Source organism: Trachypithecus francoisi, unplaced genomic scaffold, assembly GCF_009764315.1.
Source record: "Trachypithecus francoisi isolate TF-2019V2 unplaced genomic scaffold, Tfra_2.0 Lachesis_group10, whole genome shotgun sequence".
Lineage (NCBI taxonomy): Eukaryota > Metazoa > Chordata > Mammalia > Primates > Cercopithecidae > Trachypithecus > Trachypithecus francoisi.
The window spans coordinates 30,981,011-31,053,099 of record NW_022681455.1 but is presented as its reverse complement, the minus strand read 5'-3'; the positions used below and the strand labels follow the sequence as shown (position 1 = coordinate 31,053,099).

The 72,089-nt window shown below is 44.9% G+C and overlaps 1 protein-coding gene and 1 long non-coding RNA gene across 2 annotated transcripts; one reads left to right on the top strand and one right to left on the bottom strand.

Moving 5' to 3' along the window:
* Positions 1-28,881: 28,881 nt before the first annotated feature.
* On the top strand, positions 28,882-36,688 carry LOC117088438. Its single transcript, XR_004439226.1, has 3 exons — positions 28,882-29,047; positions 33,070-33,234; positions 36,598-36,688. It is a non-coding gene; the product is annotated as an uncharacterized LOC117088438 (long non-coding RNA).
* A 232-nt stretch (positions 36,689-36,920) lies between these two features.
* On the bottom strand, positions 36,921-56,918 carry MUC22 (mucin 22). The gene is given in 6 exon segments (XM_033219692.1): positions 36,921-37,259; positions 39,380-39,765; positions 41,868-42,872; positions 42,875-45,631; positions 45,634-46,110; positions 55,079-56,918. Coding segments are annotated over 6 exon segments (5,010 nt in total). The 5' UTR covers positions 55,149-56,918; the 3' UTR covers positions 36,921-36,944.
* Between the last annotated feature and the right edge of the window lie 15,171 nt (positions 56,919-72,089).

The window sequence follows — 72,089 nt, the reverse complement described above, 5'->3', positions numbered from 1 at the left end:
AAGGAAGGAAGGAAGGAAGGAAGGAAGGAAGGAAGAAAGAAAGAAGGAAAGAAAGAAAGAAAGAAAAGAAAGAAAAGAAAAGAAAAGAAAAGATGGGACCATTGGTTGCCATGGACACCGTTTCCACAGCTACTTTGCTGTTTTGATTGCCATCGCGTATTGTTTGAAGGACTCTGCTATGAGAAAAATATAACTATTTCTCAATTTAACCATGATAGACAATAAATAGATAAAATAAGTTTGAGACAGATTAAATAAACTATTAAGGGGAAGAACAAGACTAGAACCCAGGTTTTCTGGCTTCTTATCTGATGTCTGTTTTCACTCTGAAACTCACTTAGGGTCACAGAATCACTGACTCACAGATGTAGTGTGACAAAGATAATCAGAAACCAAGTCACCATAACAAAAGCCCCCTAAAGTCAGGACACCAGCTCACTGCTGTATCCTCAGTGTTGACATCAGTGTGCTTGTCCAATAATCTGCACTTAATAAATGTGAGTAGAATGAGTGCATTAATTAATGGTATAGTTGTTTATAAGTGAGGGAACAAGCATCTGGAAATGTTAACTGAATCACTGAAAGTCATTTATGTGTGTGTGTATAAATACAGACAGGGTCTCACTATGTTACCCAGGCTGGTATCCAACTCCTGAGCTCAAGCAATCCACTTGCCTCGGCCTCCCAAAGTGCTGGGATTATAGGCGTGAGCCACCTTACCCAGTAGAAAATCATTTATATTTTATAGATTATAAGACGTATATTTATTTTCACATTTATCATCTCTCGAATAGGGATGCATCTTACAATCAATGGCATGTCATAGTTTAATTCGCTGTGTTTTTCTCTTAGTGAGGCATGAAATAATGGTATGTTTTCCATGAAATAGTGGTATGTTTTCCAGCAACGGAGCCTTAGATGCAATGAGGAACGGCAGTTGTTTGTGGATATATGTTGTGTCTCATGCCAGTGAGTGCAAGGAAAGGGGAGGAGGGGGTGACCTCATGGGATGCAACACAAGTCAACTTCTCCAGGCCCTCGGAAGCGGCACTCAATCTCCTGAGAGGCGCCCATCTCGCAGAGGGCCACTACCCAGTCATTGCCACTAGGGGGCTTACCAGACATTTCATCAGGAAGACACAGGCAGTCCTGGGGCCTCTCTTCCGACTAGGCCATTTGTTGCCATGGATATTGTTTCCATAGTTGCTTTGACTGTCACTGCATTTCCCCTCATTATCTGTTTTTGCATGCTGAATATATATTATAATCCAATCTTCATACTCATCAATTTAACAATTTTATATCTAGATTTTTCTAATGGCCAGTTTTCATCAATTGTGACCTTCATGGCATTTGACTTTATTAGTGACTTCTGCTTTTTAAAAACATTTGCAGTCCCTGTGTTCCAGTATACAATACTGCATTATACCTCAGCTCACTTCACAAATTGGATATCCACTGCAAGCAACTAAGCACAAGTAGTGAATACTAATCCAAATGAAAGAATGGGTCTGTTGTGGTGTCAGCGCAAGAGAAAATTCCTCTGCTTCATGGTGCATTAATAGTAGCTCATTTTGCTTGCTGCCCCATTGGATTACATTGCTGGTGGTAAATATCACTGCTCAAAGCTCCATGAATTTCTTAAAGGTCTCCAAAGAAGGTGTGGAACATTAAAGCATTTTACAACAGTTGCATGTACATGACAGCAATATTCATTCACTTCTGCCAGGCACCTTGAAGGCAAAAGCTATTTACATGGCTCTCCACTGTGTCCTCAGAGCCATGCACAGGCTTATATGTCCTCGGCAAAGATGTGATGGATGATCAAAGGAATCGTCCATGCCACCTCCTTTCATGGGTAGAAGGTAGAAGCTGAAGAAGTCTTCTGGGCATAGAAACTCACGAATACCTCGAAGCCAACTTGGTTCAGGGCTGCTGCCTAAAAAACTCTGGGTGAGGTCCTGAGTTGAAAATAAAACATCTCTGCTTGTGTTCAATTTTCAAATTTTTTTGAGGGTGAGGCCTGAGAAGTTGCAAACATTTTAAAAAGCAGAACTCACTAGTAAAGGCAAATAAATGCCATAAATGTCACAATTGATGACACGTTCCCTACCATCCATCGCACACACAAGAATGTTTTTCTGTGTATCTGCAACCTGTTTTCAGACTGAGGGCTCCTCAAGAATAGGGACTGTGTCTGGTTTTTCTTGCTTGGTTCAAAACCCAATACAGATTGAAGGAAAGATCCGAGAGCCTGCCATTGCAAGCCTAAAGAAGAGAAGACTGAAGGATAAAAGTGTTCACACCTATGAATGATTTTTATAAAGACAGTGCAGAGCAGTTCATCACTTGAGATTCAGCCCAAATGAGATAAAAAGTGAGTGATCCTGGAGCCAGGAAACCTGAGTTTACCTCCCTCAGCGCCCCTACCCCTCCCTGCCACTTACCATTAAGGAGGTTTGGGGACAATTTATTTAACTTCTCTGAACTTCAGTCTTTGCATTTCTGAGACAGGATGGTTTTCCTACCTCACAGACATGACGTGAAGATCAAAAGAAACCACATGTATGACAGCAGCTCAAAGTGCCCCACAAATATGTCGTAAGTCTCAGGTCGGTTACCCCATCCCTTGGGAAGCCTTCCAGGATCTGCACAGGCTGAACGAGATCCATTTTCTGGGCTTTTCCCCAAAGCATTCCTTTATAATAGCACTTAGCATGTTGCACTGTAATTGCTAGTTTTCTTGTCCTTGAGGGCAAGAACTACGTCATTCACTTCTGTTAGTCTGCTGTCTCTGTTCCCAAAAGAATTCCCAGCAAATACTAGACAGTTACTAAAGGAATCCTAGGCCAGGCGCGGTGGCTCACACCTGTAATCCCAGCACTCTGGGAGGCCGAGGTGGGTGGATCACAAGGTCAGGAGTTCGAGACCAGCCTGGCCAATATAGTGAAACTCTCTACTAAAAATACAAAAATTAGCCAGGTGTGGTGGCACACGCATGTAGTCCCAGCTACTCAGGAGGCTGAGGCAGGAGAATTGCTTGAGCCCGGGAGGTGGAGGTTGCAGTGAGCTGAGACCACACCATTGCACTCCAGCCTGGGTGACAGAGTGAAACTCTGTCTCAAAAAAAAAAAGAATCCTGATTTCTTTGTGCTTACCAAGAAGATCAAAACAGAATAAATAGCACCAAAAGAAAGCATACATTTATTCATTTATTCCAAAATGTGTATTTCATCCCATCTAAGATGACATTGAATGTAAGATGCACCATTACTTATGCCCCACTAAGGAAGAAAGAGTGCTACCAACTGGTTCATGATGTGCTATCAAGTGTAAGACACATTTCCATTTTTAAACATTTCTTGTTTGTTTTTTTTTGTTTGTTTTTTTTTTTAGACAGTGTCTCATGATGTTGCCCAGGCAGGTCTCTAACTCCTAGCTCTGGGCAATCCTCCTACCTTGTCCTCCGAAAGTGCTGGGATTACAGGCCTGAACCACTGCATCCAGTGGACATCTCCATTTTATTTTTATTTTTTTGAGACAGCATCTCACTCTGTCACCTAGGCTGGGGTGCAGTGGCATGATCTCAGCTCACTGCAACCGCTGCCTCCCAGGTTCAAGTGATTCTCCTGCCTCAGCCTCCCAAGTAGCTGGGATTACAGGTGTGCGCCAACACACCTGGCTAATTTTTAGTAGAGACGGGGCTTCACTATGTTGGCCAGACTGGTCTCAAACTCCTTACCTCAAGTGATCCACCCGCCTCAGCCTCCCAAAGTGCTGAGATTACAGGCGTGAGCCACCGTGCCCGGCTGACATCTCCGTTTTAGATTATGATCCAATGGGGGAGATGCACATCGTAGACTCCATGAAGTACATGATTATTAAATACCTATTCTATCTCATATATCGTCCTCAAAACCCCTATTCTCAAGGAACTGACATTCTAGTGGAAGGAGACAGACATAAAACAAATAAGTTAACATGTAAATAAGCATAAGTTCAGCTTGTCATCAGCTCCATAAAGAAAATAAATATGGTAATCTGTAGAGACCGAAGAGAGGGGTTTGTTTTAGATAAATCACAAGAAAGGTCCTGAATAGACCTGAGAAATGGCTATGTGTTTTCTAAGGTATCAAACAATACCTCGCTAAGGGAGCGTGTTGAATCACTGTTGCTTCACCAAACATTCTTGTTTAGAAAGACAGGGGACTGGACCAGAATGTGCATTCACAGACATTTTCCATGAGAGGTGACACTCCCCAAAAGGCATAAATCCTGTTCAGGCACACTCTAGAGGGGTGTGCTTGCTTGCCTGGTGTCCTCAATCAGAACATATGTAAGCTGGGTTCAGCTGGACCTGGTATGACTCCTTGATGACACTGAAGAGGTCCTTTAAACACCAGACTTTAGAAAGAGAAAAGGAGGATTAGCTGAGTGGGGCTGATGAACTGTATGCATTTACCAAAGGCATGGAATGCACAGACACGTGTGACAACGTACAAGTATCGTCTGAGTATGAGCGTATTATGGTTTGGAGTCAACTACCAAATCTTGTAGTTCAGGGCCCCAGGAACGGTTAGAAAGATATTTCCCTTATTCGTTCAGGCTTTTTTTTTTTTTTTTTTCCTTCTGGGTGTTTCTGCAGCATCTTCTCCTTGTCTTTTCCATCTTCAATACTCTCCAGAGATCAGATCCTCATGTATATCTCTCTGGGCCCTCAAATGCCAAAACCATACTCTCCTTCCCGGTAGCACCCCGAGGGGGTGGCCTCATTCTGGAGAAAGCTACATGGCAAGTTGAAGGAGACTGACTGGGTAAAGCCCCTGTGCCGCTGGCAGAACTGCTGCCACAAAGGGACATGCGTATCTTGGGAATCATTAGTAGAGGCCAGTTGCTATTGACTTTAAGGATGTTCCTTATGCCTTGATCCTATGTACAACTCTGGAATCTTTGGAGAGCAGCAAAAAAGACTGAGATTGAATTTCCCTCTAATCTGATAGGAGCAGAAATTAACATTTTCTTTCTTTTATTTTTCTTTCTGAGGCAGGGTCTCTCTCTGTTGCCCAAGCTGGAGGGCAGTGACATGATCACAGTTCACTGCTGCCTCGACCTCCTGGGCTCAAGCAATCCTCTCACCTCAGCCTCCCAAGTAGCTGGGACTACAGACATACACTACCATGCCTGGCTAATTTTTTATTTTTTTGTAGAGACGAGGTCTCACTATGTTGCCCAGGCTGGCCTCAAGCAATCATCCTGCCTCAGCCTCCCAAAGTGTTGGGATTATAGGCGTGAGCCACTGTGCTCAGCCTTTTTTTTTTTCCTTTTCTTTTCTTTCTTTCTTTCTTTCTTTCTTTCTTTCTTTCTTTCTTCTTTCTTTCTTTCTTTCTTTCTTTTTTTTTTTTGAGACAAGACCTTGCTCTGCCACCCAGGCTGGAGTACAGTGGCACAGTCATGGCTCACTGCAGCCTCTACCTCCTGGGCTCAGGCGAGCCTCTTGCCTTAGCCTCCCAAGTATCTGAGCCTACAGGCATGCACTGCTACACTCGGCTAATTTTTTTGATTTTTAATAGAGACAAGATCTCACCATGTTGCCCAGGCTGGTATAGATCTTCTGAGCTCAAGTGATCTTCCCATCTCGGTCTGCCAACGTGCTGGGATTATAGGTGTGTCATCTTGCCTGGCCGGAAATTAACTTGATTGAAAGAAAAGAAAAGCTTTTGATATGCTAGCATTTTTGCATGCATGCTTTTGCATGCTAAAGTTTCTATGCCATTTACAGAGATTTCATGGTCTCTTCAATTGCTCTAAGTTGTCTCTGAGGTGCAGAAACTCAAGTACACAGACTTCTCAGCTAGAATTTGTAGCTCTAGCAGTTCCTTTGTTTATTGCACAAACCTAGCATGTACCGAGACCAAAAACTCTGCCCCCTTGAAGACCAAGGCAGACTCTGGAATTCCTTGTGCTTGCCAATGCCCTTTGACGGATGCCCAGCCCCAAACCCCAGCCTGAACTGCAGGAGGAGGATTTTATAGAGACACATTGGACTTTTCCTGCCTGTATATTAACTAAGAGACTCTTCTGTCACTCTTTTTTCCTGCAATAAACTAATATTCATGCCGGTATCTCTAATCACAAAATTCTCCCTTGGCCACTTGCTGCCTCCATGGGGGCAGAAAAGGGAGATCATTTTATTATTCTTCCACTCACCACTATGTGTAGCTCCCACATTCTTAAAACCCTGAGCACTGTGTCTTCCCAGATGTGTCTATGCAGGTATTCTCAGAAGTCTGCATGTTCCAGACAATGTTTATGTGTCATATCAGTTAGGATCCCATTCAGCTGGAATCACAAGCAGCTCACCTCACTGAGCTCCGGCACACTGCTCATCTCATATACGAAATGTCCGGGAGAAGCAGCCCAGAGTTCAGTATTGCCATCGGGCACCCAAGTGATTTCTTCTCTCTGCTCCACTCTTAGCTTGAAGCCTTCACCCTGCTGTGGGTCTCCTGCTGGCCTCAGCATGGCTTGCTGTGCCCCAGGTCTCATATCTGCATTCCAGGCAGAAAGAGGAATGAAGGGGGAAGGGGCAAAGGGATTTCTCCTTGTGAGCTTCTGCCTTTTCATCTGGAAGGGACACCGTCCCCAGGAACTTATGCCTATATGGCATTGGCCAGAGCTGTATGTCCTCAGCGCACTGGCTGCAAGGGGGACTGAGAAACTGGGTATTTGGGAAATTGGTTTTTTTCAGCTAAGCATATTACCATCATCCCCAAAACTCAGGTTCTCCAAGTATGAGGGAAGGGGAGACTGGAGCTGTTTCTGTCACGTTTGCCTTCAGGTGATAATCTTGAAAATCCCCATAATATAAGCATTTCCTGGACTCTATTGATGACCAATATAAAACCAACATAAAGCTAATAGAAATGATTAGTCTTTACAATTGTCGCAGCCTAACAAGAGTAGAACGAGAACTGTCTTAAAATGCAAATGTTGCATTTGCATTAAGTAAGGGCCCAATAATCCCACAGCTAACTGAGAGACTGAAGGTCTTGAGAGAGCTTGTACAGAGAAGATCCATGAAAGAAGGAAAACATCACGTGGCAAATGAGATTTGAGAAACTAGGCTGTAGCAATCGGTACCGTATTAATGTTGGAGCGAAGAATTCTTCAGTAAAGAAATATCATGCATTATATTAAACTACTGCTGTTATTTCTAACGTTATTGAAACAGTAGAGCTTTAAGCTCTACAAGAGTTTATACTTCATTTTCTATATTTGTTTTTAAGCCAACATGGCGAGTTCATATATATTTACTTTTAAGCCAACATGGCGAGTTCTCAAAAAATATCTTTTCCAGCTGGGCATGGTGGCCCATGCCTGTAATCCCAGCTCTTTGGGAGGCCAAGGCGGGTGGATCATCTGAGGTCATGAGTTTAAGACCAGCCTGGGCAACATGGTGAAACTCCGTCTCTGCTAAAAATACAAAAATTAGCCAGGCGTGGTGGCGCATGCCTGTAATCCCAGCTACTCAGAGGCTGAGGAAGGAGAATCACTTGAACCCAGGAGGTGGAGGTTGCAGTGAGCCGAGATTGCACCACTGGACTCCAGCCTGGGCGACAGAGTGAGACTCTGTCTCGAAAAAATATATATGTCTTTTCCTTTAAAGGGGTTTATCACATAATTCTGAGAAACATCAGTTTAATATTTATTTAATCAATCCAATTTTTTCACTTTAATATTTTAATTTATTGTTCTGTGTTTCTGACTCTGTATCATAATAGTACAATTCCATTATTTAACACTGGCGGTGATGCTGCTCACAGTTATCAGTAGTGAGCAAACAATAATCAACTGTCTTCAAATATCTTTGATTCTTTGGTTTTTGTGCTGAACTCCTCACAGAGCTGTTATATCCAATGCCCCGGCCTTGTCTGTGGTCTTAGCCATCATTCATAGGTGCATGAATATGGTGCATTTGCATTAAGTAAGGACAAATCTCTTCTATCAGGCAGGACTTTTCTCTTAGAGGTTAGGTCTGGACTTCGTGTCCTCATTACACACTGCGATTAATTAAGAAGAGACTTGTTTATTTGCTACGGTGGCCAGTCCCAGACAGGTGCTCATAGATATTTTCTGAATGACCAGTTGACTACAACCTGTAAATGTAACCCTTTGGCCTGCGTGGTAGGAGAATGCAGGTATAGTCCTCTTCAGAGATAAGTTGTATCCTTCAGCTTACAGGTAGACTGAAATAGACAGACTGAGAGACACAGAGTGTTGAGCTCATGCTAGGCACTTAATAAATATTTTGTTAAGGCCGAGTGTGGTGGCTCACGCTTGTAATCCTAGCACTTTGGGAGGCCAAGGCGGGTGGATCACGTGAGGTCAAGAGTTTGAGGCCAGCCTGGCCAATACGATGAAACCCCTGTCTCTACTATAAATACAAAAATTAGCCAGGCGTGGTGGCATGCACCTGTAATCCCAGCTACTCCCGAGTTTTTGTTGTTGTTGTTGTTAAATGAATGAATGTAGAGATATGACCCAGACAAAAACAGATAAAATTTGCTTTATTGATTTGATCGGACAATGAATATCTCTTATATCTGAGCTGTGTGTAATTCCTCAAAACCTGGCAGATAGGTAAGGGCGATTGTCCGGAGGAAGTAAACAAGGCCAGGCGGAATTAGGAGACACTCAGAGCAGATGGGCATCCTTCTGTGTGTCCTCCACACGCTATTCCAGGGGCCAGCTGCCTTCCTCATGTGGTGGTCCCAGGGCTCCAGACTGGGGCAGAGAAGGGGAGGCCTGATGACACATCACGCTGCATGGTCCTGCAGAGGTGGACAAGGGGTCTGCTTTTTCTAGAACCAACTGTAGTCGCTGCTGGGGTCCTCTTTATAGTGTACTCTAGTCCATGACGTGGGGATGATAAATAACCCTGGTGGATGGACTTAATGGAGGCAGGAAACACTCTTTCTAGGGAGGAAGAAAATGGTTTGCTTTTAAGACTCTGTTCTTCTCTTAACCCTGGTGGTTTGTAATTTATCACTGCTGCCCAGCCTGTTTCCCCAGCTCTGGGAGTCTGCTGGATATCACTGTTTTCTTCAGATCCTGATACTGACGATTAGAGATTAATACTTTCCAAAAATGTGGACGTCATTTAGGGGGGAAGAAAAACCTTTTTTTTTTTTTTTTTTTTAGATGGAGTCTCGCTCTGTTGCCCAGGCTGGAGTGCAATGGCACGATCTCAGCTCACTGCAACCTCTGCCTCCTGGGTTCAAGCAATTCTCTGCCTCAGCCTCCCAAGTAGCTGGGTTTACAGGTGCCCACCATCACAGCTGGCTAATTGTTTTGTAGCTTTAGTAGAGACGAGGTTTCACCATCTTGGCCAGGATGGTCTTGAAGTCCTGACTTCATGATGCACCCACCTCGGCCTCCCAAAGTGCTGGGATTACAGGTGTGAGCCACCGCACCCCACTAAAAACAGCATTAAAAAAAAAAAAAACTTAAACCATTGAAGTTTAAAGAAAAACGCATTTTGATAAATGTAACTTGGGAGGAATAGTAATATAGTTCTTATTTTTAAAACTTTTCGAGTTAGAGGTTTAAAAGTCAAAAATTTAGCAAGTTTGGGAGCACAGACTTTCCTCTTCCCACACCCTGAGCCTTTTGAGCCATCTCTTGTTTTAAGTCTCTACACGAAATTAAGAAGGTGCTAACGCTAGTGACCTCTCTGGGCCAATGCCTGGTTTGGAGGAAGGAAAGCATCTTTGTTCTAGAGCAAGAGTGACTGGCTTTTCATGGTGATCCACATGATCAGAAATCCAATTGTTTATGACAATAGCGAAGTCCAGAAGGTCCTCCCTCTACTGGTGAATATGAACATGACTCTTGCCTGAGTCAGGTACATGTGGATGCTTTCATTCCATTTTCCTCTTGTCAGCATCCTTCAGAATGCTCTAGTTTCATGGTGTCATTTTAGCAGAATTAAATGTGAACACCTCAACTGTATCATGCATTACTTTCGGCTTTACTCACACTTACAAACTGACCCAAAGCTGTGGATTTGCATCTTGGAGCGGGGTCAGCGCACAATGGCATCAATGACCGGCAAGAATTAACGAGGCTTTAATGACCTGCCCAAGTTGACTAATCCTACAAGCCGCCACTTGTTAAAATTTCAATATGCACTTAATCCTTAGGTCAGGATGGCCAAAAAGAACCAGCCCTTCCCCCTCAAGCAGCAGGTCAGAAGCAGAAAGCTTGGGTTTTAGATCAAATGTCAGCGAGAGGAAGCCACAATGTGGAGTCCCCCAGATGACCTCCTTTTCTTTCTGATCAGACTGACCAAAAATCACAGATTGCCTTGACCATTCTGTGACCCAGCCAGCTGCAGGTTTTCCCCAGCAGGCTTGAACTCAAACCAGGGCCTTGAACACTCCCAGGCACTAACAAAGGTATCTAGGTTGTTGCCCAAAACATTGAAAGAAACTGGCTCCAGCCCTGAGTCAAATTCCCTAAACCCTCATATAAACTCCATCCCCTGACCCCCTCGATACAGACATGCCTAGGCAGAACAGCCCTTTTCCCTCCCTGTTGGCAGGGAGGATTGCTGCAGCCCTCTGTAAGTTTCCCTAATAAATGCTTTGAATTGATCACCCTGACATCTGAGCTTCTTTCTTTGGAATCCCAATTGGCCCCATCTCGGGAGGGTTTGGGCCACTCCCGGTGGGAATTCCCCTGCTGCTGCTTTTGTGATGATTCCAGCTGCGAGTTTGGTGAGATGAAACACGCAGGGCTGGCATGGAATTCTTTTGTCTCCTCTCGTAGAAACAACAGGGACCCTCAGAGACAGAAAAATACCCAGAGCTCCTCTTTGAGAGCTGGTACAAACTGTCTCTTTGGTATAAAGTAGTGGTGGCTCATAAAAACCCACTCGATTTTGGTTTTAAAAAAATCTTCTGCAGAACTTCAGAGTGGGTAGTAATTAACACAAGAATGTGTAATTTCTGATATGAGTGGACCACCCAGAAGGTTTCAAATTCATCCACTCCTGTGGTTCCCAGTTCCTTGTTTTCTTAGGAAAGTTTCCTCTTTTACATCCATCTGTACCTAACGGTTCATGCTTTGCTCTGACTCCCACTGTGTCTTACCATGTTTGTGTTCTTATGTTTCTCACTCTCAGACTGTCCTCCCTTTCTCTCCTTCCTGTCTCTCACAGCTTCCTCTGTCCCCGGTGCTTTCTGCATCTTTTGTGCCAGGTGCTCTTTTCCTTTTTCTCTACTTCTGTCTTTCCAGGAGCCTTTGCAGAGCTGTCTCTGTGTTGGCTTCCTCACGCCTGACGATTTCTTGGGCCTCTGTACCTCAGCTCTCCATGCCCGCCCCTCATCCTCAGATGGCTTCGTTCCCGTGATGCCCTGAATATTCCCAGAACAAATACTCACCACATGAAGCCCAATCCAACAAAGAGTGCAGCAGTAACCGTGCTTGCAGTCAGGGATAGGAGGATAATTCCCATGGGTGTCAGGAGCCTGGTAGGTTTCACTGCTGTGACTGAAGTAGTTCGCAGAAGGTGAATGTCACCATGTTTAGTGATTTCATCTTCTGTGGTCCGAGAGCCTGCAGTGACGGAGTCCTCGGTGGTCCCTGGGCCTGCAGTGACGGAGTCCTCCGTGGTCCCTGGGTCTGCAGTGATGTGGTCCTCAGTGGTCCTTCCATCTGCAGTTACATCATTTTCTCTTATTCTTGAGTCTTTAGGGCTGGTCTCTGGGTGCTTAGTGGAAGTGCTTTGAATGAGTCCTACTAAAAAGTAATGCCATTGAATGTGAATTGTTGATGGCCTATCCTCATCTGCTCTGCTCAGTATTTTCATAACTATCCTCACATCCAAATGACACATCTCCTCAGGTAATGTGGTGAGGTTTATTCGAGTTAGGGATCATTTGGCATTTTTGGTTTAATTCTGGTAAAACATATTCCACAAAGAATCCTCTTGCACTACAATATGGATTATCTTTGCTGAGCCATGCCCTTCGAAGGCCTGCTCACCCAGCTTTGACTGTCTTTTCCAGGTCTGGTCTCTTTCCGTGGGACACTAAACCTGACTCTGTCTCGAGCTCACTCCTCTCTGAGTTAGTGTTTCAGCAACTGGGGTATTCTGGCTCCATGTTCATAGGTGTCTCCTCTCATCCAGTTGTGCCTGGGGTTCTGGCAAACCAATGAGGCAGAAGTTGTGATTCATGTTAGAGATTACACTCAGGTCATGCTTGGTGTATGATTAAAAATGAGACAGCTGGCCGGGCGCTCCATCTCAAAAAAGAAAAAAAAAAAAGAATGAGACAGCTTCTGGGTCAGATCTGGGGCTAACATGGTAGGCTTGGAGGCAGGGAAGATTCAAGGTGGTATGGGGGCAGGTTTAGGGGAGGAGTCATGAGGGGTGTGGGTGTGATCTAGTTGGACTGAGGGCAACACTGAGTCGGGTACAAGTACAAAGAATAGATGAGTCCTCTTTGTCTCCAGCCCTCACTGCCACAGGCAGTCTTCAGAACCTGGGAGTATTTATTCTTAGGAATACATGTAGCCTACATGGCATAAATTTTGAAATTTTGGGACTCTGCCCAAATCTAGTTATCAATCCCTACTTATGATGCTCCACATTTTTCTAATAGGGTTCAAGTCTTCCTTCCTTTGTTCCTTCCTTTGTTTCTTCCTTCCTTTCCCTGTCTCTCTCTTTCTTTTTTTCTCTTTTTTTTTCTTGAGACGGAGTCTCCCTCTGTCTTCCAGGCTGGAGTGCAATAGCGTGATCTCCGCTCACTGCAACCTCCGCCTCCCGGGTTCAAGCGATTCTCCTGCCTCAGTTTCTCAAGTAGCTGGGATTACAGGTGTGCGCCACCAGACCCGACTACGTTTTGTATTTTTAGTAGGAACTGGGTTTCATCATGCTGGCCAGGATGGTTTCAAACACATGACCTCAGAGGATCTACCCACCTCAGCCTCCCAAAGTGCTGAGATTACAGACATGAGCCACTGCACCTGACTGTTACTTTTTTTTTCTTTTTTTTTTCTTTTTTGAGACGGAGTCTTGCTCTGTGGCCCAGGCTGGAGTGCAGAGATGTGATCTCACTCACTGCAAGCTCCACGTCCCGGGTTCACGCCATTCTCCTGCCTCCGTCTCCTGAGTAGCTGGGACTACAGGTGCCCACAACCACGCCCGGCTAATTTTTTGTATTTTTAGTAGAGACAGGGTTTCACCGTGTTAGCCAGGATGGTCTCGATCTCCTGACCTTGTGATCCACCCGCCTCTGCCTTCCAAAGTGCTGGGAATACAGGCATGAGCAACCGCGCCTGGACTTTTTCTTTTTTTTTTTTTTTGGACACAGGGTCTTGTTCTGGTTCAGGCTAGAGTTCAGTAGCGCAAACATGGCTCAATGCAGCCTTGACCTCCTGGCCTCAAGTGATCCTCCTACCTCAGCCTCCCAAGTAGATAAGACTATAAGCATGGACTACCATGCCTGGCTGATTTGTTTGGTTTTTGTAGAGATGGTGTCTCACCATGTTGCCCAGGCTTGTCTCAAACTCCTGGACTCAAGGGATCCCACTCCCTCCCAGCCTCCCAAAGTGCTAAGTGCTGGCATTACAGGAGTGCCAAATCTTTCATTTCTCAAGGAAAGTTGAAACAAAGAAACTGAAATAAAATGCACAAAATCAAAAGCAGAACATTTCTTTAAAATGGGGTATGAGAAAGATGCTGGGGTCCCTGCTTCCCTGTGGCAGGTGATTGAAGGCAGATAGCAGGGTCCAGAGCTTCCCAAGGTTCACTCACCTATTCCGTACCTTAGCTCAGGACTGGCCCTGTCTGAGTCCCAAGAGATTCCTTCTCCAGGGACCCTGACTCCATCTCTCCAGGCCCTGGAAACTTTTGCATCCTTCTCACCAAAATTAACTCCCCCACCCTGTTCTGAACACCTCAGGAGAAGCTGGAGCAGCAGAAGGGGGGATGTAGCCGGGCATTTTCTTCTCATTTCAAGAAAATCCACACAGTGCTAGCCAGGACAACTTTTCCTCCCCTCTTCTCTCAACCTTTTTCCACCCTGCCCTTCTCCTTCCGTCCACAGTGGCTGTGGGTTTATATGTGCTTTGCCGAGGGAAGCCAGGGCTCCAGGTCTTACTTCTTGGAGGGAGGAGCAGCTTCTCGATTACCCCCTGTCACTCAAAGGAGTGGTCGGGCAGGGCAGAAGAGGCTGTCACGAGGGGGACAGGGGCTCTCAGCTTTGGACCAGAGCCCGAAGTCGAGCAGTCACAGGGGATCAAGCCTGTCAGTGTGAGTACGCTGCTTTCTGATGCGGAGCCTGGTTGAAAACAATCCTCCACCTGGTGTTTCAGTGCTCAGAGAGGGCCTCGGCCTTCCTTCCCACAGGTGGCCACAGTAAAGTCAGGATGACCAAGGAGGGCATAGGCCAGGCCTGCCTGGGGGATGATGCTTGGCAAGAGGAGAGCTGGGTGTCAGAAGGTAGAGGACATTTGGTAAGGACCAAGAGGAGGTCCCCCAAGAGAAGGAGAGGAACACTCATCAGGGGGCTATAAACACCCAATCTCCTCTCTCTCTTAAAGCCTCCCTCTTCGCTCAATCATCCACCCAAATCCTCTCCCTTGGCTTCCCTCCAGCCCACAGATCTCTCTCCTTGCTCCCCCTACTCGAGTGCCCTCACCCCAGTGAGCTTTCTCAGTTACTGCATGTATTAGTCTGTTTTCACGCTGCTAATAAAGATATACCCAAGACAGGGAAGAAAAAGAGGTTTAATTGGACTTAACAGTTCCACATGGCTGGGGAGGCCTCAGAATCATGGAGGGAGGCAAAAGGCACTTCTTACATGGTGGCGGCAACAGAAAATGAGAAAGAAGAAAAAGCGGAAACTCCTGATAAACCTATCAGATCTCATGAGACTTATTCACTATCATAAGAATAGCAAGGGAAAGACCAGCCCCCATGATTCAATTACCTCCCCCTGGGTCCCTCCCACAACACGAGGGGAATTCTGGGAGCTACAATTCAAGTTGAGATTTGGATGGGGACACAGCCAAGCCATTTCACTGCACAAAATTAGTCCGCTTGTGGTGAGTCAGGCCTGAATGAGAATACCCACATCTTTTCCTTCTTCTCTGACCCTCATCCCTGCCTCACCCGCCCACTCTTTAGAAGATCATTGTTGATTCCCATCTTCATTCAGAGGTGTCTCTCACCATTTGTGGGGCCTCTCTCTTTCCCAGTGTCCTTCTAACTAAAAGAGGAGTATGAAATTGCAGGTGGGCCAGGAACTGTCCTCCTCTTAGAAGGCAGCTGATTTCCTGAAAATCAATTTAATGAATGTCTAATTTACCAAATTTAATTGATTATGTTAACTACTAGTATTATTTGAATGTATTAAATATTTTCTTCCTTCCTTTCTTCCTTCCTTCTTTCCTTCCTTCCTTCCTTCCTTCTTCCTTCCTTCCTTCCTTCCTCTCTCTCTCTCTTTTTGACAGAGTCTTGCTGTATTGCCCATGTTGGAGTGCAGTGGTACTATCATGGCTCACTGCAGCCTTGACCTCCCAGGCTCAAGTGATCCTTCCACCTCAGCCTCCTGAGTAGCTGGGACTATACGCGTGCACCACCACGCCTAGCTGATTGTTTTTTCATTTTTAGTAAAGACAGGGTCTCACTATGTTGCCCAGGCTGGTCTCGAACTCCTGAGCTGAAGAGATCCTCCCTCATCAGCCTCCCAAAGTGCTGGGATTACAGGTGTGAGCCACTTCGCCCAGCAACATTTTCAAACATAATATTTAAACACATTCAAAAGTATTTGTATATATTTAGTATAACTCGTGAATAGATTTCAAAAGAGTATAGTAAGGAAAATATACAATTTTCTAAGTCAAGAGGTATAATTTGCATATGATAAAATTCACCCTTTTTCATGTACAAGTCAACAGAATTATTTTGGTTTGGTTTGGTGTTAGAATTTTTAAAACTTCATTGTGAGATAATTTTAGACTTACAGAGAATTACAAAAGTGGTTACAGAGTTCCCATATATTTTTCCCCTGGCTTTTCCTCATGTCAATATCTTATATAGTACAATTATATTTATAGAAACTGAGAAATTATATATACAATTATAGAAGCTAAGAAGTTATTGTTGGTACAATACTTTGTTGTTGTTGTTGCTGCTGCTGCCCAGGCTGGAGTGCAATGGCATGACCTCAGCTCACAGCAACCTCCACCTCCCAGGTTCAAGTAATTCTACTGCCTCAGCCTCCTGAGTAGCTGGGATTACAGGTGTGTAATCCTAATGGTGATAGATTAGATTCCTTCTACATTTATTAATTGAAATTCTTCTGTAAGAAAAAGTTGTGCCCTTTCCCCATTTTATTTATTCAGCTATTTGTTTATATCAGTATGGACTCATAAATGTTTGTTTTGTTCTGTGAGTTATGATCCAATACTATCAATATTTATTTTGTTGCTCAAACTTTGGCCACTGGGAGCTCTTTCAGATGGGCTCCAGTGCCGTTTTAATATCCTCCATCCTTTTTTTGTTTTGTTTTATTTTTAAGACAAAACTTCACTGTGCTTCCTAGGCTCAGTTGCAGTGGCACCATCATACAGCCTCAGACTCCTGGGTTCAAGGGATCCTCCTGCCTCAGCCTCCTACAAGCAGCTAGGACTACAGGCGTGCACCAGCCCACCCAGCTGATATCTCCATTGCTATTTTGTTTTGTTTTTTGAGACAGGGTCTCATTCTGTTGCCCATGCTATAGTTCAGTGGTACAATATTGGCTCACTGTAATCTCTGTATCCTGAACTCAACTAATCCTCCCATCACAGCCTTCCAAGTAGCTGGGACAACAGGTGTGTGCCACCACACCCAGCTAATTTTTTTTTTTTTTTTTTTTTGTAGAGACAAAGTTTTGTCATATTGCTCAGGCTGGTCTTAAACTCCTGGGCTCAAGCAATCCACTTGCCTTGGCCTCCCAGAGTGCTGGGATTACAGGCTCGAGCCACTGTGCCCAGCCTTTCCATCCATGGGTGGTGTGTGTGTGTGTGTGTGTGTGTGTGTATGTGATGGAGTTTTGCTCTTGTTGCCTAGGCTGGAGCACAATGGTGTGATCTCAGCTCACTGCAACCTCTGCTTCCCGGGTTCAAGCCTCAGCCTCCCAAGTAGCTGGGATTACAGGCACACGCTACCATGCCCAACTAATTTTGTATTATTTTAGTAGAGATAGGTTTCTCCATGTCGGTCAGGCTGGTCTCCAACTCACGAACCTCAGGTGATCCCCCTGCCTGGGCCTCCCAAAGTGTTGGGATTATAGGCGTGAGCCACTGCGCCCGGCCCTCTCCATTCCTTTTAAAAACACTTTCTTGCATTCTGGTATTACAAGATGCTTCTTGCTCATTTTGCATTTCCTCCATCCGGGCCTTGGAATCAACTATTTCTCCACAGAGCTCTGGCTCTTCTTTGTATTAGAGAATAATATTTAGAAACCAAGATTTGGGTACTAGGTGTGCTCATTCATAATGGGTGTCACTGCTTCTTTCCCCCACAGAAGTTAGAGCTGGGAAATGTATGTATGTATACTAACTCATGCATAAACACACGTCTGTATTTATTTCTGTAATTATCTGTCTGCGTATATAGGTTGAATCCCTTATCTGAAATGCTTGAGACCATAGTGCTTTGGATTTTCAATTTCTTGGATTTCAAAATATTTGTATATACACAATGAGATATCTTGGGGATGAGACCAAAGTCTAAACATGAGATTTATTTATGTTTTATGTATAGCTTATACATGTAGCCTGAAGGTAGCTTTATGCAATATTTTAGATAATTTTGTGCATGAAACAAAGTTTGTGTATGTTGACTTGTGGTGTCATGTTGGTGCCCAGCAAGTTTTAGACTTTGAAACATTTTGGATTTCAGATGAGCGTTGCTCAACCTGTGTGTTAAACACAAATGTGGGTGCATTTTGACACCTCCAGTTTTAATCCAGCAATGTGGGGTTCATTAGTCTTTCCCTTTTCTTTATTTGTAACTCCTTTCTCTGACATGGCTATGAATATCTATAAAAATATTTTTTACTTATTTTTTCAACCTTAATAAACAAATAGTGGTTTCAGAACTGCTAATTCATACCCTTGCCAGAAACACATTTACCAACTACAGTACAGTACGGTTTTTCTGTATTATTATTATTATTTTTGTCTTTAGTTTTAAGGTCAAAACACAGTTTTTCTTTTTAAAATCTGAGACAGGGTCTTGCTCTCTTATCCAGTCTGGAGTGCAGTGGCACTGCAGCCTTGATCTCCTGGACTCCGCTATCCTCCCATCTCAGCCTCCTGAGCAGCTAGGACTACAGGCACACCATCATGCCCAGCTAATTTTTAAATCTTTTGTAGAGGCGGGGTCTTGCTGTGTTGCCCAGGCTGATCTCAAACTCCTGGACTCAAACAAGCCTCCTGCCTTGGCCTCCCAAAGTGCTAGGATTATAGGCATGAGCCACCATGCCTGACTCAAAACACAGTTTTTCAAAGTTACTTAGGCCAGCTTCTTCTTCTCCATCCCCTTCACTATGTTTACATGAGTCATTTGTCAGAGTCTGCATTCCATCTTTCCCTCCACATCCTGGTTGATTTGCTGAATTTCCATACCTTAAAAATCACTTTTTGTAGTGTACAGTTCTATGGATTTTGATAAATGATAGAGTCACATATTCGGCATACTGAATCCCTTCATCCTCCTCAATCTCCCACAATGCTGTTCCTTTAGAACCAACCCTTTTCTCAACTCCCAAACCCTGGCAACGTGGATCTTGTTTCTTCCCTATAATTTTGTCATTTTCAGAATGTCATATGAAGGGAATCATATAGTCTGTAGCCTTATAGTTTTGGATATAATTTATATATTATTCATAAGAATACTATTTGCAATTATTCATCAGAGTCAAGAAAAAATAATTTTTTCTTGCACATATTTTTGAATAAAGTCTTTCATGTGAAAATTATTATAATAAATATGTTTATCTTGAGTATTTTCTTAACTAGAAAACATGCTATAAATCAAGAAGACATTCCCCCGTCTCCCTCTGTCTCCCAGCCTCCAGCCTGCAGCAGGAGGGAATCACATCGAATATGATTTAAAGAAAATTTAAAAATTCAAAGAATTAGTCATTTGATGAATTAGTTTTAAGAAAATTGCCTAGATAGAGCTTGTTAGATGAAGACCTCCCTGAAACAGGACTTTTAACAAAAGTCACCATAAATTCTGGTGTTGGGGATTTTTTAAAAAGTACTAGGCAGAAATCTCTTGAAATCCACATTTCTTCTCCTTTTTTTTTTTTTAAAGACAGGGTCTCACTCTGTTACCCAAGCTGGAGGGCAGTGGCGCAATCACAACTCACTGAAGCCTTGACCCCATGGGTTCAAGTTATCCTCTCACCTCAGCTGGGACTACAGGTGTGCACCACCACACCTGGCTAATCCTTTTAACTTTTTGTAGAGATAGGACCTCACTCTGTTGCCCAGGCTGGTCTCAAACTCCTGGGCTCCAGCAATTTTCCCACCTTGGCCTCCCAAAGTGTTAGGATTACAGGCATGGGCTACCGTGCCCAGCCTCCACTTCTTTTCTTCATTCCCATTTCCATGTTTTGTGGTCTTAGATTTGTCTATTTGCTTCTTTCTTTGCTGGGACATTACAACACCCTTTTTGGTTTCCAGCCTCTATTTTCTACTCACTCAGCTGATTGAAGTGTTCTTATTTGGGAAAAAATTGTGTCCCACTACACCTTAAAGTGATCTGTTGGCTTTGTGCTGTTAAAGGATGAAATCTGGCCTCCTTGGGGTGGCGTTCAAAGGCACGCATTAGCCCTCAGCCCCAGCTCCCTCTGCTGTGCTCTCCAGCTCCACGGGTCTTCTGACCTTCGCTGGCCGTGCCACACCTGGTCTTGTACAAGCTGTTGGTTTGCCTGGCATTTCCTCTTCTGCTCCTCGTAAATGCCTGCTAACTCCTCAAAATCCAAATGTCACCTTCTATGTGAGTCAGCCTCTCCTCCCCTCATCAAGTTAGATGTTTCCTCCTGTGGTGCTTCCATTTGTACTACTTGATGCGTTGGCCTGTAATTTTTGTGTCTCCCTCACCCAACTGTGACCTACAGGGTCATCCTTGTTGCCCTAGCTCCTTGAGACCTCATGCCAAGCAGGTGTCCAGTAAATATGGTGAATAAATAAATGAAAAAATGAGTGCAAAAATGATAATTATTTCACGGAAAAGGTCTGGGGGCTCTTAAAGCTGAAGAGGAGACAATGGATACACTGGTAAATATCTTCAAGATATTATTTAGAAACCCTAATATAAAAATGAAAATTAAAAAACCCTAATGTATATTTTTTATTCCTATTGAGGTAAAATTTACAAAAAGTGAAATGCACAGATCTTAAGAATTCAGTTAGTGGAGTTTCCTCGTTTTTTTTTTTTGTGTGTTTTTGAGACAGGATCTCACTCTGTTGCCCAGGTTGGAGTGAGGTGGCACCATCACAGCTCACTACAGCCTCGACCTGCTGGGCTCAAGCTATCCTCCCGCCTCAGCCTCCCAAGTAGCTAGAACTACAGGTGCACACTACCACACCCGACTAATATTTATATTTTTTGTAGAGATGAGGTCTTGCCAAGTTGCCCAGGCTGGCCTCAAACCCTTGGGCTGACGCAATCCTTTCACCTCAGCCTCCCAAAGTGCTGGAATGACAAGCGTCAGCCACCACACCCAGCTGTTAGCTGAGTTTTGACAAATGTATTTACCTGTGTAACCAACAGACCAGTTGTTATAGAAAACAGTCCTATCGCCCAGAAAGTGCCCCTTCCTAAAAATCCTCACCCTCATAGGAGATCTGATCTCCGCCACCATAACCTCTAACACCACAGGTTAGTTTTGCCTATTCTTGAATTTCATGCAAATAAATTGTACAGTAAATACTCTCTTGCATCTGTTAAGAACAGATTTTGTTGTGGTGGTGGTGGTTTTTGTTTGTTTTGTTTTGGAGACAGAGTCTTTCTCTGTCGCCCAGGCTGGAGTGCAGTAGCGCAATCTCTGCTCACTACAACCTCTGCTTCCCAGGTTCAAGCAATTATCCCACCTCAGCCTCCCGAGTAGCTGAAACTACAGGCATGTGACACCACACCCAGCTAATTTTTGTATTTTTAACAGAGATGGGGTTTTGCCATGTTGGCAGGGCTGATCTTGAACTCCTGACCTCAGGTGATCCACCCACCTCAGCCTCCCAAAATGCTAAGATTACAGGCATCATGAGCCACTGCACCCAGCCCAAAAACAGTTTTGTTCATCATATTGTAAAATGTTCTTAGAGAAACAGCTTGGTCCTGTTAAGGCTCTCCCAAAGACCCAGGAGAATCCCAGAAGCTGAAGAGACTTAGCACAGGGTGAAGCTGATAAAGCAGAGGCGAGTGATTCACAGGGAGGAAGAATCAGTGGGGTGCGTGTGTGAGAGCAAGTTGCACCAGAAGCCTGGGCGGGACCAGGCCTAAGCATGGTGCTGACACTCGCATGTGTGCCATCTGAGGCCTGGTTTCGAGGGGGCTGCTGAGGATCTAGACCATAGCAGGGCAAGCCAGTCCTGCCCTTGCAAAAACTGGGAGCACGTTCTCCCTGCCCAGGACAGCTGCTGGGCTGGGAGCCCACAGGAGAGAAATGAAGGGGTGGCCTGCCCCTCCACACCTGTGGGCGTTTCTCGTTAGGTGGAAGAGACTTGAGAAGAGACTTGAGAAAAGAAATGAGACACAGAGACAAAGTATAGAGAAAGAAAAGGTGGGCCCAGGGGACCGGCGCTCAGCATACAGAGGACCCGCGCCGGCACCGGTCTCTGAGTTCCCTCAGGATTTACTGATCATTATCTTTACCATCTGAGAAAAAGGGAAGTGGCAGGATAATAGGATTACCGTAGGGAGGTCAGCAGTAAGACACATGAATAAAGATCTCTGTGACATAAGTTTAAGGAAAAGTGCTGTGCCTTGATATGCGTATACAAACATCTCCATAAACCTTTTTAGTGCGTAAAGAGCAGCACTGCGCTAGCAAGTCCTGCCTTTCCCCCTAAGGCGGTTTTCTCCTTTCTCAGTAAACAGAACATACAATCGGGTTTTACACCGAGATGTTCCATTGCCCAGGGACGAGCAGGAGACAGATGCTTTTCTCTATCTCAACTGCCAAGAGGCAGTTCCTCTTACACTAGTCCTCCTCAGCACAGACCCTTCACGGGTGTCAGGCTGGGGGACGATCTGGTCTTTCCCTCCCCACGAGGCCATATTTCAGATTATCACATGGGGAGAAACCTTGGACAATACCTAGCTTTCCTAGGCAGAGGTGCCTGTGACCTTTGGCAGTGTATGTGTCCCTGGGTACTTGAGATTAAGAGAATGGTGATGACTTTTAACCAGCAAGCTGCCTTCAGGCACTTGTTTAACAAAGCACACCCTGCACAGCCCAAAATCCTTTAAACCTTGAGTCACCACAGCACAGGTCTCTTGCAAGGACAAGGTTAGGGGTAGGGTCACAGATTAACAGCGTCTCAAACACAGAACAAAATGGAGTCTCTTATGTCTACTTTTTTCTATATAGACACAGTAACAGTCTGACCTCTCTTTCTTTTCCCCACAAGAAAGGTGGCAACTCACACCTAAAGCCCAGAGCAGACATGAGTGGCCAGGAAAAGTGGTCATGTCTAGGGTGGCCCCAAAAGCAAGCTTTTTCCTACCTCACAACATGAAAATAGGATCACTTTCCTCCAGTTCATGTTCTAGGCTCACACAGAGGCTGTTTTCCTGCCATGCAACACACATCTGTAAAGACCAGCACCTGCCTTCCCCCATCTCTTCTGACTCCATTCTTCCATCAGCCCAGAGGCCTCAGGGAGTAGGGAAGGAGTGGGGAAGAAAATGGGACAGATGTGAGGTCTCTGGATTTCACGCTAGGGATTTGAGAACTGGCAGTACAAATGAAAGAGTGTCTTCATGATATAGGAAACCTGTCTTTACAGCAATATACAAGCACACACCCACAGTCTGGCTGTCACATAGAGCAGGTGCACTCATTTAAACATTCAGCACCAGCGACAGCCTCCTGTTTCAGGTCTGGGAGAACTTAGCAGAAGGGAGGCATGTCAGGGGCTGGAGCAGAGCTGGGAGGAGCAGCCCTGGGGGCAAGCGAGGAAAACGGAGAACCCTGGTCCTCCCCACCCTGAGGACGGTGAAGTGCCTGCCTTTAGGGACCCTGTGTCTCCTCATCAGCTCCATGCCTGAGGGAGAACACTGGTCTCTAAAATCCATTTCAGTCTCACTTGACCCATCTTGGACTCCATGGTATCCTTGAGGGCATGGACCAAGGTTTGGGATGTGAAGATCTTCAGTGAAGAGGTTTCTCAGGCACAGAGAGTTTCTGTAGAAAACAAAAGGATGGATCGTTCAGAGTTACGGCCCTTGTCCAGTGCTCTCCCATCCCATGTGTTCCCCACTCCCCACCCGGCCTCCCCAGCCTCTGTACTTCCTTTGGCCCCTTCTCTCCTCATCAGTTTCCTCTGAACATGTACCAGCTTTTCTAGCCCTCTCTCTTGCTGGTTCTCACCTGCTGTCTGTCTTGCTTTGTCCCTCTCCTGATTTCTCATTCCCTATTAGCCACACAATGACCCTACTCTCTCTACCCTGCTTCCCTCCTCAGTTCCCTGCACTCCCTTCCTCAGAAAAAGGATTTCCTACACATCAGGCACTCACGAAATAAAAGAGACCTGTGAAGAGAATCACAGCCATTGCAACCAAGGCCAGAGTGACTAGGACGACTTCCCACAGCCTCAGCTGTCCATTAGACCTTCCCCCATTCCCTGGAGGGGCTGTACTTGTGCTGGTGACACTGGAGGTTGCAGTTGTTGTGTTAGTTCCACTGGAAGGTATAGTGGACCCGGGGCAGGGAGGTTGTAGTGATTTCACTGGGAGGTGTGGTTGGTCCAGGAGGGGTAGTCACAGTAATTCCACTGGCAGGTGTGGTTGGTCCAGGGGGCATGGTCACGGTGATTCTGCTGGATAATGTGGTTGATCCTGGAGGGGTGGTCACGGTGATTCCACTGGAAGGTGGTGTTGATCTAGGGGGTATGGCCGTGGTGATTTCACTGGAAGTTACAGCTGATTAAGAAAGGGTGGCTGGTTGGCTCCATTGGAAATTTGGTTTTGTTCGCTGCTACGGCCACTATGAGTAATACTAATGATAATAATAATGGCTGTCATTTAAGAATGCTCACTATATTCCAGGCACTGTGCTAAGTACCACATATAAATTAGTACTCAAACCCTTACAATACATCCTTGAGATAGAAACTAATATTACTCCCATTTTATAGATAAGTAAATTGAGGTTTAGAGAAGTTAAGCAGCTAGTTCCAGGTCAGACAGTTAGTAGGTAGTGGAACAAGGATTTAAATCAAGGCAGTCTGACCCCAGAGCCAGCCCCTAAAGCCCTTAACCCATGCACTATTCCACATCCCAGGTATGGGGAGTTACAAAACCAGGGTTTACAGGGGATGCTGTTATTCCTTCAACTATTCATGATACTCTCCAACTAAAGAATGTAACAGAAAAGTTGAAGGCCCATCAAGCTCCTCTCCCAACAGTATTGTGCCCTTCCTCTAGGGGGCAGATAATCAAGGGGAATCAGTTTGGGAGGGGACCATGATGTGCATTTTTACTACATCGGGTAATTCTTCTGCAGACAAAGGCTTGGGGCTGGGCGCAGTGGCTCACACCTGTAATCCCAGCATTTTGGGAGATCAAGGCAGGAAGATCACTTGAGGCCAGGAGTTTGAGACCAGCCTGGCCAACATGGTGAAACCCCATCTCTACTACAAATACAAAAAAATTAGCCAAGCATGGTGGTGCACGCCTGTAATCCCAGTTACTCAGGAGGCTGAGGCATGAGAATCGCTTGAGCCGGAGAGGTGGAGGTTGCAATGAGCTGAGAGCATGCCACTGCACTCCAGCCTGGACGACGGAGCAAGACTCTGTCTAAAAAAAAAAGTTTGGGAGCCACTGGTTTAAGGGACCCCAGATGGCCTTGACACATGGACTAGTAAAGAACCAGTCACGTGTAGCTTGAAGATATAAGATCTTCTGGGATTCGGGGAAGGGGCTCAGCTTCCTTGTTGGATCAGTTAGAGTTAAGCTGAGACTGGGCTTCTTTCCCTACCATGCCTATTTTCTACCCTGTTCTGATTTTCCATCCCATTAACAACCAAGCGCTTGGCCTCCCAGATCCCTATAGACCCTCTCCTCATCAATGGTCTTGTTCTCTCCCTGGATGTAGGTGCTACCCTTTACCCTCCACATGTGTTCTTGCCTTGACGTTGTCTGGACTAACATAAGGATTGCCAATTTAGATTTGAGGGAAGAATTCCAAAACCGTGTGTCAATGCCTTAGGTTAGGGTCAGAGCCAAGAGAGAAACGAGTGAGAAGTTGAGATGAAAAGCTGGCCTGTGGAGAGGGAATAGACTGGTTTTGTGTTGTTCAGGGGCATAAAACACAGGAGTCAAAGTCATGCTGAGGCAGATTCTAGAGAGAAGTAAATCTGTGTGAGTGTGGAACAACAATGTCTCATGAAGTGTTTAATTAGAGGCCAGATGACTGCTGTCAGAGATGCTGGAAATAGATTCCTGCCTACTATGGGTGGTCAGACACTAATTCAAGTTCCCTTCCAACGCTAATGCGCCTATATCTGGGAATGATATATTATAGAGGAAATAGGTCCATCTTCTGGGCAGAAGAGTTGCCACTGAGAACAGAACGGAAGACAGACGCTGGGTTGCATTGGAGAGAAAAAAGCAAAATAATCATCCCTTCTCCCTTGATGAGAATCGGAGCAACGAGGACAGAGTGTGCATCACAGAAGTTGTCAACACTTTTCCCAAACTCTACTCAAACTCCAAGATTATTCTCTTTTAAAGAAAATCACTCACCGTTTCCTAAAAGTAGAAGGAAGTGAAACAGCCAGCATGCAAGGGAAAATTATTTTCTCTTCCTTTTGAGATAGTGGGCCTGTGTGAGGCTGGAAGGGAGGGCTCCTCCCTTAGTCCCGATGGGATTAAGCCTTAGAAGAGAAAGGCAGGAAATGAGAATCTTGAGGGTGGAGTCTCAAGGTGGAGATCTGAGGGCTGGACTACGAGGAATTCGGATCTCCAAAGAATAGGTCCTTAATCTGAAGAGAAGCACCGATAAGGGGTCCTGGGTTACAGGGGAGGCTGGATGTCTGGTCTTTGAGGTTCCCCACAGAATGCCACCTCTTCTTTTTCTCTTTCAAAGAAGGCCTGTAGGCCGGGTACAGTGGCTCATGCTTGTAATCCCAGAACTTTGGGAGGCCGAGATAGGCAGATCACGAGGTCAGGAGTTCGAGACCAGCCTGGCCAACATAGTGAAACCCCGTCACTACTGAAAATACAAAAATTAGCTGAGTGTGGTGGCACTTGCCTGTAGTCCCAATTGCTCGGGAGGCTGAGGCGGGAGAATCGCTTGAACCCGGGAGGCAGAGGTTGCAGTGAGCTGAGACCACGCCATTGCACTCCAGCCTGGGCATCAGAGTGAGACTCCATCTAAAAAAAAAAAAAAAGGCCGGGCGCAGTGGCTCAAGCCTGTAATCCCAGCCCTTTGGGAGGCCGAGATGGGCGGATCACGAGGTCAGGAGATCGAGACCATCCTGGCTAACACGGTGAAACCCCGTCTCTACTAAAAAAAACTACAAAAAACTAGCCGGGCGAGGTGGCGGCGCCTGTAGTCCCAGCTACCCGGGAGGCTGAGGCAGGAGAATGGCGTGAACCCGGGAGGCGGAGCTTGCAGTGAACTGAGATCCGGCCACAGCACTCCAGCCTGGGTGACAGAGCGAGACTCTGTCTCAAAAAATAATAATAATAAAATAAAATAAAAAAAGAAGAAGGCCTTTAAAGCATCATCTGGGCTGGGCAAGGTCTGGACATGTAGCCTGTTGTTCTTCCAACTGTGAGCAGTGGCAGAATCCCCAAGCTTTGAGAGGAGGGTGCAGCAGCCAGAAGGTAGGTGAGGATGGAGGATGACTTAGTCCCATTAGGAAGGGCCTGGGCAGGAGTGGGAAGTGGAATAGTTCAAGGGGATCAAGGCTGTCAAAGTGGAGGGCATCCACCCTCCGAGGCAGGGATGGGGCAGAAAACCTGCTCTAGCTGAAGGCCTCCTTTCCTGGACAAGAAGTCCTGAGAACCCTGGATAGCTGGGCACAAGCAGGGGTGTGAGAAGGAAGCCCTTGCAAACAGAGCTTAGCAGGTAGGACACAGGAAGTGACATCCCTGTGAATGGGCACTGGAGACTGGACCTCTGGGCATTGCTGAGTGAGTAGTAAGCCTGCAAAGCATACCTTGCATGAGGTGGGGAAGAGAGACCTGGGGGAGGGAAATAGACTCTGGGGTCTCTGCAGCATGGAAGCTCGGGGTGGGAGAGTTGCGAGGGCAGTGGGAGCTGTTGAGGAGATGGAACCACAGGTCAGTGCCTACCTGTGTGCTGGAGCTCATTGCTGAATTTTCAGGATTTTTGGCAACACAGCCATCATTAAAAATTAACTTGTATTAACTTAACAGTGAACTAAATTATATTTAAAACAAAGGTAAACATGCTCCAAACTCATTACTTTCTAATTTCTTTACTACATTTTGTTATTATCTCTGCACACGAAGTTACATACACCTATCACATCTGCCTGGTATGGTGGGAATGGTATGGAATGCTGTGCCACCCATCGCTTTTCACTCCACACACAGTGATTCACGCTGGCCACATGCAGTCAGCCCTGGTGGGTGCGTTTGCACCACAAGAAGTGGGTTGTGAAACATTTACCAGCACACACGCTGCAGGGAACCTAAGGAGAGCGATGGCACTGGGGAGGAATACGCCTGCTTCTAACCCTCCTTGATAGAGGCGCTCCCCTTTTGTTTCTGAAGAATTTATAGAAGCTTTTCCAACTGGGAGCTTCATTCAGCTAGGTCTTCTCATCGGTGTTGTGTGCCAGACAAGCTGGATGATCAAGGAAATGCCTACCCTTTGGACACTGTCAGTTTGCCTGGAGACTGAGAGCTTACAGTCCAAGCTTGCTTCAACTCTGGATGAGGCCAACAGAGAAAGCCCAAAGACAACTGAAGGAGCGGCAGAAAACAAAGATGGGAATGGGGTAATTGGCTTCCAGTTCCTTCATTCGCAGGTCGTGAAAAAAACCTGGGGCTAGACTCCATGACAGTTTTTTTGTTTTCTGGTTTTTTTTTTGGAGACGGATTCTCAGAGTCTCACTCTGTCACCCAGGCTGGAGTGCAGTGATGCAATCTCAGCTCACTGCAAGCTCCACTTCCCGGGTTCACGCCATTCTCCTGCCTCAGCCCCCGAGTAGCTGGGACTACAGGTGCCCACAACCACACTTGGCTAATGTTTTGCATTTTCAGTAGAGACGGGGTTTCACTGTGTTAGCCAAGATGGTGTTGATCCCCTGACCTCGTGATCCGTCCGCCTCAGCCTCCCAAAGTGCTGGGATTACAGGCGTGAGCCACCGTGCCCGGCCTGTTTTCTGTTTTTTTTGAGACAGGGTCTTGCTCTGTTGCACAGACTGGAGTGCAGTGGCACAATCTTTACTCACTGCAACCTCCCAGGCTTAAGCGATCCTCCTATCTCAGCCTCCTAAGTAGCTGGGACATAGGCATGTGTCACCACGCCTGGCTAATTTTTGTATTTTTTTTGTAGAGCTATGTTGTTCATGCCTGTCTTGAACTCCTGGGCTCAAGTAATCCTCCTGCCTCAGCCTCCCAAAGTGCTGGGATTACGGGTGTGAGCCACCGCACCTGGCCAGCAAGGGACTTCTTAAGCATCAAATCATTTCCCTCCAGCTTTTGGCTAAGTTTGAAACTGGAAAAGTTGCAGAGGAAAAACGTCAAATTACCTAGAGGGGAAAATATATTGGGGTATGTTCTAACAATATGATCCTAATTACTTATATCTACAAAAATGGCCCTGATACAACATCTTTGGGAAGGGACAGCAGCACTTGGAGGGGCTAAAAAGGGATTTGCCCTACCTCCTCCAATCTCCATCTGCCCCCTTCAAAGCCACCTGAATATATATAAAACCTAATTTGAACCAATATGGTTGCTATACAAATACAGCTTTTACAAAAGACCCCTAAAAAGTATTTCCTTCCCTCCTTTGTAAGATCTCCACAAACGAACAATCTAATGATAGCTAATAATAGTTAGCTTTTATTGAATATTCCATGTTCTATACATTATTCAAAGTGTTTTACAGATATTAGTTTATTTAGTATTTATAGTACTCTATGCCTAAGTACCACAATCCCCGTTTTACAAATTTGGAAACTGAGGCATAAAGATGCCTCAGTTCATCTTGCCCAGACTTGTAAAGCTAACAAGTGGCAGAATCAGGATTCATACCCAGGCAGTCTGACTCCTGTGCCATGTTCTTTTTTTTTTGAGACAGTCTTGCTCCGTCACCCAGGCTGGAGTGCAGTGGCATGATCTCAGCTCACTGCACCCTCTGCCGCCCAGGTTCAAGCTATTCTCCTGCCTTAGCCTCTCAAGGAGCTGTGATTACAGATGCACGCCGCCACAGTCAGCTAATTTTTGCATTTTTAGTAGAGATGGGGTTTCACTTTGTTGGTCAAGCTGGTCTCAAACTCCTGACCTCAGGTGATCCACCCACCTTGGCCCCCCAAAGTGCTGGGATTACAGGCGTGAGCCACCATGCCCGGTCCGCCATGTTCTCAATCACTATAAAAAGAAGGCATCAATTACAAACATTGGTCCCAGCTGCCCCCTTGGAACTATTGCATGTTCCTAAACCCCTCCCCCCGAGAAATTCTGGAGCTTCCACAGAAGCAGCAAAGGTTCAGCCAGGTTAAGTTTAAAATAAAACAGATGCAATATTTATCAGAAGGGACATTCCATTAGAATGAGTAAGTTAGAAGCAGGTTCTCCAGGCAAAGCTGACTGGAAAGAGATCGTATTTTGATACATGTTTGGAGAGTCAGTTCTGACAAATGTGAAGGGACAGGACGCAGTGGCAAAGAACTTAGAACTTCTGTCTTGTTTACAAAATGAGAGATTAATTTACCTCAGTATTAGAAATGTTAGGATGCAAACAGTTGCATGCATACAAACAGAAAAATCGCAGAGACACAGAGTAATTTTGGAATTGTATTAGTCTAACCTAGGGAAAAAAAGAAAGGAGGAGTCCTATTTAGGAACTGCCTGAACTCCAGATTCTCTCTGCCTTGTCCTTTAATTTTAGCATGTCCTAATTCAGATCGCTTTCAGACGTCTAGACAAGTCGTCTGCTTTCTCTTTCTAGTTTTCATCTCCGATCTCCAGTTCCACTGCAGCTCTCCCCGCTGCCAAACTTATTGGCACTTAGCACATTTAACGTCTTTCCATGCGCTCCCCCGGATGGCGGGGACCTCGATCCTGGGAAGTACCTTTTCCAAGCTCCCTTGCCAGGAGGCTCCAGGCATATTTTACCTTCCTCCAGTGAAATGAACTCTCATGAGACTCAGTTCTGTGGCAGCAATGGCTGCAAGTGTGCACGGCTTCCTGGGGGAGGATTTTGTGGTGGTCTCCGCATTTCCCTGCCTCTGGCACATTGTGGGACTGTGGAGGAGTGGAGGAGCCTCAGCAGTCGCCTGCACGTCCCTGCCTCCAGTGACAGCGGATCTCTCCTCTAGGTGGCAGTGAACCTGAACCTGAAAGCTATTGGCTGTCATCCTGACTTTCACTCCTCCAGCTTTTCGAGTGGTTTTATAAGCACCTACTTCTTGTACTAAATCCTTTTATGCTTGAAATATCCAAAGTGGTTTCTGTTTTCATAAGTGAACTCTGACTGTTACAGTATTTGGTATAACAAGAGGTTTCAGAAAATTGACCTTCAAAGGTGGGAATCTGGGATTGGTTCCCTGACCCATTAGGCTTGAGGGCAAGGGTGACCTCACACTAGTATAAAATGAAGTCTTGGTATTCTACAGCAAAAGATAGAAAAAGTGACTGAAGTTATCACCTGTGGTGGTGCCTGGAATAAAGCGATTGTTGAAGAGAAGGGCCGGGAGCCCAGGTAGTCGCTGTGACAGATCGTGAAGCTGGGAGTGTTGACTACCGGGACTGTGGGTGGCTGTACTGGGAGATTACAGGAAAAAAATGACCCCTGTGCTGCATCCTCAGTCAAGGCATTGCCAGGGAACACAGAGCTTTCTCTGAATATTCTAAAAGGCATGCTTATCTCTCAAAGCCGTAGGGACTACGTATGAAAAAACCAGACCCTCAGTTTGATTCTACAGATTAGAGAATTATATTCAATTTGCATTTATATCTTTGGCAGTCTCATGTGTGACATTTGGAATATTTGTTAAACGGAAGCCCAGAATTGGAGTAGAAACACCTGGGTAGATTTTGATGAGTCTGAAAAACTTTGAACCTCCAAATCACATGGAGCTTTCCTTGCCAGCAGAAGTAGCCCCTCCTCCCCTCTGTGAGGAAGTCACTTTCTCCGGCCTGAAGACCCTGTGGTGACGCCCTCACAGCACTCCCTTGGCAAGGGAATGCAGATTTTCCTCAGATCCTGTATTAGTTTCCTATTGCTGCGTGACAAATTACCACAAATTCAGGCTGAAGACAGCACAAGCATATTCTCTTGCAGATCTGGAGATCTGAAGTTTAAAATAGGTTTTACTGGGCTAAAGTCAAGGTGTCAGCTGGGCTGTGATCCTTCTGGAGGCTCTGGAGGAGAATCTGTTTACTCACCTTTTCCACTGCTAGAGGCTTCCAGCACTCCTTGGCTTGTGGCTCCTTCCTCTATCTTTGAAGCTTGCCTTGCAGCATCTTCAAATCTCTGACTCCCATCTCCCTCTTTTTTATTGTTGTTGTTGAGACAGAGTCTCGCTCTGTCGCCCAGGCTAGAGTGCAGTGGCACAATCTTGGCTCACTGCAACTTCCATCTCCTGGGTTCAAGCCATTCTCCTGCCTCAGTCTTCCGAGTAGCTGGGATTACAGGTGCCCACCACTATACCCAGCTAAATTTTGTATTTTTATTAGAGATGGGGTTTCACTATATTGGCCAGGCTGGTCTCGAACTCCTGACCTCGTGATCTATCCACCTTGGCCTCCCAAAGTGCTGGGATTACGGGTATGAGCCACTGTGCCTGGCCTCTCATCTCCCTCTTATAAGGACCTTTGTGATCACATTGGGGCCACACAGATAATCCAGGATAATCTCCCCATTACAAGATCCTTAATACAATCATGCATGCAAAGTCCCTTTTACCATATAAAGTAACATATTTCCAGGTTCTGGGAATTAAAACATGGATGTTTTTGAGAGGCTGTTATTCTGCCTACCATAGGCACTATTACAATGCCCCTTGTGGCCTCCAGCTCCATGCATCGAGTCAGATCTAGGGGCTGGGAGCAACCGCAGCTGACAGTGAGCAAGGAAAAACAGGGGCCTCAACTCTAAACACAAGAAACTGGACTCTGCCACAACCACGTGAGCTTGAAAGAGATGCCGGCCTCCAGATGAGGATGCAGCTCAACTAACATCTTTATTTTAACCTGTGAGACTGAGCAAAGGAGCCAGTCATGCTGGTCCCAGACCTGCTTCATAGAACTGTGGTCTGATAAATGGGTGTTGGTTTAAGCTGGTACATTTGTAGTAAGTTATCACTGATAGAAAACAAACACATGGGTGAACTTAATGCATGTTCTAGATTCAATTATTAGCTCAAGTAGGTGTGAGTTGCCCTAACAGTTCTTTTGGTTGCTTGAAATGTGGACTTACTGGTGGCCTACACTAAATGAACTTGAGATCCCAGTATTTCATTAGTATAATTGGAAGAAAAAAATCAAAAGACTTAGGAAGAGAGTTATGTTGAAATGGATTTAATATGTGCAACTTGCTCACCCACTCCTTCATTATGTCCTCCCAGAAGGTTCCATTGAAACTGTCTTCATCAAGGCATTAGAAAGGAGAGGACCAGCATCATTGAAAAGCTCTGTAGCAGCACTTTGCTAAATGCGATGGTGGATGATATGACCAGTGAAATGAGCTTCCTGATTTCAGTGGGCACGGTGGAGTCTTCAGGAAATAGTAGGTGGGTGGTAGGGCTTTCCCTCTAGAGAAAAGACAGGCATAATTATTGATGTGGGCATCACGACCAGAGCTATAATCAGGGATCTTTGGCCATGGCTAATTAATCATGGTGTTACTAGGAATGAAATGTATATTCAGCCCACTAAAATCTTACTTGATCTGCATAAGTGAAAACGTCTAGGTGGTTGAACAGAGAGCTGACTTGAGTTGCCACAGTGGAGAGTCTCAGATTCTCACCTAATTCCCAGACCCGAACCTGTTCACAGACCTAGAAATGAAGGCAAGGCAGCAAGATCCACCACCAGCACAAGGATGTGCCACGAATCTTCCTCCTAGCTTTTAAAAGGAATCTCAGCCATTTATCATCGTGACAGTACAATGGGGAAAATGAAAACACCCAAACCTTTAGGGTAATATACAAGACATCATTGTGATCTACAAGTCAGGGTGGAGCTTATAGGGGTTAGAACACAAATGACGTGGCAGGGCGCAGTGGCTCACGTCTATAATCCTAGCACTTTGAGGGGCCAAGGCAGGTGGATCACTTGAGGTCAGGAGTTTGAGACTAGCCTGACCAACAAGATGAAACCTTGTTTCTATCTTTCTACTAAAGATACGAAAATTAGCCAGGCATGGTGGCAGGTGCCTGTAGTCCCACCTACTCTAGAGGCTGAGACAGGAGAATCGCTTGAACCCGGGAGGCGGGAGGTGGAGGTTGCAGTGAGCCAAGATCACGCCACTGTATTCCAGCCTGGGTGATGGAGCAAGACTCCATCTCAAAAAAAAAGAAAGAAAAAGAACATAAATGACATCTTACTCCAAGTTCATCTCTAGGCTCCATCCATGCGTATTTCCCCACTTTCAAGTGGGAACCAAAGCAAGGCCATAAGGATGCTTGAGACATTACTGAATAGATCCAATGTTGCCTAAAATGTCTGTGGTACATTAGAAAGCTGTGTGGAGACCCTGGGTAGCTAGTAGAAGACCCACAGCACAGGTGCCCAGAGCTTTGGAGCAAAAGCATGCCCTCTTCCACATCCTGGCATCTGACTTGATCTTGGGTTCTCAGCATGCAAGAGTTCATGAACCATGAGCTGCCCTTTATGAACTGGGTGTTGTCTGCACCACCACACTAGACTGGGCATACTTAGTAGAGCTCACCTCCTTGAATGGAAGTGGTGCCTGTGAATTTGGCCAAGTTAGGTCCTCAAGGCACAAGTAAGAGGCATGAGTAGGCAGCTGTAACTCCAGTGGCATCTCTAGCTACATTCCTAACCTCTCCCTGCATAATCATAGTCACATGAAGGGTTTCCTATGTCTAGTTGACTGAGAAAGGAAAGATTTGGTTTCCTCTGGTGTGTGAGTGGTTCTGCCTGCTATTCTAACACCACAGAGAGTAGGCTGCTGCAGCATTACTGCCCCACTCACGGCAGCCCTGCAGGACAGTGGGGAAGGAAAATCCTCCCAGTGATTTGAGTTGTAAAGAATGCATCTGCTTTGTTTACTTTGCCTGGACAAAGAGATGACCAGAGTTACGTTAACCCTGATCAATAGACAGTGGCTAACAGTTTGGCTAGATAACTCGGGGTGTGGAAAGATATAGTGAGTTGATGACAAGGAAGTCTGGGAAAGAGGAAGGTGGATGAGTCTCTTGGGAAGGGCACAGATGGTGAGAGTATGTGTGTCCTATGTGACTGTTCACCAATGGGCACTCACTGCAGAGGAAATCTTCCATGATCAGGTTGACCAGGATATCATAATATGCTGAGGAAATAGCTTCAGAATATCTTTTTCATTTTTCAAACTGAGGCCTAACTTACATACCATAAAGTGCACAGATCTCATGTGCACATTTTAATGAAGTTTTACATATCTATACACCCTTGTAATCACCACCCAGATCATATATAGAACATTCTCAGCTTCCCCTGTCTGTCCCTGCAAGCAGGCTTTCTCATGCTTTCTCTCGGTCAGCCTTTTCCCCCAAAGGCATCCTCAACTCTGACCTTTATTACAACAGGTTTATGTCACATGTTCTTGAACTGTATGTGAATGGAATTATACAGGAGGTACTTTTGTTTTGACTTCTTTTACTCAACATTGACTGTGAGATTCATTAATGTCACTGCATGATTTCATAGGGGTTTTTCACTACTGGGTAGCATTCTGCTGTGTGAATATGTCACCATTTACTTACCCATTCTAATGTTAGTGGACTTTGGGGGTCAATTTCCACCCTGCAGTGGTGGGAATGAAGCTGGCATGGTACATGTCGTTTGGTGGACACAGGCATTCATTTCTGCTGGATATTTACTCTCAGGAGTGAAGTACCGAGTCACAGGGTATGTGTGTTTAATTTTAGCATTGCCAAACATTTTCCCAAGATAATTGTATCAATTTACAGTCCCACTAACAATGTGTGAGAGTTCCAGTTATTCAGTGTTCTTTCCAATACTTGGTATTTTAAATGCTAGTCTTTTAAATGCTAGTCATTATGGTGTGTGTATGTAGTGATATCTTATTGCGGTTTACATTCCACTTCTCTGATAAGCAGTGATATGGGGTACCTTTTCAAACATTCACCGGCTGTTTTGATATCCTCTTTTGTTAACTATTTATCAAATATTTTGCCCATTTTAAAATTGCATCGTCTTTTTCTTATTGTAGTTCTTTCTGCATTCTGGATATGAGTCCTTTGTTAGTTATATGTGTTGCAATATCTTCTCCCATCTTTGACTTTCCTTTTATAGCTAAGAATATACCTCTTAAAGGTATATGCTGATACTTGGCTTTAATGAAGTCCACATCCTCACACTTCCCTTTAATAGCTAATGCTTTTGTGTCTTGCTTAAGTATCTAAGTATCTTTGCCTACCTCAGATTACCAAGATATTAGCTGAGGATTAAATGATGATTTTTTTTTTTTTTTTTTTTTGAGACAGTCTTCCTCTGTTGCCCAGGCTGGAGTGCAGTGGCACAATCTTGGCTCACTGCAACCTCCACCTCCCAGATTCAACTGATTCTCCCGCCTCAGCATCCCAAGTAGCTAGGATTACAGGCACTCGCCACCACGCCCGGCTAATTTTTGTATTTTTTTAGTAGAGATGGGGTTTCACCATGTTGGCCAGGCTGGTCTCGAACTCCTGACCTCAAGTGATCCACCTGCACTGGCCCCCCAAAATGCTGGGATTACAGGCATAAGCCACCGCACCCAGCCAAATGATGACATATTTAAAGGCTCCTGGGATAGTGATTGGTACATAATAAGCACTCAAAAAAAAAAAAAAAAAACTGAAAGAACAAACAGGAAAACAAATAAGCATATGGCCCTGATAGTACATTCATTATGTGTTTTTGTTTCTTAGACATGTCTTGGTAATATTTATAGCACCATGAGGAAACAGGGATGAGAAACGTTGACGCTGATGTGGCAGGAAATGGGAGAGAAGATGTCCTGAGGGTGGTCGTCGTGACTCCCCACAACAGAGGCGGAGACTCAGGAAAAACTCACAGAAGCTTTGACTCGAAGTCACCTCCAAGCCGGTCAAAGTCTCTGTGTCCTTTTGCTGTTTCTTTTCTTGACCTAGTCCATGTCCATCTCCACAGATCACATCCTGGGAACCTTCCGATGCTCCATTTTAATTATTTCATTATCATTATTTTTTTCTCCTCAGTGACCCCCTCCCACCCATAATATGTTTTGATACCCAATCTATGGCCACAGCCATCTTGTCCTGCCATGGCCTTCTTGGTGGCTTCCTCTGTGATCCACTCCTCCATGTCCATAATGCCCGCTATGATTCACTCTGTAGCCATCTCCATGGATGTGGCTCAGTCCATGGCCCACTCCATGTCCAAAGCCACGTGTTCCTCCATGTCCCATTTCAAGTTCTCCTCCATGAACCAGAGCATTTCCCAGGCTGTGGAATGTCCCAGAGCCCAGGCCCAAGTCCAGGTCCAGACCAAGGCCATGGCTGTGGCCATGGGGGTAATAAACACAATTCCTCAGGGGAAAGAAAAGGTCTCTCTAAAAGAAAACAATATGTATATTGATCAATGAAAATTAAGTGTCCTCTCCCTAATCACCATACATGCCTGTTTCACCGATGTCAGATTTTCACTTTTCCAAACCGCCTATTTTCTCTTCTCTTTACCACCATCCTTACTACGATCTCTGTCTCTGTCTCTCTTTCTCCTTGTTCTTTTACTCTTTCTCTCTCTGAGAAAATAAGCTTCCTTGTTACCTTATTAATGTATTTTCTTTATGTGACTACTCAGGCCCTTGTTCTGCAGATCCTAAGGTTATGTGTTTCTGGAATTTCAAGACAAAGGTAAATCCATACCCCTACGTGAAAGGCACAGAGACTCACTTGACAGACAGTCTTTCTCTTTGTTAGTCAACTAAAGAAGCTGAGGACAGGTATGTGGAATTGAGAGCCCTCGAAAGCTGTCTACACAGAGCCTTGAGATTATAGGCATGAACTCCAGAATCTAACCAACCTGGGTTAGAGTCTTAGATCTGTCACTCACTACATGTGCTGGGGCAAATAGCTAAGATCAGGAGCTCCAGATCCCTCACTTATAAGATGAATATAATATGGCCACGGGATTGTAGACCAGATTAAATGACATCATGCATTTTAAACATTCAGCCTTGAGCCTAGCATGTAGTAAAAACTCAGTGTCCACTTTCGTTATTCTCTCTTGATCTTGCAAATGAAATAATAAAGTAATTTAGGGAGAAATTCTTAGATGCTGGTATTTATTACGTAGCCCACATATGGAGAGAGGCTGAGAATTCTAAAATAAAGAACCTCAGCAAATTGACTATATTACCCAAACCTTTTGTGGCTTCCGTAAGTATTTTTTATTTGTCCATTTTTACCAGTGGTATGTTGTCCAACACTTAATAACAGGCTCTCCGAAGGGAAAGTGCAGTGTTTGACAATTGCTGTGGTGTAACTATTTCCAGTACAGCATATTTTAAGCTACCAGTGTCACTCCACTCAGCTCAGAATTGGGAAGAACTGCACAATCTCTTGTGGGCCAGGATGAGCCAGCTCCAGCACACCACTGATTTATACTCTGCTTCACTCCTCAAATGGGAACTTACCCACAGGATCACAAGAAAACAGGAAGAACATAAATAAATGTGAGATCAAGGTAAGAAAAATATGTATTCAAAGAACAATCAAGACTAGAGAGCAGAGATGGAGTGGGAGGCCAGAGGGTAACATTCACAGGCCGCACAAGGAATGGCAGAGTGCTATGAGGACCAGAAATTTGTCATACATGAGACAATCAGAAGCCTGCATTTTGGATGGCTGAGCATTTTTATGTTTCTTTCTTTCCTTTCTCTATTTCTCTCTTTCTTTCCTTCTTTCTTTGATCTTTCTTTCTTTCTTTCTTTCTTTCTCTTTCCTTCCTTCCTTCCTTCCTTCCTTCTTTCTTTTCTCCCTCTCTCCCTCTTTCTTCCTCTCTTTCTTCCTTTCTTTCTCTTTCTCTCTCCTTCCTTCCTTCCTTCCTTCCTTCCTTCCTTCCTTCTTTCTCTCGAGACAGGGTCTTGCTCTGTCACCCAGGCTGGAGTGCAGTGGCGTGATCTCTGCTCACTGCAACCTCTGTCTCCCAGGTTCAAGCGATTCTCGTGCCTCAGCCTCCCAAGTAGCTGGGACTACAGGTACATGCCACCACTCTTGGCTAATTTCTGTATTTTTAGTAGAGACAAGTTTCACCATGTTGGCCAGGCTGGTCCCAAATGCCTGGACTCAAGTGATTTGTCCACCTTGGGCTTCCAAAGTGCTGGGATTACAGGCGTGAGACACTGCGCCCAGCTGCTTCTTGCTTTCTTTATGTTTATGTCCTCCTTGTTCTCTCTCAGTATTTCCTTTGTTCTCTCAGTATTTCCCTTCACTTTGGCCCCAACTCCATCTTTTCCCTCCTCTTTTTCTACTTTGCTTCTCACTTTCTCTGACTTAAGGATTCTCTGTGATCCTTATATCAGGCTAGGTGATTCTTTCCTTCTGAGTGCACCAACTCATTCCCCTTTCTTATTCTGGATTTTTCCAAAGCACTGCTGACATGATTTCCCCCACCATTAAGACCTGCCTTCTCTCCAGGCTCCCCTATGAACCCACCCTGGGTACTCACCAGACAAAAACTCAGTCCTACTGACAATCCAACACCAGCCACGACTGCAGCCAGGGAAATGAGGATGATAGCCCAGGGCTGTAAATATCCACTTGGTTTGATCACGTTTGTGGGCGTGTGGCTCATGCTAACTGTGTTTGTGCCCGTGGACACTAGGCCTGTTTCCTGGGAGGTGCTGCTAATTGGCTCATGGGTGGATCCTGTGGTGGTCCTGTCGCCAGGGGCTGAGGTGGTAGATGATGCTCCCCTAGTAGATGTATCCAGGCCAGAGGTGTTTGGGACTATTCCTGGCACAATATGGCTGGCAGCAGAGGCCGTGGAGTCTATTCCAGAGGTCATGGTGACAGAGCTGGAAGCGGTGGGTCTGGTTCCAGTGGTCTTAGTGCCTACGAAACAGGTCACACAAGATGATGCATTTGTAGCAGAGATGATTAAAGAGGAATGGGGGTGCTTAGAGCAGAGGAGTGTGAATCTAACAAACCTGTGGTGGAGGTGGCTCAGAAGAGGGGTGATGGGGGAGGAGAGATGGTAGAAAGCGATTCTGCTGTGGCCATGTCCCCAGAATGGAGGTGGGTGTCGTACAGAGAAGGAAGTAGAATGTGTCACCCGGTGGGGTTGGTGATGGAGGAGGCAGAAGGTTGAGGAAACGTGATCGTGATGGGTTCAGAAGTGGAAAATCTATTTGACTTCGGACGCTGCCACCCAAATAGAAGACAGTGGGCTGTTTAAAAGGAATGAATTAACAGCATTTGCAGTGTCCTGGATGAGACTGGAGACTATTATTCTAAGTGAAGTAACTCAGGAATGGAAAACCGAACATCGTATGTTCTCACTGATATGTGGGAGCTAAGCTTCGAAAATAGGAAGACACAAGAATGATGCAATGGACTTTGGGGACTTTGGAGGAAGAGTGGGAGGGGCGAGGGATAAAATACTTCAAATATAGTGCAGTGCATACTGCTCAGGTGATGGGTGCACCACAATCTCACAAATCACCACTAAAGAACTTACTCATGTAACCAAATACCACGTGTATCCCAATAACTTATGGAAAAAAATTAAAAATAAATAAATAAATCAAATCAACTAAGTGGGCAGACTGGTATACAAAGCGGCAGGCCCTGTTTCTCTTGTGACTGTGATCACTAGGCGTAAGGAGGGAGGTGGAGGAGGAGATGACAGAATTGGATTCACTCACGGCATGCCAGTGGCCGTGGCTGGGACAGAGGTGACATCATCTACCACACTGTGGTGGCCAGCAAAGGTGGGGTGAGTGTTCCTGGGCAGATGTGGGAGGACCTGACCCAAGTGGAGAAGCTGCTCACAGGGACAGGAGAGGGGGGCTCAGACAGGTGCGAGCGAGAATCAACACAGCAGAGGCGGTGATGGCAGCTTAGGTAGTGATGGATGTGCCTAGGTTAGAAGTGGTTAAAATAGGGTCACAAACAGCACCAGTGACCAGAATAGAGGTGAGTGTGCTTGGAACCAAGAGGATAGAATCAGATGCAACTGGCTTGCTGATGGCAAGTGCCAGAGAATGAACAAAGTTGTTTGGTCTCAGACTGGAGCAAAGGTTGTCAAATATTTTCTGTAAAGGTTCAGACAGCAAATACTTTAGGCTTTTGGGCCAGGCAGTCTCTGTTGCAAATACACTGAAAAGCAGAAAAGCAGCTGGAGACAAACAGTAAATGAATGGGCATGACTATGTTCCAATAAAACTTTACAAAACCAGGTAACAGGTGAGACTTGACCCATGAAACGTGGTCTGCCAGCCTCTGGACTAGGGTCAGTATATCGATAGGAGGTGGCAATGTCACAGACAGTGGGTGGAATAGAGATAATCTACTTGGCACCAAGTGGGAGCATTTCACAAAACTGTGATGGGCCAGCAGAGTTGAGGCGGGCTTGCTGGAGGAAGATGTGACAGATATAATGCACTTGTGGTTTATTATATTTTGTGGTTCTGATTGCAATGGAAGTGGTGGGCAGTTAAAATAAATAAATAAATAAAAAGGTGAGACCAGAGTAGAGGGAATTAGGATTCTAGAAGAGGAATTTTTTTTTTTTTTTTTGAGATGGAGTCTCACTCTGTTGCCCAGGCTGGAGTGCAGTGGTGTGATCTCTGCTCATTGCAAGCTCCGCCTCCCGGATTCACACCATTCTCCTGCCTCAGCCTCCTGAGTAGCTGGGACTACAGGTGCCCACCACCACACCTGGCTAATTTTTTGTATTTTTAGTAGAGACACGCTTTCACCATGTTAGGCGGGATGGTCTCAATCTCCTGACCTCATGATTGGCTCGCCTTGGCCTCCCAATGTGCTGGGATTACAGGCATGAGCCCCTGTGCCCAGCCTAGAAGAGGAAATTATATCTAACTATGTGGTGGCTTGATTTGAACCAGGGCAGATATGATAGAAACAGGTGAACAGCTGGTGGTTGCCACTGGAGTTAAAATGTGTGGGCTCAAAGAAGACCTGGGGGTTAGTACCTGACACAGCTGTGTTGGTGATGGGCTGAATAGAAACGTCAGTGGCCTTGGTGGATACAAAAGTGGTGGCAGAGACAGTGGTGGAGGCTGCAGTGGCCCCAGAAGCTGTGATAGAGACTGTGGTGGTCTCAGAGCCTGTGAGGGAAGTTGCAGTGGGCTCAAAGCTTGCAGTAGAAGCTATGGTGGTCTCAGAGCCTATGATGAAGGCAGTGTTGGTCTCAGAGCCTGCACTGGAGGATGTGGAGGGCTCAGAACCTGTGGTACAGGCTGTGCTGATCTCAGAGCCTGCTGTGGAGGCCATGGTGGTCTCAGAGCCTTCAGTAGAGGTGGTGGTGGCATCAGAGCCTGCAGTAGAGGATGTGGTGGTCTCAGAGCCTATGGTAGAGACCATGGTAGTCTCAGAGACGGTGGTAGATACTGTAATCATCACAGAGCCTGTGGTAGAGGTCATGGTGGTCTCAGAGCCTGTGGTAGAAACTGTAGTGGTCTCAGAGCCTTCAGTAGAGGTGGTGGTAGTCTCAGAGCCTGTGGTATAGACTGTTGTGATCTCAGAGCCTGCAGTAGAGGCTGTGGTGGTCCCAGGGCCCATGGTGGAGACTGTGGTGGTCTCCAAACCTGCGGGAGAGGCTGTGGTGGTCTCAGAGCCCATGGTAGAGACTGTGGTAGTCTCAGAGCCTTCAGTAGAGGTGGTGGTAGTCTCAGAGCCTGTGGTATAGACTGTTGTGGACTCAGAGCCTGCAGTAGTGACTGTAGTGGTCTCAGAACCTTCAGTAGGGGTGATGGTAGTCTCAGAGCCTGTGGTACAGACCATGGTGGTCTCCAAGCCTGTGGTGGAGACTGTAGTGGTCTCAGAGCCTTCAGTAGAGGCTGTGGTGGTCTCAGAGCCTGTGGTAGAATCTGTGGTGGTCTCAGAGCCTGCAGTAGAGGCCATGGTGGTCTCAGAGCCCATAGTAGTGACTGTAGTGGTCTCAGAGCCTTCAGCAGAGACTGTGGTGGTCTCAGAGCTGTGGTAGAAACTGTAGTGGTCTCAGAGCCTTCAGTAGAGGCTGTGGTGGTCTCAGAGCCTTCAGTAGAGGTGGTGGTTGTCTCAGAGCCTGCAGTAGAGGCTGTGGTGGTCTCAGAACCTGTGTTATAGATTGTTGGGGTCTCAGAGCCTGTGATAGTGACTGTAGTGGTCTCAGAACCTTCAGTAGAGGCTGTGGTGGTCTCAGAGCCTGTGGTAGAGACTGTAGTGGCATCAGAGCCTTCAGTAGAGGTGATGGTGGTCTCAGAGCCTGCTGTAGAGGCTGGGATGGTCTCAAAGCCTGGAGTGGAGACTGTGGTGGTCTCAGAGCCTGTGGTAGAGGCTATGGTGGTCTCAGAGTTTTTGGTGAAGACTGTGGTCATTTTAGAGCTTGCAGTGGAGACTTTGGTGGTCTCAGAGCCTATGGTAGAGGCCATAATGGTCTCAGAGCCCATGGTGGATGCCATAGTGGTCTCAGAGCTTGTAGTAGAGGATGTGGTGGTCTCAGAGCCTGTAGTAGAGGTTGAGGCGGTCTCGGAGCCTTCAGTAGAGGCTGTGGTGGTCTCAGAGCCTGTGATGGAGACTGTAGTTATCTCAGAGCCTTCAGTAGAAGTGGTAGTGGTCTCTGAGCCAGTGATAGAAACTTTAGTGGTCTCAGAGCCTGTGATAGAGACTGTAGTCATCTCAGAGCTTTCAGTAGAAGTGGTAGTGGTCTCTGAGCCAGTGATAGAAACTTTAGTGGTCTCAGAGCCTTCAGTAGAGACTGTGGTGGTCTCAGAGCCTGTGGCAGATACTGTAGTAGTCTCAGAGCCTTCAGTAGAGGTGATGGTAGTCTCAGAGCCTGTGGTAGAGACCATGGTGGTCTCAAAGCCTGTGGTGGAGACTGTAGTGGTCTCAGAGCCTTCAGTAGAGGCTGTGGTGGTTTCAGAGCTTGTAGTAGAGGCCATGGTGGTCTCAAAATCTGCAGTCGATGCAGTGGTGTTCTCAGAATCTGCAGTAGAGACTGTGGTGGTCTCAGAGCCTGCAGTGGAGGCTGCAGTGGTTCCAGAACCTTCAGTAGAGGCTGTGGTGGTCTCAGCGCCTGTGGTGGAGACTATAGTCATCTCAGAGCCTTCAATGGTAGTGATGGTGGTCTCCAAGCCTGTGGTTGAAACTGTAGTGGTCTCAGAGCCTGTGGTAGAGACTGTGGTGGTCTCAGAGCCTGTGGCAGAGACTGTAGTGGTCTCAGAGCCTTCAGTAGAGGCTGTGGTGGTCTCAGAGCCCATGGTAGAATCTGTGGTGTTCTCAGAGCCCACGGTGGAGGCTGTGGTGGTCTCAGGGCTGGTATTAGAGTCTGTGGTGGTCCCAGAGCCTGTGGTAGAGGCTGTGGTGGTCTGAGAGCCTTCAGCAGAGAATGTGATCATCTCAGAGCTTGCAGTGGAAACCTTGGTGGTCTCAGGGCCTATGGTAGAGGCCATAGTGGTCTCAGAGCCCATGGTGGATGTCATAGTGGTCTCAGAGCCTGTAGTAGAGGCTGTGGTTGTCTCAAACCCTGTAGTAGAGGCTAAGGTACTCTCAGAATCTTCAGTAGATGCTATGTTCGTTTCAGAATCTTTAGCAGAGGCTGCAGTGGTCTCAGAGCCTGCAATGGAGACTGTGGTCTCAGAGCCTGCGGCTGAGACTGTGGTGGTCTCAGAGCCCATGGTGGAGGCTGCAGTGGTCTCAGAATGTGCAGTAGAGGCTGTTGTGGTCTCAGAGTCTGCAGTAGAGGCTGTGGTGGTCTCAGAGCCTATGGTAGAGACTACAGTGGTCTCAAAGTTTATGGTGGATGCTATGGTTGTCTCAGAGCACATGGTAGAGGCTGTGATGGTCTCTGAGCCTGCAGTGAAGACTGTGGTCATCTCACAGCTTGCATTGGAGATCTTGGTGGTCTCAGAGCCTGTGGTAGAGGCTGCAGTGGTCTCAGAGCTCATGATGGATGCCATGGTGGTCTCAGAGCCTGTAGTAGAGGCTGCAGTGGTCTCAGAATCTGCAGTAGAGGCGGTGGTGGTCTCAGAGCCTGTGGTAGAAGCCATGGTGGTTCCAGAGCCTGAAGTTGAGACCGTGGTGGTCTCAGAGCCTGAAGTAGAGGTTATGGTGGTCTCAGAGCCCATGGTGGAGACTGTGGTGGTCTCAGAGCCTGCAGTAGAAGTTGTGGTGGTCTCAGAGCCCATGGTGGAGACTGTGGTGATCTCAGAGCCTGCAGTAGAAGTTGTGGTGGTCTCAGAGCCCACGGTGGAGACTGTGGTGGTCTCAGAGCTTGCGGTAGAGTTTGTGGTGATCTCTGAGCCCATGGTGGAGACCATGGTGGTCTCAGTGCCTGTGGTAGAGACTGTAGTGGTCTCAGAGCCTTCAGTGAAGATGATGGTTGTCTCAGAGCCTGCACTAGAGACTGTGGTAGTCTCAGATCCTGCTGTGGAGGTGGTGGTGATCTCAGAACCTGAAATAGAGACTATAGTGGTCTGAGAGCCTGTGGGGATGGAGTTGGTGGTCTCAGAACCTGCTGTAGAGGCTGTAGTGGTCTCAGAGGCTTTAATAGGGACTTTAGTGGTCTCAGAGCCTGTGATAGAGGCTGTGGTGGTGTTGGAGCCTGCAGTGGAGGCCATAGTGGTCTCAGAGCTCATGCTGGATGCCGTGATCACCTTGGAGTCTGCAGTTGAGGTTGTGGTGGCCTCAGAGCCTGCCGTGGAGGTGGAGGAGGTGGTCTCAGAACCTGCAGTAGATGCTGTGGTGGTTTCAGAGCTGTGGTAGAGACTTTAGTGGCCTCAGAGCCTGCAGTGGACGTGGTGGTGGTCTCAGAGCCTGTGGTAGAGACTGTGGCAGTCTCAGAACTTGTGGTGGAGGCCATGGTGGTTTCAGAAGTTATGGTGGAGGCCATCGTTGTCTCAGAGCCTGCAGTGGAGGTTGTACTGGAGGCCATGGTAGTGTCAAGGACTGTAGGAGAGGCTATAGTAGAGGATGTTGTGGTCTCAGAGACTGCGGTGGAGGCTGTGGTTGTGTCAGAGCCTGGGGTGAAGGTCCTAGTGGAGGCTATAGTAGTCCCTGTGTCTGTGGTGGAGGCAGTGTTGGTCTCAGAGCCTGTGGTAGAGTCTGTGGTGATCTTAGAGCCTGCAGTTAAGGCCATAGTAGAGGCCATGGTGGAGGCCGTGGTGGTCTCAGAGCCTGTGATGGAGGCTGTGGTGGTGTCAGAGCCTTTTGTGAAGTCTGTGGTATTCTCAGAGCCTGAGGTGAAGGACAAATAAAGTGGGGAATGGATTAAGGATGAATTTGCAGGTTTAGTATAGTATTACTTTAACATATACTCAGTACTGCTTGCTCATTTATTTATTCAGATATTGAGGGCTTAATATGTACTTGGTATTTTACTAAATTCTGGGCATACTCCTGTTAGCAAAAGAGATATGGGCTTATAATTTAGTAAAGAAGAGAGATACAAAATAAAAACATATAAATACACATTGGCTCAGGTGCTGTTAAAGAAAGCAGTGGTGCTGCTTTAGGTACTAGAGTCAGAAAAGGTCTCTCTGAGGAACTGACATATGAACTGAGACCTGAAGGATAAGAAGGCAGCCATTTGGGCCAGGCGCGGTGGTTCGTGCCTGTAATCCCAGCACTTTGGGAGGCCGAGGCAGGTGGATCACCTGAGGTCGGGAATTCGATACCAGCCTGACCAACGTGGAAAAAACCCATCTCTACTAAAAATACAAAATTAGCCAGGCATGGTGGCACATGCCTGTAATCCCAGCTACTCAGGAGGCTGAGGCAGGATAATCGCTTGAACCCAGGAGGCGGAGGTTGCAGTGAGCCAAGATCGCGCCATCACACTCCAGCCTGGGCAACAAGACCAAAACTCCATATCAAAAACAAACAAACAAACAAAAGTCAGTCTCCGGGAGGTAAAGTCTTCCAGTTTTTGCTTGTCTAGAAAAGCCTTCATTTCATCTTCATATTGAAAATATTTTTACTCCGTGTAATTCTAGGTTGATAGAGTATTTTTTGTTTCAGTATTTTAATGATGTTGCTTCTTGAGCTTCTGGTTGTCACAGTTTCTCACAGGAAGTCAGTTATCATGCTTGTCTTTGCTCCTCTCTATATAATGTGTCTTTTCTTTTCTAGCTGGTTCTAGGATTTCCCATTTATCACTGATTTTTAGTTATTTGATTACATTGTACTTTGGTATGATTTTTTAAAGTTTATTTTGCTTGATATTTGTTGAGTTCTTGGGATATGTGAGTTTATAGTGTTCATCAAATTTAATTTTTTCAGCTACCATTTCTTTAAACATTTTTTCGGTTCCTTTCCTAGAACTTCAATTACACTTATTGTAGACAAAATATTGTCTCACAAAATCACTGGTATTCTATTCATTTATTTTCAGCCCATACTCCCTCCACCCCATACTCCCTCCACCCCATACTCCCTCTCACCCTCACAAGATTCCGACAACACATGCCGGGCTGCCACTCTGTGGAGAAGTCTACTTCACCCAATTTAGTTTCTTTTCTTTCTTTCTTTCTTTTTTCTTTTCTTTTTTTTTTTTTTTGAGATGGAGTCTTGCTCAGTCACCCAGGCTGGAGTGCAGTGGTGTGATCTCAGCTCACTGCAACCTCCGCCTCCTGGGCTCAAGGGATTCTCCTGCCTCAGCCTCCTGAGTAGCTAGAAATACAGGCATGCACCACTACGCCTGGCTAATTTTTGTATTTTTAGTAAAAACAGACTTTCACCATGTTGGCCAGGCTGGCCTCTAACTCCTGACCTCAGGTGATCTGCCCACCTCAGCCTCCCAAAGTGCTGGGATCACAGGTGTGAGCCACCGCACCTGGCCCCAGTTTAGTTTCTTATATCCTTCTCTGGGCCACTGCTGTCTCCCCTCCTGTCCAACCCTGATATCTGCTTTCTTCTGCTTCACCTGATGATCTGTGGCTTAATCATTCAGAAAGGGAAGAGAAAGTAGAAAACAAAACTGATTTATGTTTTTAAAAAATCACACTCAGCATGCTGTGTGAAAACTGGCATGTGGGAGGGCAAGAGTGATAACAGAAAATTGTTTAAGAGTAGTAATTATTGCTTGGACTAGGATGGTAGCAGGGGAGATACATTTCAGTGGATGAATACAAGCTATGTTTTGAAATTAGAAAAGTAGAACCAATAGGAAGTATTGAAAGGCTGCATGTGGTGGATGACAGGAAAGGAAGTCAAGAACAACTTCTGGCTTTGGGGCTTACACAGAGAGTTGGAAATTTGTTTTATTTATCTGAACGAATAGGGATGAAGCAGAGGTTGGAAATATTAGAGATTTTGAACTTTTTGTGCCCATTAGATATCCAGGAGACTGCTGGCAGTTAGAAACCTGCACTTACTTCTCAGAGGAGAAATCAAAACAAAAGATATAAAACTGGAAGTCATTTAAATATACATGGTATTTAAAGCCTTGAGGCGGACTGAGATCATTTGTCTGGGAGAGCATAGTTGGAGAAGAGGGCGCTAGACCAAGCTCTGGCTGCTGCGTCATTCAGATAGAGGAGGAGAGGCGAATGAATGAGACTGAGAAGGAGCATCCAGTAAGGTAGAAGGAAAACTCTAAAAAGTGAATCAAGGAAGTCAAGAGAATAGAGAGGCTCTAGAAAAATATGGTAGTTTGCTGAATTGATTTTTGCAGAGAGATCAAGTAAGATATGGCCTGGGCCACGTCCACTGGATTCAGAGACAATATGGAAGTGAGTGTTTAGTTTATTGAAAACAGATTTTCATGATGGGATAGCCCCCAATTGGAATGAATAAAAGTATAAATAAGTATATATGGAGGCTTACGGATTTCACAGAAGAATACAAAGTAGAGAAATAACAAAAGACATACCTCCACAAGGACAAACGATGGAGAGATGACAACAGCAGAAGAGATAAATTTTTTTTTTAAACATAATAGCAGAAGGATGAGTGGTAACTCTCCAAAGAGAAAGCTTCAACATACAGGCCTCCACTGGGGGTGAGAGTAAGTCAGCTACTGGTAAATTATTAATTCTGTGGAATCCTGGAAAGATTCAGGAGTTGCAGCCAGGTTCCTCTGAAGATTTGGGTGTGGCATGTGACTAAATACAGGAAAGATGATTGAAATACAATGTAGCTAGGGACTGTCTCTCAGCTCCAGATCCCTCCTTCCACTCAAGGAGTTGGATGACTACACCTCTCTCCCTTATAACAGCTTAGGATTTTATCTCTGGAGATATTGAAACCAAATAAATTCTAGACCAGTGATCTCAGGCACTGCTGAGGGCAGAAGTGAGAGGTTTTACTGAAACTATGCAATTAAGGAAATGCTTACACCCTGAACTGTAAAACCCTCATTACCTCTTCCCTTACTCAGCTTCCAGCACTTCAGCAGCTATGCTAGTGTGCTCTAGACAGGATCTGGAGAATTCTTCTTGTGGAAAGAAATTAGACAACACTAGATACTGAAATTTCAAGGATCTTCCCAATCAAAACTGCCACGTCTCTGCTAAGTTACCCTAAAGCTAAGTTCACCAGCTGACAGGCCCTACCCCTGCACACAAAGCTTCCAGGCATCATGTTGTTGCCTCACTTTCAAATGCAAAGGACATTCTGGAATTACCAGATATTTGAGGAAAATCTCTAGCTTGAAATATAGAGACCAAAACAAATATCCCTATGAAGCAAAGTCAGAGAGAACTGAGACAGTGCAAATAGCAAAACCAACTTCAAATGTCCTCAGCAATATAAGAGAAACTATAGCACCACAAGGTCAGTAATCTAAATGATATTCAGCTAACTACCACATTTTTCTAGAGCCTCTCTATTCTCTTGACTTCCTTGATTCACTTTTTAGAGTTTTCTTTCTATCTTACTGGATGCTCCTTCGTGGGAAGGAGTGAAAACAAACAAACAACAACAACAAACAAATAAAAGATGCCATTTTAAAAATGATTGTAGACAAAAAAAAGATCTCTTTGAAATTAAAAAAAAAAACCCTCAAAATTCACTAGAAGGATTTGAAGACTTTAGAAGCTGAGGAAATCTCCCCAAAAGAAAAATAAAATGACAGAATTGGAAGACAGAAGAAGAAATGTAAGAAAATTAGAGTGTCAGTCCAGGAGGTCAAACATCCAAATCATAAGATTTTTCAGAAAGACAGAACAGAGCAAATGGATGAGAGGCAATAATCAAAGAAAAAAAAAGCAAGAAAATTTTCCAGAACTGACTGATATAACTTTGTACTGTACAAGTTCCTAACATAATGAAAGAAGAATCCATACTATGGCACCCTATCATGAGATTTTAGAACAGTAGTTTTAAAAATCTGAAATCATCCAGAAGAAAAAAAAAATGGGTCTCTTACAAGAGGTCAATAAACTAAACGATATCAGTCTTCACAATATAGAATCTAGAAACAGTGGATCAATGCCTTCAAAATCCTGAGGAAAAATTGTATCCATCCTAGAATTCTATAACCAGTTAAACTATGAGTCAAATGTGAGGGTGGAATAAGACATTTTCAGACATATAAGGTCTATGGACAGCTAGGCCCATTTTTCTCTTCTTCCTGGGCACATGGCTAAGTTACATTTCTCAACCTCTCTTGTAGCTAGGTAGGGCTACATGTGTAAGCCCTAGTCAGAGGCCCCTAAAGGGAAGGAATACATATTAATTTCCATTTCATTTCTTTAAGAGTAAATACCTATTCCTTGATTTCTGCTTGTATATATATTTTTATTTTCTGTATATTATCATGTTTTCACATCTTAACAAACTTTTCTAGCTAGGGAGAGATAGCACCTTCCAGGCTAGCCAATTCTTAGAAGTAGCAAAGGCCCCAGCCAGGAGCATGAGCTGATATGCAAACTAACCATTCCAGAGCCATAGCTCCTCTATCTGGCCCATATACTCCAGGAAACAATATTTATCTGCCTTAGTCATTCCAAAGCCGAGTACCAGGCAACTAGGTAGTAATCAGCTATATAGCTCAGAGAACACAGGAATTATTCAAACCAGCCAATCCTAAACTGTTTGCTCTGCCTTTCCTTGCCTTTCCCACAGAAACCCCAATGAAAGGAAAGACCTAAATAAACCTTTCCTTCACTCCTGTCTTCTGCCTCCTGACTACCTTGGTATCTTTCTCAGGTGGTCCGGCATGGCAGTGCCATGCCTCCTGTCTCTAGGGCCTGTGAGCCTCTCCTCTTGTGGCTGCACCTTGACTGACTGTATCATAAAATAATACAAAATACTGTTCTTCTGCCCTCTTCTTGGGCTGAAATGATGATGACACTGGAAACCATATGTTGAAGATGGAACAGTCATATTCACCCAGGATCCCTGAATGACTGCATGGAGCAGAGCTCCCACCATCCTATAATACTTATCTTAGGACTAGTACAAGGGAGAAAAATAAATTTGTTTATTTTTCAAAGTCACTTTCGGGATCTCCTTGTTACAGCAGCTTAGCATCACCCTAACATTGCATAAGGTTTTAAAATAATTTCCCACCATAAACTCTCTCTCAAGAAGCTTCTAGAGAAAGTGCTGCCCTGAGATGGAAAAATAAATCTAGAAAAAAGATAAGAATTTACAAGGGAAAAAAGGGAATTTCCAGAACATTGCTGAATACAAATTGCAGGACAAGAGACCTAGCAAGCAACCAATACTGGTTGGACAGAGGCTTCCAAATGGGATTGCTCAAGGGAAAAAAGTGAAACTGATAGATTTCCTCATGTGTATTGAAAAGGCAGGGATAATTCTGGTAGAGGTTTGGGGATGAATTAATGGTATATATGAAGAAAACTATGGAAATTTTTTAAATGAGGCTATTGTTAATATCTAGCAAAACAAAAATTACAAGAATGGATGGTCATCACAATGCAATTATATGATCCAGTTATAAATGTTACTAGAGGTAACATTTATAGTTATCATACTGTAAACACTAAATGCAAATTTAACACCAAAAATTTGGTACAATCATTTGGGGAGAATTGTGAGCAGGAACGTGAGACGTAAGTGTTCAGAGGGAGTAGTCTAACCTAAATCTTCCTTTTCATTAGAAGGAAGACAATAAATCATTCCCGAAGCAGGGGGAAAAAAAAACCTCAACCAACAAAGAAGTAAAGGTAGTAAGAGAATTTATGACTGGATGCAATGACTCAGGCCTGCAATCCCAGTGCTTTGGAAAGCTGAGGTGAGAGGATTCCTTGAGCCCAGGACTACCAGGCTGCAGTGAGCTATGATGGTGTCACTGCACTCCAGCCTGGGTGACAGAGCGAGACCCTGTCTCTAAATAAATAGATAAATGCAGTATGAAGGTAAATGCCAACAGGAACCCTGGGAAGCACGACTCAGAGTAAGAAGCAGTTGGGGAAAGGGAGTCGGGGCTGAAGTTTCATGAGAAGTCTTGTAGGACTACAAGTTTTTCTTTTTCAGAACTACTTACATGCATTACCTAATATGATAAAATAAAATCAACAAGTGAATGGGAAGTGAGAAGTGACATAGCAAATGTGGGGAAGGCCTTCAAGAATGGAGGTGAGGGGCTGGGTGTGGTGGCTCACACCTGTAATCCCAGCACTTTGGAAGGATGAGGCAGGTAGACTGCCTGAGCTCAGGAGTTCAAGACCAGCCTGGGCAACACAGTGAAACCCCATCTCTACTAAAGTACAAAAAATTAGCTGGGCATGGCTGTGTGCGCCTGTAGTCCCAGCTACTCGGGAGGCTGAGGCAGGAGAATCGCTTGAACCCGGGAGGAGAAGGTTGCAGTGAGCCAAGATTGCACCACTGCACTCTAGCCTGTGTGGCAGAGCGAGACTCCATCTCCGAAAAAAAAAAAAAAAGAATGGGGGTGAGGAAGGAGAGTGGAGGGAGAGGCAGTGGCTGAGGAGTGATGCGGGGACGTTAGGATGGACATCATTCAAATAGTGTTTGGTCCAGGGACCTCTGGGGTCACACTGTCTGAGGAACCCACGCCATCCCACCAAGCCTACTGAATCAAAATCTTGCTTGGTGGGGTGTCAGGACCTGGAAACCCAAGTTTTTAATCATCTCCTTGGATGATACTTGTGCATACAGAACTGAGCTTGTTTGGATGCTGATGAAAAGGACTCAAGAAAGGTAAAGTGAGATGGGAGGGAAAGGAGAAATGCACTGAGCAAAGCCCCTGAGATGGCAGGAGGATGAGAAGACACCCAGCATTCAAATGGAGGAGTTGGTCCTTGCTAATCCAATGTAATGGGGCTACAGGAGAGACAGTGGGTCACTTTATAGACCTAGTGGTGGGAAAAGAGGAGGTGCCTGTCAGCACTTGCATGCTTGTTCCCTTTTGTAAGGGGATATTATTTAAGTCTATGTTTTACAGTAGACCAAGAGTTCCACGGGGGCCAAGACCATGGCATTTCCCACTCCATTCCTCACCGTGGCCTAGCACGCAGCAGTGCCTGGCCCAGAGGAGGAGCTCTATACATGTTTGTTGAATGACTACATGAATGACAGTTTCTTCTGAGGTAAGGGGACTCTTGCTTAAAATCAGACAGATAGGACTGGAGTTTGGGATTAGGACAGGCGACGGGTGGATCTGGAAGGCATGGGTAGGTAGAGAAGAGTTGAAGCGTTCAGGATGAAGGCAACAGGAAAGGGAAGAAAAAGAAGTGCTGAAGCGGGTGAGGTAGTGAATCCAGAGTAGGGTGCAGGAAATAGATGCATACTGAGGAAGAAGGGGGAAGCACCCTAAATCCTCCCCATCATCCAACCTAGACCTTCTCTTTCAACCACACCTCCCGCTTCTTGAAGTGCTATCCTACAGTAAAGGCAATGGAATGGATAAGCTGATCAACCTGATGTCTTATAATTAGGGAAGATACACTGATGTAAGAAATCAAAGACAGGAGTGAACGGAACTTTCTCAGATGGTCCGTTGGAATCACACGGAGCCCAGTTCACTTCTCCCCTGGGCTATTTCCTTTCACAGCCACCTCTGATCCAATGCCAGAGCCAACCCCTCAGTGGCTGACCTCCAATTTGTTCCTACCAAGGAAATTCTCAGGGGATTACACATGGATTTGGAATCAGGCAGCATCCAAAGAAGGATTGAAGCAAAAAAAAAAAAAAAAAAGTAGATGTTGGCGTAGATGCAGTGATCAGGGAACACTTCTACACTACTGGTGGGAATGTAAACTAGTACAGTCACTATGGAAAACAGTGTGGAGATTTCTTAAAGAACTAAAAGTAGAGCTACCATTTGATCCAGCAATCCCACTACTGGGTATCTACCCAGAGGAAAAGAAGTCATACAAAAAAGATACTTGCACACACATGTTTATAGCAGCACAATTCACAATTGCAAAGTCATGGAACCCAAATGCCCATCAATCAATGGGTGGATAAAGAAACTGGCATATATATATGAAGGAATACTACTCAGCCATAAAAAGGAATGAATTAATGGCATTTGCAGCGACCTGGATGACATTGGAGACTATAATTCTAAGTGAAGTAACTCAGGAAAGGAAAACCAAACATTGTATGTTCTCACTGATATGTGGGAGCTAAGCTATGAGGACTCAAAGGCATATGAATGATACAATGGACTTTGGGCATTAGGGAGGAAGGACGGGGGAGGGACGAGAGATGAAATACTACCAATAGGATGGGTGCAATGTATACTGCTCAGTGATGGGTGAACCAAAATTTCACAGATCACTACTAAAGAACTTACTCATGTAAGCAAGTATCACCTGTACCCTGATAACCTATGGGAAAAAAACAAAGAAGGATTGAAGGATTTTTACTTGACTTTAGACTGAGATCCTGGTTTTAATTCGGAATTAAGAATGCTATTGGAACTAGAATTTTCCAGTTAAAAACAAAACTTTTATCCAAGATACAAAGGAAAGTAAAAGTCTCACCCCCACCTCATTTCTCCAGCACCGCCCCCCCACCCCCCCGCCCCACAACTTGTGCTCACAGTCACAGCTTGGGGAGACTAATACGGATTTGCTTCTAAGATAGCATCAGAGTCATGGTCAATGGAATTGGGATCAGTACTGGCTTTTGCAGAAATGGGCAAAAAAAAAAAAAAAAAAAATCATTGTTTCTGGAAGAAGAGTCATGCCTAGACAGGGGATCCCCCATCTCATTCAGGCTTTATGTGGCCTCCATGCCCCTCTCCTTCCTTAACTGCTAAGTAACTTACTGGGTCCCAGAAGTCCAAAGAGAAGCAGCCACAGGAACCAGAAGGCAGGAGAAATGTTTCCTCTTCTCATCTCTAAATGATGCACATAGAAGTTGTCATTTAGATGCCTGGGTTCCAACGGAAGAATAGGTCAAAGAGGCGGAGAGACAAGGGGCAAATCCCCTGGGCCTTGATAGAAAATAAAGTTGCACAAAAAGACCCAAAGGCCAGCCACTGCCACGGTAAGCCTTGTAGGCAGGTGGGATGGTTGCAGGGAGCCCCCAGATTGCTCCACAGTTTGGCTTCTTGTTTTTCTTCTTTTTTCCTCGCAAGCATATCTGTGGCATTTATAGCTGATACTGAGTAGGAGAGGCCAGAGCTTTGGGTCCTCCCTCCCCAGGGAGGGGCATCTCCGCACTGTGCTTTCTGCAGGGCCATTTGGAGAAATGTACCCTACAGGAATCAAGGCGGAGGAGAGAGCCGAATCAGTAAGACCAGAGGGCGCACACATGAGGAGGGGCAGGGAGAGAGGCAGAATGAGGGGATCAAACTTGTTGGAGTGGAAGGGACCCACCCTTTGGACCAGAGCTGACCTGAAACCTGTTTTCCCTGGGTATGCCTCATTTTCAAAGCAGGAGGCCTTTGTAGAAGAAAGAAGGAGGAAAGGAAAAGGAAACAAATGGGTGGTAAAGGTCAATAGCAGTCTATCTGGGGGACACTGGGGATTTGGAGGGTGAGAAGAGCATCAGGACACACGCCCAGTTTTCTCCAGAGTGCTCCTTCCCAGCTGCAGAGCAGCACGTGGCTGTGTGAGTGACACACTCCATTCCCCGTGAGCTCTCCAAGGGTGGGGAAACTGGACATTGAGTGAGTCTCACTTCTAGTATCAAGCGGAAGTGAGTAGGGAAGAGGATGGGGCACGGAACTGCCCATTTCCCTGAGTTGATCTTTGGCAATGGCTCTTAAGCATACGGCAGGGACCCTAACTCACCTGGGTCCCTATTTCTAGGCTCACAACTAGCAGTTGATTGAAACTGACCCCGTGTGACTCAGATATGAAAGGAAAAATGTAGTTTGACTTGCTATAACTCACCCATCTCAGTTTTCGAACTCTTTTCCACCAATGGCAGGGAAGGCTGGGGTTGGAAATGAGGATATGGGTTTAAGCTTGCCAAATATTGGTGATTAAATTTCATTTTCTTTTAAAAGTGTCTCTTTCGGAGGACATATTTTATGGTTCTGAGTACATGAAAGTCAAGTACAGGGAAAAATCAACTGATGATAATTGAAGTCAAAATACTGGGTGGCGCTGATGGGGAGGAGGCAGGGGAGGCTTCTGGGGTGAAGCCTTGACACATCTTGATCTGGAAAGTGGTAGGTGAGTGTATGCATGTATTAAGATTCAACAATTGGCCAGGCACGGTGGCTCATGCCCGTAATCTCAACACCTTGAGAGGCCAAGGTGGGAGGACTGTGTGAGCCCAGGAGTTCAAGACCAGCCTGGACAACATAGCAAGACCCTGTCTCTATTTATTTAAAATAGATACGTTAAATAATTAAATAAAATTCAACGACTTAAGCACTTATGTGTCCATTCTGCACATTTTACTGCATATATTTTAAGCCTCAATTTAAAGATTAAAAACAACAGTCAAGGGTACAAACTTTCCGTTATAAGATGAATGAGTTATGGGACTTTAATCACATGGAGACTGTAATTAACAATACTGTATTGTCTATCTGAAATTTGCTAACACACACAGAAAAAAATGGCAAATATGTGTTGATGATGTGTTCATTATTTCAACAGTGGTAATTATTTCGCAGTGTATACTCATCAAATCAACACATTGTACACCCTGAAAACACAACTTTTATTTGTCAATTATACCTCAATAAGCTTGGGGGGAGAATTAAAAACAATAAAAAAGAAAAAAAATTTGGTGGCTCATGCCTGTAATCCCAGAGCTTTGGGAAGCCAAGGGGGCGGGTTTAGAGTTCGAGACCAGCCTGATCAACATGGGGAAACCCTGTCTCTACTAAAAATACAAAAAAAAAAAAAAAAAAAATTAGCAGGGCGTAGTGGCGGGCGCCTGTAATCCCAGCTACTTGGGAGGCTGAGGCAGGAGAATTGCTTGAACCTGGGAGGCAGAGGTTGCAGTGAGTCAAGATCGTGCCACTGCACTCCAGCCTGGTGACAGAGTGAGACTCCATCTCAAAAAAAAAAAAAAGAAGAAAGAAAGAAAAAAAAAAAAGAAAAGAAAACAATGTTTCAGGTCTCTTTTGGGTAAACACTTGGCCATACGAAATTTAATGTCCCTCTCGGGACTGTTTTTCCCATTTCAAGGGCTCTCCCCTCCACCTCTTCTTTCCCGCACATCCTCTGAGGGGGAATTTGTGCCTCCTACTGGCAGTGTGGGAACAGGACTTGGGCCCTTCAAGCTGGTATCTCCTGAGCTTCCTCCCATCCCATCTGGTCACCAGGATCCTGCACTGGCGTCCAAAGACTCGGAGACACAGTACTACCATTGTCTTCATTTTATAAATAAGGAAACTAAATCATGGAGAAGTCAAGTAATTTGGCCAAACTCACAAAGTTAATAAGTGATGCAGTCAGGAATTAAACTATCAGTCCAGCTGCAGAGCCTGTGCTCTTCGCCATAATAAAAGGAGGGTGTCACGTCCAAATAGGACTTTGAGTCTGGTCCCTGAATATCTTCCTCCAACCAGACTGCCTGTTCCCAATCTCGGCTGACATAGAAATTCTGGAGCTGTCACTGTTAGAAAATACGCAGAATGTAAAACCACAAAGCTACAGAGGCCCAGCTACGTGGAATTTGAAAAACAGATGGATGAGTCATCATAAGGGACATGTCGGGAAAATTAATGAGTTAGGAGCAGGTTACTCGAGTGGAGCTGACTGGTCCGAGATCATTTTTTAAACGCCTCCTTGAAGAGGCTGAGTCATGAGGGTTTTGATGACTACGAAGGAAAGAGCACACAGGGGTTGAGGGCTTAGGACTTCGGTTTGTTTTAGAGAGTAAGAGATTAGTTTCGCACAGTGTAGGGAATTCCAGGGACCTGGCAATTACGTAGAGTACACAATTTATAAACATGGCACAGATTTGAAATTCGCCCTTGAATGACCTGTGCTGAAAGTTTGATTTAGGAAGTGCCTGTGTTCCAGATTCTCGCTGCCATTTTCTCAACCTCACCCTGTCCCAGCTTAGATTTTCTTCAGCCTGGCTAGACAAGGTGTCTGCTTTCCCTTCTAATTTTAGTTTATCCCCAATTCAAGTAGAGTTCTTTTCATCACAAGGAGTCTCAATGGTACCTTCCATATAGCATATAGTTTATCAGAAAGTAACAAAAAGAAGCAAGATTTTCTGTGAAATACAGCCCGATATGGTCTATGTCTGTGACCCATTTTCCCACAAATGGACCACTCTGATGGTGGCCACTATCCGTGGATTTGGAGATCTCTCCTGCAGCTGCTTACGCTTCTTCAGCTATCTGGAGCCACCATTTGTGTAGAAATATCCTATGTGCTTGAGTGCCCATCTTCAAATTTTCTGTCGTGTATACACTCAAAAATAATTTTGAAAAGCTGTTTTCCTTCCTCTGCTTATGTTTAATCTAAATTTTTATCATACATTTAATTATTGCAAAGAATGTAATTTCTGCCATATTGTAAATATAGATATTGAAATAATAAAAGTTTTTACTACTCTTTAAAATGTTTCCAATAGACTCTAAACACTAGCAGCATCTCAATACTCATCATTATCCTTTTTTAAATTTTATTTGACTTTAAGAGATGGGGATCTCACTATATTGCTCAGGCTGGTCTTAAACTCTTGGGCTCAAGCAATCCTCCCGCCTCAGCCTCCCAAAGTGCTGGGATTACAAATGTGAGCCATTGCACCTAGCCTCCATTGTCCTTTTGAATAACGTATAACCAAGCTCTTCCTCAATAGTCTAGGTTTTTAAATTGTTCCTCCTGCTCTATGAACTTGTAGTTCCATTTTACTTGCCCCATATTATTCTACTGGTCTCTCTCCATATATAATATTAAATACCAGTAATACAAATATTCTACTGCTATATATGTATATATATATATAACAGTATAACTAATTAATAAACCTTATCTCTTAGAGCAGTTTTAGGTTCACAGCAAAATTAAGTGGAAAGTACAGAGGTCCCATAGACTCCCTGCCCCTATGCAAGCACAACCTCCCCGCCTCATTGACATCAGGGTTTACTCTTGTATATTCTATGGGTTTTGACAAATGTACAATGACATGCATTCACCATTGTAGTATCATATACAGTAGTTTCACGCCCTAAGAATCCTCTATGCTCCACCTATTCATCACCCCACCCTCGTAACCCCTGGCAACTATTGACTCTTGATTGTCTTTTTAGTTTTGTCTTTTCCGGGATGTCATATGGTCTGTAATATTTTTTTGCTTGAAAGGCTTTTATTGATCACCCTATCATACTCCTCTGCATCAAAAGATATGTTTATACACTTCTTAAAAATTTCCTGTGCCTTGTAAGACTCTGTGTTCAATTTATAGCCCCCCAATAATGTTTTGGCGAATTAAACAAAAATGCTTCTCTTATGATGTTTTTCCATATTTTCAAGAAAATATGAATCATTAACTTACCTAAATTTTTTCTTTTCTTTTTTTTTTTTTTTGAGATGGAGTCTCCCTCTGTCGACCAAGCTGGAGTGCAATGATGCGATCTTGGCTCACTGCAACCTCCATTTCCCAGGTTCAAGCTATTCTCTTGCCTCAGCTTCCCATGTAGCTGGGCCTACAGGTACCCGCCACCACATCAGCTAATTTTTGTATTTTTAGTAGAAATGAGGTTTCACCATGTTGGTCAGGCTGGTCTCAAATGCCTAACCTCAGGTGATCCATCTGCTTCGGCCTCCCAAAGTGCTGGAATTACAGGCATGAGCCACCTCACCTGGCCAACTTACCTAACATTTAAAAAATAACACAACTTTCAGAGTGCTTATGAAATGCAGGACTATTCTAAACCTTCATACTAACCCAGTGAAGTGGGTACTATTTTCACGGTCATGCTTACAAATATGGAAACCGAGACCCAGAAGAGTTAAGGAATTTGTGCAAAGTCACAATGAAATTGGATTTGAAACCAGAAATTCAAGCTCCACAATCTGTGCTCTTAGCTGACATGCCGTATGGCCTCTCTATGTGTCTTTTATCTTAAGATGTAACATTAATCAGTTGGAACTTACAACATCTTTCTTCTTGAAATCATGCAAAATACACACTTATTACCTAAACCAAGAAACCAGTGAACAGGAAGTTCTTTCCCTTACAGAAAATGGTATAGAATTCAGGGAAGTATGCTTCATAGCACATTGCTATGTCTCAGCAAGTTGTTGACAAATCTTGAATGTTCTAAAATAGGCAGACAGACAGATAAGGTGAGTTGGCTGCCATGGGATTTTTCTCCTTGGTTAAATAAGCCACTGCCTCCTGTATTCTTTCTGCTGATTCTGCTCTTGCTCCAATCTCATGATATACTCCCTTAAGAGCGATGCCTTTTTAAAGAGTGGATGGAAGAAAAGAGACTGTTTAAAAAAAAAAAAAAAGAAAGAAAAGAAAAAAATAAGTTTTTATCACTCCTGTTACTTCATTCTACAGTGTATCTGTGTAAATAACATCTTAACACATGCCAAAATTACCAGTTCCTTACACTCCACGTAGCCCTTCAGAGGAATTTATATGAGGCAGGAGAAAACAAGAAGTCCTACTCTGGGTATATGATCCCTAAATTAGAGGTGGTTTTTTAGGTATCCCTTTATGAAAGGGATTATTTGTCAAGTAAAGGCTTTATCTGACACCCTGAAATGTTCTACACCCTGCAGAAATGTGGTAATAATAATATGGGAGCTACAGAGGAAATGTTGGATGATCATCAAAGAGGAGTCAGAAAAGTGTAGCCCTGACCACAGAGGTGCTCTCAAGACAGATCAGTTCTAGGCAACAAGCGTATACAGAAGTTGAAGGTCTGGAAAATGGTTTCCATCAAACAACCCACACCTGCATAATACTCTTCAGGAAGTCTTTTATGTACGTCCAAGACGTGGGGGCACAGATACGACGTGAAGATCATTGTGCTAAATCCACAGTGCAAAGGCACAGGTCTAGATGGGCAGCCCTTTAACCCTGTCCACTTCCTGGACTTTTGCTTGGGTCATACGTGCTTGGTCGGCTGGGGCTTTGTCACATTACAGGAGTAGGTGTATTCCATGACGAAAGCTGGGTAATGATGCTTCCAAACTCTACCCACACACCCCAGTTGCTGGGAGTAATGAGATACTCACAGCATAACTATGTGAATCAATCACAAGTTAAATTGCTCACCAGGGATTCCCCCCTTTTCTCCTTCCTCTAGCTCAAAATGCCCATTCATTTGCGTCATTTGTTGTTTATCTTTGGAAATATATATATATATATTTTTAAATTTGAGACAGAGTCTCACTCTGTCGCCCAGGCTGGAGTGCAGTGACACGATCTCTCATCTCACTGCAATGTCCACCTCCCGGGCTCAAGTGATTTTCATGCCTCAGCCTTCCAAGTAGCTGGGACTACAGGCACACATCACGCCTGGCTAATTTTTGTATTTTTAGTAGAGACAGGATTTTGCCATGTTGGCCAGGTTGGTCTCAAACTCCTGGCCTCAAGTGATCTGCCTGCCTCAGCCTTCCAAAATGCTGGGATCACAGGTGTGAGCCACCACGCCCAGCCAGGAAATAAAAATTTTGATTTCCATAATGTGCCTGGTAATAACTTAAGAGCTTTATTGAGCTATAATTTACATACCATGTAGTTCACCTGTTTAAAGTATATAAACCTGGGCAAGGTGGCTCACGCCTCTAATCCCAGCACTTTGGGAGGCCAAGGCGGGTGGATCACCTGAGGTTAGGAGTTCAAGACCAGCCTGGCCAACAGTGGGGAAACCCTGTCTCTACTAAAAATACAGAAATTAGCCAGGCACCGTGGCACTCGCCTATAATCCCAGCTACCTGGGAGGCTGAGGGAGGAGAATCTCTTAAATCTAGGAAGCAGAGGTTTCAGTGAGCCAAGATCGTGCCACTGCACTCCAGCCTTGGTGATAGAGTGAGAGTTCATCTCAAATTAAAATAGTAATAATTAAAAAAATAAAGTTTATAAACCAATGGTTTTAGGCCGCGTGCAGTGGCTCACACTTGTAATCTCAGCACTTTGGGAGGGCGGGTGGATCACCTAAGGTCAGGAGTTCAAGACCAGCCTGGCCAACATGGTGAAACCCCATCTCTACTAAAAATACAAAAAACAAAAACAAAAAAACTTCGCTAGGCATGGTGGCACGCACCTGTAATCCCAGCTACTTGGGAGGCTGAAGCAGGAGACTCACTTGAACCTGGGAGGTGGAGCTTGCAGTGGTCTGAGATCACACCACTGCACTCCAACCTGGGCAACAGAGCAAGACTCCGTCTAAAATAAATAAATAAATAAACCGATGGTTTTTAGTATATTTACAGAGTCGTACTTGGTGAACCTTTTCATTGATAGACAAATCTTTTTTCTCTATTCCGTCTCTTCTTTTTTCCTTCTAATTCTTCTCTTCCATCTCTTCTCTTTTTCTCTGTTTTGAGCCTTATTACTTGCATTTTCGTCTTCCTGGATCTGTCCTCCAAATGTATTATATTTGCAGGGTGATTTTCATTCCTATATAATTGTGTTTGTTTGAGTTATTTTTCCCACTTGCTCTTCCAGATTACTAACATAATTCTCTACAGCGGCCAGCCTCTTTCAATTTGTCTATTAAAATTTGAAAATACATGTTTTACTCTCTTAAAAAAAAGATCTAGTTGGACGCCCTTGCCTGATCTTCTTCCTTTTCATGTTTTTCACGTAAGGTTTTCAGCAGTTCCCATCAGTGGGAGGCACCTTTTCAGGGTGTTCAACGTGTCTTCCCCTTCTAGTTTCTGGATCTCTTTAAGTGAGCAGATGATGCTGATTGCCTGCATATGGCTCAGCGTGGCCTCTCTGTTCCTCAGTGAGCAGGTGTATGCAAATCTCCCCCCAAAGACTAAGGGAGCTGAGAGGCTGTGGAGACAAAGTGACTCCATCTTGGATGCTAATCTGCCATGTTGACTCAGGTCCCATGAGTCACATGGGCCTCCTCATTCCTACTTTATTTACTGTTCTTGGTGTAAGGACATGTATTTACTGTAAATCCTGTCTTCATTTTTTGTTGTTTGTTTTGTTTTGTTTTTAGAGACAGATTCTTGCTCTGTCACCTAGGCTGGAGTTCAGTGGTGCAGTCTCAGCTCACTGCAGCCTCTGACTCCTGGGCTCTAATGATCCTCCTGCCTCAGCCTCCCAAATAGCTGGGACCACAGGCACATGCTACCACTCCCAGCTAATTTTGATTTTCTTTTTTGTAGAGATGGGGTGTTGTTTTGTTTCCCAGGTTGCTCTCAAACTCCTGTCCCCAAGCAATCCTTCCTCCTCTCCGTCCCAAAGCTCTGGGATTACAGGTATTAGCCACCACATCCAGCCTTGCCTTTAGATCAAAGCAACCTTGATATTATGGCATAAATGATAGGCTACGACGCACATAGCATTCTTGCCTGTTCTGAAGGGTTGATTTTAATCGTCTCTATAGGGAATATACACCCTTTCTGGGGTAAGCCCTGGGTCTGGGGGTAACAGGTGTGGAGATCTACCTGACTTGCTGCCACCTAAGACTATGCTTCTGTCTGTAAATTCCCCAGCAAATCGCCATTTACTGACAAACTGGATCTGTCTGCCTTGTTTTTGGTTTCTTGGTTCCTTTAGTGTTTGGGAGCCACTTTACATGTATGACCCTTCCATGGAACAAAGGCTGAAATAAGAGGCTGACAAATCCAGTTTCTCAGAAGGAAATATTTAACAAGGACTAACAAACAGAAGCCACATCTTGGGCAGCTGCGAGATGATGGATACTTGTACCCACCCTCCAGAAAATATCCTTTCTATAGCAAGGTTTTAGGGCAAAATATAGGCAGCTGGTCACGTCTCAGACTTTCTTGCCGAAACCCATAACCACTGGGGAAGTTAAACAAGCATGTTTGTGAAGGGTTATTTATGCAGCAGGCATTGTTTGAAGACTTTGCTGCAGCGCACTTTGCTACGCACGCGTGGCCCACTGGTCATCATGGCAGCCTTGCTTCAAAATGGAGTCCCTGTTGCCATGCAACAGGTTGTATTCCTACACTCCACCTCTCAAAATTGGCCCTGAAAATTTCACATGCTCATCTCTTCCGTGATAGTCCCTGGCCTAAAGGGAGGACGCTTGATAGTGCATAGCTTTAGCAGCAGTGTGTTGGCTCCACTGGAGGCAGATGCCACAGCAGCAGTAGAGGCTCAAACAAGACAGTAAGGAATGTATGAGTACAGCACCTAAACCAAGAAACAGCTTCTGCCACCAGGTGCCCCAGAACCCAAACCAGCTGTGAAGCCAGTTATTCAAAGTAGGGGTTTGATCTGAGAACTTGGTTATGTGGGCTTTTATGTCAGTCATTAATTCAGTGATATTATCTGATTCATCAGGAATATAAACACAGCAGTTTTTCCAATCGCTCTAGTCCCTCATTGTGCAGTGTCATGACAGTGACTTCCATGTTTAAAAGAGAGATTTCCATGCAGCTATCATTTAAAGTTTTCTTTGCATATTTTGTAGAGTTTCTTTCTTTCTTTCTTTCTTTCTTTTTTTTTTTGAGTTGGAGTCTCGCTCTGTCACCCAGGTGGGAGAGCAGTAGTACCATCTTGGCTCACTGTAACGTCCACCTCCCAGGTTCAAGCAATTCTACCTCAGCCTCCCAAGTAACTGGGATTACAGGCATGTGCCACAATGCCCGCTAATTTTGTATTTTTTGTGAAGATGGGATTTCACCATGTTGGCCAGGCTGGTCTCGAACTGCCAACCTCAACTGATCCACCCGCCTTGGCCTCCCAAAGCGCAGAGATTACAGGCTTTGTAGTGTTTCTATATGCCAGATAATATCTTCAATAACCGGATGAGGAAGAAAAATGGAGGCCAAACAATCATACCAATACAAAACAGATGAGGACCAGTGGGATTTCAAATGAGGGAGATTGATAGGCTTCGTAGTGTGTGAACTATTCAGCCTGAGCCCATGTATAATCCAAAGAACATCTTCCTAAACATGCAGAGGGTAACCAAGGCCATACATTGGTGCCACATATCCAGGAAGTTCCATTTGGGGCCAACCAAAAGATTCCTGGACACAGTGTCTGTTCTGTAACATGCCCAGTGAGTGTTTTATTATATTATAGCATAGTATATAAACATCAGTCTCTTGCTATCCATCACATATCCTTTGTGCAATTTGGCCAAGTATCTTTGGAATGATTCATTTGTTCCCAACACTGAGGCGCAAGTTGACTAACATGGCCAAAAGATGGAATTAACCAAATAAACCCAGCCTGTATTTGGGTATCAGGTTGTTGTGTTCTTTATTTAGGGTGTTGTCACTCTCTAGCAGGACATAGCCTATCCAGCCTGGGGGTATTTGTCATTCCAAGCCAGGTGTGTTTCCTCCTCGGTAGTATATGAGCTGGCATCTTCATGTGCAAAATGCACTGGTTGTCAATGAGGTCTGGGAGCAAGCAAAGCAATCATCTCAATTACCCCTATGGGAACAGTAGTAGGCTTGGGAGATGGTTGTCTTAGCCAGTCACATGGGGCAGGTGTCCCCGCTTTGGCTGAATTTAAAGAAATAAAGGCTGCAGATAACACATTCTTCTGCCTATGCAAGGTAAGTTTCCCAAATTAAAGTTTGAATTTGTGCTTTCAACAGACTGGTATTTCTTTCAATTAACCCTGCTGCTTGGAGGTTCTAGGGGAGGTAAAAGTGCCATACTGTATCATGTTTCCTGGCCTAGTCCTGCATATTATATCCAGCAAAATGGGTCTCTCAGTCACTGTCGATATGCCACGGATATCCATACATAGTACTGAGAGCCTCTAAGCCTTCAATAGTACTGGCTTGATTAGCTTGCTTATAGGGAGAAACTTGCAGCAGTCCAGTAGTGGGGTCCATGCAGGTTAACACATATTTATTTCCTTGGCTTACAGGGACAGAGTCTAAATAATCCATTTGCTAATCTGTTATATGGTGGACAGCCTTCTGAATATCTGAATATGTCCTGCTTGATATGATCTACAATAGAGAACATGGTAAACGATTTGTAAGAGCTCTTGGGAGGGCACTATATATATATTTTTGTTGTTGTTGTAGAGATGGGATCTTGCTATGTTGCTCAGGCTGGCCTGAAACTCCTGGCCCCAAGCAATCGTCCCACCATGGCCTCCCCATGTGTGAGCCACTGTACCGGACTGTGTGTGTGTGTGTATATATATATATATATATATATATATATATACAACCTCCACCTCCCAGGTTCAAGCGATTCTCCTGCCTCAGCCTCCTGAGTAGCTGGGATCACAGGCATGCACCACCACGCCCAGATAATTTTGTGTTTTTACACAAAATTAGAGATGGGGTTTCTCCATGTTGGTCAAGCTAGTCTCGAACCCCTGACCTCAGGTGATTTGCCCACCCCGGCCTCCCAAGGTGCTAGGATTACAGGCATGAGCCATTATGCCCAGCCTGGTCACTACAGTTTAATAGCAATCCTGCTCCCTTGCCTGTCTCCCAGCCTGCTCTTGCACTTCTGTGAGTATGTACCTTTCTTTATGTACCCAGGTCGATAGTTCAGCGGCCTGAGCTGGCATGATGCTTCTAATTTTTTTTAGGGTTTTAGCTTCTATATTTTGTGGAACTGAGTGGTTTTTATGTGCAGTCACCCAAAATACAGTTAAATCAGCTACAAGGCTTTGCAGCTTTTTCCATATGTCTTGCCACATGTTCATGCCCCATATAGGTTTGTGCATAATCATCCACTTTTCTTGCTCCTGTTGAACCAGCCACATAATTAGGCCTTTGAGTACAGCTCAGCTATCAGTGCAAAGAACCAGGAGCCAGGCTCATATGTGACTATTAACCAGGCCTCTTGCAACTCATCCCACTGGCTCCTCTGATGCCTACCTGTATCAAACCAGATTGTGTCAGTTTGTGGCTGTATAGCAACAGCAGTCCAAGAACAGCAGTTTCCCCTGCTGGAGTCCTCTGTACACCAAGCATTATCTGGATGCTTACTGTGTCAGGTGCTGGAGTTGGGGAGGGTTAAGTAGTATCCTTTGGTTGTTCACATAGTAACAGAGCCTAATGCAGTATGTAATTCTGGGCTTAAGGGACTCATTGCTAGAATTCTTCCTTGTTGCAAATAATCATGCCATTTATTTAAGGTAGGTGTTGGGGCTACAGTGGAGGTGGGTTATTTAAAAATCCTTCTAACCATCCCTTGATTGGTAGACCTATTCTCACAGTCATGGGAAGGGTCTTTGTTAGCAGTTCCACTTGCTGTAAAGTATTCTCTACTACTAACACTTCTTGTTCAACAGGAGAGTATCTGGTTTCGGTTCCTTTCTTAAAGGGACTGATTTCCTAGACTGCGGTTGCATAAGGCCCCACTCATATCCTCCGGAGCAGCAGTAACATCCAAAGTCCTAGCTGTACCCTCCAAAGGGGTGCCTAAGGCCTGTGCCTGCTGTACCAGCACGTCAGCCTGTTCAAAGCTTCCTGCTGCGGTGTGTCCCAGGCCCAATGTGCCCTTTCTCTAATAAGTCTGTATAGGGATCTCAGAAACTGGGCTAAGTGTGGGATGAATACTCTCCAGTAACCCAAAAGACCCACAAATGTTTGGATTTCTTTTACTGTTTCTGGAGTTGACATTGTTGGGCTTTGTCAGTTATTGCACCCAGTATCAAAGGAGTCTTATCCAACCATGTAGCCCCTAAAAACTTCACTGTGGGCCAGGTGCAATGGCTCACGCCTGTAATCCCAGCACTTTGGGAGACCAAGGTGGGCGGATCACAAGGTCAGGAGTTCAAGACCAGCCTGGCCAATATGGTGAAACCTCATCTCTGCTAAAAATACAAAAGTTAGCCAGGCATGGTGGCAGGTGCTTGTAGTCCCAGTTACTAGGAAGGCTGAGGCAAGAGAATCGCTTGGATCCGGGAGGCGGAGGTAGCAGTGAGACAAGATTGCACCATTGCACTCCAGCCTGGGTGACAGAGCGAGACTCCATCTAAAAAAAAAAAAAAAAACTTCACTGTGGGCCCTGGGACTTGCATCTTCTGAGGACTGATGGCCCATCTCCATTCCATAGATGAGCACCCAATGACATAAGACATTACTGCAAACCAAAACAGCATGGTACTGGTACAAGAACAGACACGTAGACCAGTGGAACAGAACAGAAAACCCAGAAGTAAGACCACGTACCCACGACTATCTGATCTTCAACAAACCTGACAAAAGCAAGCAATGGGGAAAGAATTCCCTGTTCAATAAACGGTGCTGGGATAATGGGCTAGCCATATGGAAATAATTGAAACTGGATCCCTTCTTTACACCTTACACAAAAATTAACTCACGATGGATTAAAGATGTAAGTGTAAAACCCAAAACTATAAAACCCTGGAAGACAACCTAGGCTATGCCATTCAGGACATAGCCATGGGCAAAACTTTCATGACAAAGATTCCAAAAGCAATTACAACAAAAGGAAAAACTGACAAATGGATCTAACTAAACTAAAAAGCTTCTGCACAGCAAAAGAAACTATCAATAAACAACCTACAGAATGGGAGAAAATGTTTGCAAACTATGCATCTGACAAAGGTCTCATATTCAGCATCTATAAGGAACTTAAACAAATTTATTTTTAAAAAGCAGTTCCATCAAAAAGTGGACAAAGGACATTAACAGATACTTCTCAAAAGAAGACATACACGTGGCCAACAAACATATTTTAAAAGCTAAACATCATTGATTATTAGAGAAACTCAAATCAAAACCACAATGATATCGCGCCGTTGCACTACAGCCTGGGCAGTAAGAGTGAAACGCCATCTCAAAACGAAAAACAAACAACAACAACAACAACAAAAAAAACCCACAATGAGATATCATCTCACACCAGTCAGAACAGCTATTATTAAAAAGTCAAAAAATAAAAGATGCTGGAGAGGTGTGGAGAAAAAAGAATGCTTATACACTGTTGGTGTAAATTAGTTCAGCCATTGTGGAAGACACTGTGGTGATTCTTCAAAGACTTAAAGACAGATACCATTTGACCCAGCAATTCCATTACTGGGTATATACCCAAAGAAATAGAAACCATTCTGTTATAAAAACACATACACGTGGCTGGGCGCAGTGGCTCATGCCTGTAATCCCAGCACTTTGGGAGGCTGAGGCAGGTGGATCACCTGAGGTCAGGAGTTCGAGACCAGGCTGACCAACATGGAGAAATCCCTGTCTCTACTAAAAATACAAGATTAGCTGGGCGTGGTGCCGCATGCCTGTAATCCCAGCTACTCGGGAGGCTGAGGCAGGAGAATTGCTTGAACCCAGGAGGCAGAGGCTGCAGTGAGCTGAGATTGAACCATTGCACTCTAGCCTGGGCAACAAGAGCAAAACGCCATCTCAAAAAAAAAAAAAAATGTACGCATGTATTCATTGCAGTGGTACTCACAATAGCAAAGACATGGAATCAACCTAAATGCCCATCAGCGATAGACTGGATAAAGAAAATATGGTATATATACATCATGGACTACTATGCAGTCATAAAAAAAGAACAAGATCATGTCCTTTGCAGGGACATGGATGGAGCTGGAAGTCATTATTCTTAGCAAACTAATGCAGGAACAGAAAACCAAATACCACATGTTCTCACTTATGAGTGGGAGCTAAATGATGAGAACACATGGACACATAGAGGGGAGCATCACACACTGGGGCCTATCAGAGGGCGGAGGGTAGGAGGAGGCAGAGGATCAGGAAAAATAACGAATGGGTACTAGGCTTAATAGCTGGGTGATGAAATAACCTGTACAAAAAAAAAAACAAAAAAACCCCATGACACATATTTACCTATATAACAAACCTGCATATGAACCCCGAACTTAAAATAAAAGTTAAAAAAAGAAAAGCCATGACTGCAGCACAGTAAAAGCTTCAGCGGCTGACATAATGCCAACAAGGTAACAAAACTAGAAGAAGAGACAGGAATGAGAAGAAAGACAAGACTCTTTCATGGGCTTCGTGCTGGGCGGATAATAGCTGCACTTACTGGGAGGATAATAATCGCACTTACCTCAGCATGCCCCCTGGACAATATGAATTGTTTAATGTTGACAATCCATGTAGGGGCAGGAGGTTGTCACAGTCTCCAATTTTGCTCCTCTCTCAAGAACAGCCTTCACTACACGCACCTTTGATCTGAATTTTTCCACTGAAGTTTGCGAAGTCTTTCCTAACAGAATACCCATGCCTAAAATGTTTTCTGGAATAAGAAAAATAAGCAGCATATATGGGGCAGGGGGAGCTTTCTCAATACCTAGATGTATTGAAGTCCTTCTCATCCAGATCGTTTGTCCCCATAACCACTGATGCCCGGCCATTGACCAGGGTGTGTTTATGGATTTCCATGACTTAAAGTACATTCTGCCCTAGTACCTACTAAGGAAATAGTCTTCTCCTTATTTTTTTGAGAGGAACAATAAATGGTGAGCTCAATATAGGGCCTCTGGTCACCTGCAACATGGGGTTGACCTTGGCCCCACTCCTAATCTTGGGGCCAGCGTGGAATCCACCTCTGATAGGCTGCAGTATTAGAATGAGGGGTTGAGTGATCTTCCTCTTCTGCTAGAGGGGCAGAAATGAAGGCACAAAACAGCTCTTCAGTCTGTGCTTCCCTCCATAAGACTGCTAACACAGCATTTTTCATATTTTAGCATTTTTTACATATTTTTTCTCAGAATGTTTCTGCTCCCAGTAAGTCATGCCACATTTGCCTGTCCTTGACTCGAATTGGTCACCTTCCCTTATTTTCCCCCTTCTTCCTGTGAAGCTTTATCTTTCCCCTTTATTAGCCCTTGCTGGGTTACAAAGCACACCCTGTCCCTGGCTTTCTCAGTTGCTCCCAAATCTGTGATGGCTTCTCCTACGTCATATACATCTTTTTTTTTTTTTTTTTTGAGACGAAGTTTCACTCTTCTTGCCCAGGCTGGAGTGCAATGGCGCGATCTCGGCTCACTGCAACCTGCAACCTCCGCCTCCTGGGTTCAACTGATTCACCTGCCTCAGCCTCCTGAGTAGTTGGGATTACAGGCACCTGCCACCACGCTTAGCTAATTTTTGTATTTTCAGTAGAGACGAGGTTTCACCATTCAAGACCAGGCTGGTCTTGAATTCCTGACCTCAGGTGATCTGCCCACCTCAGCCTCCCAAAGTGCTAGGATTACACATGAGCCACCACGCCCGGCCTTTTTAATTATTTTATTTTATTTTTGAGACGGAGTCTCACTCTGTTGCCCAGGCTGGAGTGCGGTGGCACAATCTCAGATGACTGCAACTTCCGCCTCCTAAGTTCAAGCAATTCTCCTGCCTCAGCCTCCCAAGTAGCTGGGATTACAGGCACACCACCCAGCTAATTTTTGTATTTTTAGTAGCTGTGGAGCTTCACCATGTTTTCCAGGCTGGCCTCAAACTCCTGACCTCAAGTGATCTACCTGCCTCGGCCTCTCTGTGCCTTCCCACATCATATACATCTCGTCCCATCTCTATGACTCAATAACGTCAGCCAAGGGCTGTGCCATTCTCCTGGTGCACCTTGCAGCAATATATTTTTCATCCCTGCAGGAAAAAACTTTTAAGTCCTGTAAGAACCCAAACATAGAGGACTTGACTCATTCCTAATTCTTAGAGAAGCCCCTGGGCCTTTTCTGTTGACTGCCAGGAGGTCACCCTTCCCAATAAATTTCCCTCATTAGGTCAAGCCTCCCTCATAGCTAGAATGAG